Below are 60948 nucleotides of genomic sequence, written 5' to 3' on the forward strand. Positions count from 1 at the left end.
AAGGTGACAAAAGCCAGGGCTCCCATACCCTGAAGGTCTTCTTTAGCTGTTGAAAGTCCTTTTGGACACCTCCTTTTTTCCTTACCTACCTCACCTCCCAAGTATACGATCAGTCACCCCTCACAGTCAACCTCGCACAGCAGCTCTTTCTGCCCACGAGTCCTGTCCCCGGGGCTTTAATAAAATCACCTTCTTGCACCAAAGATGTCTCATGAATTCTTTCTTAGCCTCACCAACGTTCCAGAACATCACTCCCCAACCTTCTGCACCTCACAATAGGAACACATCACCATCTTTGGACAAATCTTGCCAAAAAAATCAGTCCTGAACTGATCAAACTTTAGATCCAATGACCAATTTACAGGAAACACGAGGAGCAAAGAAACGTGCACCAGGACAGCATATGGGTACAACTAGCAAACTCTAGCCGGTGAGCCAAGGATCTGCTCCCACTAACAAGTCAAGTGCAAGGAGAAAGAGAGAGTCCGTTGATTTTCCATTTTGATTTAAACACGCAAACTTCAGAGAAGGAGAAATGCAGAGTTGGAGGGACAGTTGGGACAGCTATGAGACAATAAGAAGTTTTAGCACTACCTGCATTTTTATCATATGAAATACTAATTTCTTTTCAGGTGAGATCATGCTATCAGGGTTCCTTGGATGTTGAAGACTTGACGGAACTCACGGAACTCACGTGAGTTCGCTCCTTGGTGAGTCACAGGTAGAGGCCACGTCGGGTGGGGTCATCACACAAAGGACACTTTATCTGCCTCACAGGCACTTCATCTGGCCTCACGGAGAATAACTTCCGAAGCCGAGCCTCCTGGAACAGGGGTGAGTGAGTTCCTTTTATTTAGGGTTAGGGGAGTTTTGTCACCCTGTATAGAGGGGGGTGTACGGTCACGCATGCATCTTAAGGAAACACACCTATACCTACATTACATTCTGATAGTAAGGTCTGTGCTCCTCCTCGAGTGGAGATTTTAACATGGTAATGAAGCAGCAGTCACAATGGGACGAGCAAAGGGTCTCTGGGCTCTGAACGGGATCCGGGACCGGGTCTTGGGCTCGTTATCCTGGGCAAGGATCCCAGGGTTTGCTCACTTTTCCTCTAACCCTGGGAGTTCTTATCACTGCTCTCAGCTCCCATCTGGTTAGGCTGTTTCCTGACCTGGTGGAGCTGGTTGGCTTTATGTTCCCTTCCCTCCGGGGTGGATATCCTTAACTACTGAGATGTGTGCATTTCACTATAATTCTGACACGTCCTAGGAAGTTCTGCAGGGAGGGGCTGGGACCCCATCACGTGGGGAGGAAGAAAGGAAGGGGAACAGGTGGGGCCCTAAAATGGCTTCTCTGCTGTGACTAACGCTGTATCTCATCTTTTCTCTGGGGGCCCCTCACTGTTGGCTTACAATGACGCATAGTGAAGTGTCTACAGAGGAAGCAATACGGAACTCTTTGTAGATGAAATAACAGGACATCTGGGCTCTATTTCAAAATAATACTGGATGCACCAGAGACGCTCAGAACCATAGTGCAACGCCGTCAGAGTGATGCGCCGGCTGGAAATGAAGAGTCCCTTCCCTCACCTGCTCCAGTGTTGCCCCTATTGTATCTTCAGGGACATCCCCCAGTGAACCCCTGTCTGGGGCAGTCCCCATCCATGGTCTTGGCCATGCCCCGGGGCTGCCCCACCTCGGAATACCTCTGGAGGACCAGCCTAGCTTCAGAGCCCTCTCTTCCTTCCCCTTCCTTGCACAGAGCTGGTCCTCCAGCACTCCCACTAAACCTCCTGCAAGCTAACCTTGTCTCCAAGCCTGCTTCCCAGGGAACCCATTCTGCAGCAAGATGAAACAGGACTGGTCCTGGGCTGATCATTCTTGAAGCCAGGTGTGGTTGGCAGAACTCAGAGATGGTGTCCAATACCCCGATGCCTGATGATAAACAGCCTGTATAATCCCCAGATTTGTGACTATAATGGATTTTGCTCCCATGATTAATTAAATTAGATTAGATTAGATGATTAGATAGCACCACTGACCCTAAGATAAGGACATTACCCTGGTGGGCCTGACCTAATCACATGAGCCTTTTAAAGCTTAGAGTTTTTTCTGGCTCATCTCAGAAGAGGAAGTCAGAAATTTGAAGCGTGAGGAGTCAACACACTCTTTGCTGGCATGAAGATGAAGGGAGCCAAAGGCAAGGAATTTGGGTGACTGGTAGTCACTGGCTGATGTCAGCATGTAAATAAGGTTCAGGTTCTTGGTCCTGAAGGACTGAATTCTGTCAATGAGAGAAAGCATCACAGAGGATCTTCCTCCCCAGGAGCCTACAGAGGAGAACTCAGTCCAGCCAACCCTTTAATTTTTTTATTATTATTTTTTAGATTTTATTTATTTATTTGACAGAGAGAGCGAGAGAGCACAAGCAGGGGGAGCAGTAGAAGGAGATGGAGAACCAGGCTCCCTGGCAAGCAGAGAGCCCAACACTGGGCTCAATCCCAGGACTCTGAGATCATGACCCAAACGGAAGGCAGATGCTTAACCATCTGAGCCACCCAGGTGCCCCTAACCCTTTGATTTCAATGTCATCATATGCTGAGCAGAGAACCTAGCCATGTCTACATGGTGTTGTCAACAACTCTATAGGTTTAGAAGTTGGGAGAATTCGTCTTAAATGACCAATTACTTATATGGTTCAAGTACACGTTTATCCTAACCAGGAAGGGTTCATTTGATTTCATTAAAATTATAACTGGATTGGAAACCATAAAAGAAGTTTGTTTTGTTTTGTTTTCAAGAGAAGAATTGGAAATGAAGTGTCTTGCGTATTTGTTTTCTTCTAAAACTAGACTGGGGTTGTGCCCTAAACCTTCCTTCTGTAACTGGCCCTGCACCAGCTGTGACTGATATCCACTTCCTGTAACACACTTTTTAATGATGATACTCATCAAGAATAAATATGTGAACTGAAGCCTGGGTCTTCCCAGTTCTGTTGCGGTTTGTCATTTCAGGGAAAGGAAGTTGAAAAAAAAAGAAGGCTGAGTGCATTCATTCATCCTACCAACCCCTGACGTGTGTATTGTGTGTCCCACGCTGTACAGATCTCTTCATTTCCAAGTTCAAGCATCACTGACGGAGACTAACTGCAAATGTAGGTTGTGTTGTCATGTTGTTCCTTTCGCTTTAAACAACTATTATGGAGAGATGCAAATTTCTCTGTATCTTCATTGGTTGATAGTTGGCCCTTAAGCCTATTAACCTTCTTCCTCAAATGTATGTCTGTTATTTCAAAAATTTCCCCTTGACTAAGCATGCAGTATCTAGTTATGCTTCCTCTAATGCCGGGATGCTTATTTTTTTCAAGTGTGGAACTTGAAAAGCAAAAATTTAACTACCATAAGAAAAATGAAATTATTGAGTTAATCGTCTTAAAGCATGGGAGGAAATAATTTAGCATTATCATCAAGTGGTACAATGCTGAGTTTTACAGTTAGGCACTAAATAGTGTCTCAAAGGGACAGCGGCTTCAAATCCAGCGCTACCACCTACTGGCTGAGTGAACTTGGGCAAACGATGTAACCTCTCTCACCAAGCTGGTACATAAAATTAACCATCATGTGGTTGATAAATTAGTGAACAATTGATTGATTCATTAAAATAAGAGTTCAGTTGCCTACACTGACCTATGGCCACTGAAAGAAAAAGAACATACTGCAAAAATACTTTCCAATTTCAGGTTTTAAAAAAAATAGACATCCATATTTTCTCTAATGTTAATTATTATTAAGGTGCTTTTAAGAGTTAAACAAAAACTGGCAGATGTTCTGGATTGTTATAATGGCTGCACAATTCTATAAAATTACTAAGAATTATTGAGTTGTACTCTTAAGATGGATGTTTTGTGGTATATAAATTATACCCAATGTGGTTATGTTTTAAAAATAAATTGGGGAGGGACACCTGGGTGGCTCAGTGGGTTAAGCGTCTGCCTTCAGCTCAGGTAATGATCCCAGAGTCCTGGGATCGAGTCCCGCTTGGGTTCCTTGCTCAGCGGGGAGCCTGCTTCTCCCTCTGCCTGCCGCAACCCCTGCTTGTTAATATGTACAAACATTTCCATTTCATGAAATACAACCAAACTAGAGAGAATTACAGCGCAGAGACAAAAACCAGACTCAACAGTATCTCAACATAAGTAGGACAACTGGAGACAGTTGGGAAAGAGGACCGCAGACAAGATCTTGACAGGCACGGAAGACAATCTTTAAAAAAAAAAAAAAAAAAAAAAAAAAAAACAGCTTTGTTTCTGCTTACAAAGGTGACAAGTTTTTTCTTACTTTTGTTTAAAGTTTATTTATTTGTTTATTTTTAGTCATCTCTCCACCCAATGTGGGGCTCAAACTCACAGCCTCGAGATCAAGGGCAGCACACTCTTCTGACTGAGCCAGCCAGGCAGCCCACAAGAATTTTCCTATAAATTTGGATGACCCTGGGGCGCCTGGGAGGCTCAGTGGGTTAAGTCGCTGCCTTCCGCTCAGGTCATGATCTCAGGGTCCTGGGATCGAGTCCCGCATCGGGCTCTCTGCTGAGCGGAGAGCCTGCTTTCCTCTTTCTCTCTCTCTCTGCCTGCCTCTCTGCCTACTTGTGATCTCTCTCTGTCAAATAAATAAATAAAATCATTACAAAAAAAAAATATGGATGACCCTAAAAATGCCGACAGCTTTGAGGAAGAAGGGGCTAAAAAGACACTGTTTTTAGATCTAGCCACAAAGTCACCAGTCCCCTGGAAGGGGACTGAGCCTCCCTTCATGCTCTGAAGAACAGCCTCGCATCGACCTGCCCTCTCCTTACTTGTTCTCCTCCTGTCTTCCTGGCACTGCTGACTTCTCTACTTCTCCAATCTTGTCAGTGTTTCTTATTGTTTTCAGGATAAGTGGCCATAACAACCAATTCACTTGAGGCCCAGAGACCCAACTGTGTAGATTATCCCCTCAGACGGCAGCTCCTAGAAGGGAGTCAAACTGGGGGAAGAGAAGGTACCACTTTCTCCATGAAGCTCTCCACGAACACAGAGGTCTGACCATAGGCCAGGGTGACCAAGAGGGTGACAGATTTTGAAAACTAAGGATATGTCCCTCCTGAACTTCAGCTGGGCCAACCTCTGTTGGCCCAACCCGCTTCACTGAGTGGCCAGGGAGCATGGGAGAATTAAGCAGCACAGAGGGGCTGTGGGGAAACTCTCTGAAAGGTCTGGCCAGGAGGTCTGTGATGTCAGCAGCAGTGCGAGCAGCTCATTTGGGGGAGACGACTTGAAGGAAGAGGGACCATCACATAGTAGGGCTGCACGTGGCAGGCGTAGCTCTGATGATATGTATAGACCCTTGTTTTCTGTTTTTCCCATCCTGTCTGCCCTTCTTTCCCCATCCAGAAGCTCTTGAAGGAATGCCGAGGAGAAAGAAACCCTTGAAAAGCCTGGCCTCCCAACAACATAAGCCAAAAGAACACCTGGATTGTTGAGATTTCAGATTTGTTGTAAAGGTAACACAATGGACATGCATACACACACACACACACACACACACAGGAAGTAGGACACACACACAATGGACACATATACACACACAGAGGAAGTAGAACACTGCAGAGATGCTGGTATATGGGAAAATGACTCATTTCCTATATTTATCATTTATCCAGCCACTTTACCAAGGTAACTGATATTAGTAAAACTTTCAGCTGAGTCTCTCGAGTGTTCCAGAAACAGCAGTTCTCGAAGTGTGAGAGGTGCGAGAGTCTACAAGATCGAAATTATTTATTTTCACAGTAATACCAGAAAGTTATTTGCTTTTTTTCACTCTCATTCACTCACAAGTGTACAGTGGAATTTTCTAGCAACTGCATTGTGTGACACTGCATCTGCTGAGTGCAGAGTCTGCCAGTAGACCAGAGGTTAAAGAGATTTATAAAGCTGCAAAAGAAAAACACCTTTCTCACCAAATGCTCTTTTGTTTGAGAAAAATGTAGTAGTTTTCATTTTTGTGTAACTTGTTACTTTTGAATTAATTAATAAGTAAACATTTTTAAAAATTTTTTCTCAGTCTTAATTTATATATATAACCCACATAGACAAAAGTTGTTTGGAGTCCTCAGCAAATTTTAAGAGTTTGATAAAGAGTCCTGACACCAAAATGTTTGAGAACAGCTCTTCTAGAAAAACAAATATGCTGTATACAGATGGTGGAGATTTTGTATTCTTATTTTTGATAACATCTCTTTCTCACTTTTCTTCTTTATTAGCCAGAACTTCCAGAGCCATGCTAAATAATTCCAGTGAGAGAACAGGGGACTAATTTAGTTCCTGGCTGAAATGGAAAGCCGTCAAATGTTTCCCAGAGCGTGGTCCTATTTTCTCATGTGCATCTTGTTCTAGGAAATGTTGACAGGTGTTCTAAAACAGTGAGAGTTTTGTGATGCCCTGCTCTGTTGTTGCAGAGGTGTTTCAAAGTAAAGATTTTTTTTTTCTTTTTTGGTACTTAAAAAACAAGTAGCCTTTTACTGCTAGTGACTCTGTGATTTTAAGCAAATCTTTTTACCTCCCTGAACCTCAGTATTTCTCACCTATAAATGGGTCTGTTAGACTGGGTCAATGCTTCTAAACCAGTTAGTTGACATTCAAATCACCTGTGAAATTGATGAGGGAAACCTTTCCTCATAGAAGAATTCCAGCCAATAAAAGCAAAATTCAGGTGGCTGGGTGATGGACCTTGGGGAGGGTATGTGCTATGGTGAGTGCTGTGAGTTGCACTCACAGCAGACTGATGAATCACAGAACTGTACCCCTGAAGCAAATAATACATTGTATGTTAATTTTTTTAAGTACTGATTTTTTTTTAAAAAAAGCAAAATTGATGAGACAATCGTAAGATTAGCATTTTATGGCAATTCTCAGAGGAAGAACGGATTCAGAAAACGTTCATCAGTGGGTGATGAAGCCATTCCCTGAAAAGCCGGGGGACAGAATAATTGCATGGAGACAACATACTTACTTACTAACTGCAATGGGAAAACTAGATCTTTACACTGGACAGGTCCTGCCATCACCACCCTATATGATTTGTCACTAAATGTGAGACACCCAGCATTGTAGAAACAGGGGTGTGATGTAAAACTAGAAGAACTCTTAACCAAAATGCTTACCTGAACCTAAGTGAGCCTTTAGCCAAGAGGCAGATCCAAATCTTGCAGGGCATAAACCGTAAACAACACTGGAAGTCCCTCTTTAAGAAAAAGAATACAAAATTAGGTACGAAAGTGAGTATGTGACCTGAGAAAATAAAATCACAAGCCACGAATCTCAAAAAGGGTCAAATATCCTGATATCGGGGCACCTGGGTGGCTCAGTTGCCTAAGCCTCTGCCTTGAGCTCAGATCATGATCCCAGGGTCCTGGGATTGAGCCCCATGTAAGGCTCCCTGTTCAGCAGGGAGTCTGCTCGTCCCTCTCCGTCTGCTGCTGTCAAATAAATAAATAAAACCTTTTTTAAAAATCCTGGATATCACAAAATCTGGGAAATTAACATAATGTTGACACCAGTTACTGCCTGCCACGTCTCTCTAACACTCTTGCCCTCCATTTGTGTCTGGATGCTCTATGATCAATTATGTAATATCATTTTCTGCAAAAGAGGGGCTCTTACTCTGGCTGCATGGTCAAGGAGGGGGCATCCTACCACACCTTCCTCCCCAGCGGACCCAGAGGCTCAGGGCACAGGCCCTGAGCATTGCTAGCCTTTACACACACGCAGGCTGTTTCCAAAGTGCAGTGAGAACCACAAGCACTGGACTAGGACGGGTCTAGGCTTCCTACACCCCCAGCTATGACTCTCTCCACCTCACACAACAGGACGGCAAACAGAAGCTTGCCAAGAGACAGGAAACGAAAACCCCGGGGCAACAACCAACCCCGTGACCCGAAATACCCACATTTGGGCAAAGGGGACTAAAAGTTCTGAGAACACCTAGACCACGTGATCCTCCTCTGGTTGCTTCTGCCTGATCCCCGCTCGGGCCTCAGAGACTGCTTCCCAAATTGCTGGTCTGGAAGCATCCACGAAGCCATTGGATGGGGAGTGCACAGGGATTAAGCAGCACAACCCTCGGGGATACCCTGGTGGGATCCCAAATGTGATCTTATGTACCCATGTGTAGTCACTCCCCACTTGCTGCCTTCTGGCTCCGGGTATCTATTCATCTGTTTTCTGTCTATGGATTTCCCTGTTCTGGATGTTTCGCAGAAAGAGAATCATACAACGCGTTGACCTTCTGAGACTGATTTCTTTCATTTAGCACAGAGTTTTCGAGGCTCATCCCTGTGGTAGACATATTAGCACTTCTTTCTTTTTAATTTTTTACTGCTGAATAATTTCTGTGAAGTGGATGTACCATGGCTTGTTGACCCATTCCTAAGTTGTTGGACGTTGGCTTATCTCCACGTTGGGTTGTCATGAAGAGTGTTTTGGAAGCTCACTTGTGAAGGTGACCCATAATTCACTGATGGCCAGGTCCCTCACAGGCTAATACTCCCCCCAAATGACTTAGGCTCAGACTGCCTTGGTCCTGCCGCCTTCAGATGCCCGGCCCTGAGGGTGAATCAGAACCCCGATGTTCCTTCTTCCACCAGCCTCAGTCGAACTCCCCCTCCCCCCATCCATCCCTCATCCGGTGACACTGAACTTCAAAGCAAAGGAGTAGAGAGTCCCAGTCACTCTTTCTAGAAGCCTCCTTGGCATCTCTGTAAATTAATCAGTCTGCACGACCAGCTGGAGGCATCTCTGAATTTCATTCACTGACTGCACCAGACTAAAAGGTCTTGCCAAGCTTCCCCCACCACCACTGGCATAATCCTTCGGGAGCTCCTTATACCTAAAATGTCAATGTTAGCCCTTGACCTCCAAAGGGACCTCAAAGGAAACTCCAATTTCTACTTCTAAAGGAGAAGCTGCTGACAGCCCCTGATCTAAGCCTGTGCCAGCTTCACCAGTCTTAAGACCCAGCCTCCATCCCTGTCACCCAGGAGCCGTGTCACACGTCTCTGTAATGTGCTGCATGTCTGAGAGAGCCTGAGATTTTCCCCCAGGACTGGGCAGGCCTTGACTTCCGCGTGCCTTCTTTAATCAGAGCACAAGAGAGGGCAACCGACCCATCCCAGTTTATCAGGGAGTCCCCCAGTTCCAGCAAGGAAAGTCCCCTTTCTGAGGAAATACCTTTGCTCCCTGGCATACACAGACCCTGAGGGTACAATGTATTTTATTTAATGTCTCATTTTATTTGTTAAATTTAAATCTCATGAATTAATATTCAGAGTATTATGAGTTTCAGAGGTAGAGTAGTGATTCATCAGTCTTACATAACACCCAGAGCAAGGTATATTTGAGCCACAACATTAGCTAATGACGGAGGAGGGCCACAGAAAGTCAGTCTTGGAGTTGTCCCAGGTGGGGGACCCGTCCAGTAAGTATTAAGGACTCATCCACAGGTGCAAGTATATGGAGTAAAAATCCCTGCAGAGAGGAACAGAATTCAACAAGGGACAGCTCCTGGCATCATTTTCGGCTTCATTATTATGTTTGAGAAAAAGCTAGCCATGCTGAAGCATATAGTTCGGTGGCATTTAGTACACTAACAGCATCTAATATCTCTGCATCTAGTTCCAAAATATTTTTAGCACCCCCAAATGGAGACCCTGCACTCATGAAGTAAGTCACTCCCCACAGCCCTCCTCCTAGGCTCCGGCGGCCACCAGCCAGCCTGCTTTCTGTCTCCGCATGTCCAGCTTGTTCTGAACATTCCACGTAAATGGAATCACACAATATGCGACTGTTTGTGCCTGGCTGCTTTCACTCAGCATGTTTTCAAGGTTCATTCATGTCGTAGCCTGGGTCATGGCTTCATTCTTTCTGTGGCTGAATAATAATAATCCACAGCACAGTTGTTATGTTCACTGAAGGTTTTATTTTTTTTTTAATATTTTATTTATTTATTTGACAGAGAGAGAGAGAGATCACAAGTAGGCAGAGGGGTAGGCAGAGGGAGGAAAGGAAGCAGGCTCCCTGCTGAGCAGAGAGCCCGATGCGGGACTCGATCCCAGGACCCTGAGATCATGACCTGAGCCGAAGGCAGAGGCTTAACCCACTGAGCCACCCAGGTACCCCTTCACTGAAGGTTGTTTTTTTTGGTTTGTTTTTGTTTTTTTTTAAGATTTTATTTATTTGACAGACAGAGATCACAAGTAGGCAGAGAGAGAGAGAGAGAGAGAGGGAAGCAGGCTTCCTGCGGAGCAGAGAGCCCGATGCGGGGCTCGATCCCAGGACCCTGAGATCATGACCCGAGCCGAAGGCAGCAGCCCAAACCACTGAGCCACCCAGGCGCCCCTTCACTGAAGGTTTGAGCGGAGCTCAGACTTGCCCCAAACCCATCCAGGAAACCAGATAGACCTCAGCAAATGCTTGTTCTGGCTGTTGTTTTTTGTTGTTGTTGTTGTTGTTTAATTTCTTAAGAGTTTAACTTTATTTTTTATTCCAGAGAGAGAGAAAGGCAAGAGGGAAGAGGGGATGAGGGGATCCAGAGACTCCCCGCAGAGCACAGAACCCGACTTGGGGCTTGATCTTACGACCCCGAGATCCCAACCTGAGCCGAAACCAAAAGTTGGGGGCTCGACCGACTGAGCCACTCTGGCTCCCCTGGCTGTTGTTTTTAACTTCATGAGTAAAATATCAAAATGTTTTCATTAAAGGGAGGGGGGGGGGTGCCCGGCTGGCTCAGGCAGTAGAGCTTGAGACTCTTGGTCTTGAGGTTGTGAGTTTGAGCCCAACACTGGGCATAGAGTTTCCCTAATTGGAAGAGGAAGAGAAAAAGAAGAAGGAGAAGGGGGAGGGGGAGGGGGAGAAGAAAAAGGAAGAGGAGGAGGAGGAGGAGGAGGAGGAGGAAGAGGAAGAGAAAAAGAAAAATTCTCATTATAGAACAAACCAAAGTCGAACAGTAGTCATCAAGACGGGAGAGTTGAGCTGGGCTCGCCCTGCACACAGGTGCAGAGCGATGGAGGCAATCACCTCTGTCCTCCTCCGGCATTTCCTCCCTCCTCTGCCGACACCTTCCCCGCACCTGTACACAGGCTACCGGCTCCCTAACTGAAAACGATCAACGGAACATTTCCTTGGGCCCTACCACTTCCTCGGTGCACCGCCGTCTTCACACCACACTCCTCTCGGCTTCCTCACACCCACTCACTGGTTAATCCCTCTTGATTTGGCTTCACCAACCGGGCGCTCTCAAAGCCACTGCTGTCCCCAGCCACCAGACCCCCGGCGCTTTGGTCCAACCTCTCCCGACCTTCCCCACCGCAGCCACTGACCCTGCTGACCCGCCACCTCCTTCTTTTTTTTTTTTTTTTAAAGATTTTATTTATTTATTTGACAGAGATCACAAGTAGGCAGAGAGGCAGGCAGAGAGAGAGAGGAGGAAGCAGGCTCCCTGCTGAGCAGAGAGCCTGATGTGGGGCTGGATCCCAGGACCCTGAGATCATGACCTGAGCCGAAGGCAGCGGCTCAACCCACTGAGCCACCCAGGCGCCCCACCGCCACCTCCTTCTAAGAACTGTTTTTGCCTCCCTCCTCCTCTGCCTGGTCTGGGCGTCACTGGTCTTCCTGTCTTACGCTCCTGTGGGCTACAAGACCCCACAGGCAGACTCTGGGTTATCATTTTAGACCCTTTAGAATGTCACATGCCTTATTGTTTCTCAGTAAATCTTTGCTGATGTGAAGTTATTGGAGCTGTCTGTGTGTGTTTGTTTCCAGAATGAGACCGGGACTGATTTCTTGCCGCCCTCAGAGCGTTTTTTGTTTTGTTTTGTTTTGTTTTAAGATTTTATTTATTTATTTGACGCACAGAGAGATCACAAGTAGGCAGAGAGGCAGGCAGGGGTGGGTGGGGAGGCAGGCTCCCCGCTGAGCAGAGAGCCCAATGCGGGGCTCGATCCCAGGACCCCAAGACCATGACCTGAGCCAAAGGCAGAGGCTTAACCCACTGAGCCACCCAGGTGCCCCCCCAGAGGGTTTTTTAAGCATGCGAAAGAGCATGGGACCTTGACCTAACTGATTTTTAAGCAGTACGGGATGTGATCAGAGGGTTTCGAGGAATAGTTTCCTGAGTTTCTTGATGTTCGCAGCGCTTACTGTTACTTTCACACTTAGCTAAGTAACCTTTGATACTGTGTGGTTATAACATAATAACCACATGCCTCTTTGTCTTCTCTGTCAGGGGTGAAGAATTCGAAGGGCTTTAACCACTGGTAAAAGTGTCTTCTCACATCAACCACATAGCATCAAATATTATGTGAACCAGATGGCTATTTTACTAAATCGGTTGAGTACAAATTACAAGCAGATTACAAAGTTGCCTGAGCTCAGCGGAGGGTAAATTGCCAAAGACGTTATTCTGAGGAGCGAATTCCACTCTATCGCCCCCTTTCCTGTGACTTCTAAGACAACCTTGTGGCTGACTGCAGCTTCCAAGGTCTGTCTGACAGGGTCAGGAAGCCCACGCTGTGTTAACCTAAGCGTTCCTGGGGTCATCCCAGGCTGCGTCATGCCTTCCTCTGCCATGTGGCCCAGGAGGGCTGGTCCTGTTCAGGAGGTACCTGGGACAAGGACAGGTCACCCAAATTAAGTGTCCCGGGGCTCATCAAGGCCTTGGCTCTCGATTTCCACTCCAAAGAGGGCCCCAGACCCTCCCGGTCTTAAGCATCTACTTTCCCCCAAAATGACCCATCAGCCCAGGCGACTTCACCACCCCACTAAGCTGACTCTGGGTCCGAGGGTGTCCTTAGCAGCTGGGAATGACTCCCCTTAAGGAACCCTGTGTTCTCAGCCACCTGCTGAGACACACGAGTCTCTCTTTTGGAATACCTCTCATTTGACTTTGCTTCCCTTGTGGGGGAATTGTTGAAATCCTCGATAGGATTTCCAGGCCTTTCTCTGATGTTGTTGATGGATAAGCTAACCTCAGAGTTACATGGTGACATCTGTCCCCTGAAGCCCCCCATGCTAGCCCTATACCTCCTGGGCACTTGCTCAGGGTCCACCACACTCTGGAGTTGCCACTAGGGAGCGAAGGGGAGGCGAGCTGCGTACCCAGGGTTATGGTTCAATAGATGGAAGCGGTTATCAGCACAGGCAATGCAGCACCTTACCTGGAAACCTTAGACCAGGAATGTTTTAGCCATTCAGGGTTTAGACAGGTGATAAGGTAGCGTGTCCAGCATGCCGCGGCCAGCAGTCTGTTAACCAAACCATTGACTGTTCCCAAGGGGACACTCGTAACTATTTCACATTTAATGAGATAAATGAAGACTCTATAGAGCTTCATGTTAATCCAGATCTTGAGTTATAAAAGAATTTGTGATTTCCAGAGCTCTTCGGATTTTGGAACTGTCAGAATTGTGGACCTGGGGGCACCCAGCTGGCTCAGTCCGTAAAGCTCGAGACTCTTGATCTCAGGGTCATGAGTTCAAGCCCCATGTTGGGTATAAAGATTACTTAAAAATAAAATCTAGGGCGCCTGGGTGGCTCAGTGGGTTAAGCCGCTGCCTTCGGCTCAGGTCATGATCTCAGAGTCCTGGAATCAAGTCCCACATCGGGCTCTCTGCTCAGCAGGGAGCCTGTTTCCCCGTCTCTCTCTCTCTGTGTGCCTGCCTCTCTGCCTACTTGTGATCTCAGTCTGTCAAATAAATAAATAAAATCTTTTTTTTTAATTTTTTTAATTAATTAATTTAATTTAATAAAATCTAAGGGGTGCTTGACTGGCTCAGTCGGTTAAGCACCTGCCTTTGGCTCAGGTCGTGATCCCAGGCCAGGTCCTGGGCTTGGGTCCCACGCTAGGGTCCCTGCTCAGCGGGGAGCCTGCTTCTCCCTCTGCCTCTGCTCATGCTCGCTCTCTCAAGCAAATAAATAAAATCTTTTAAAAAGCAAATAAATAAAATCTTTTAAAAAAAGAATTGTGGACCTGTATTATACGTATTACATGCCCTAGTTATTTCATTCTGTGACACCAGCTTCTTCAAACGCAGCCTGAAGTATGGGCATACTCGTTCCTCAGTAGAGACAGGTCTGGCCTCTTGGTGGCTTTCCTTATCAGCTCCAGGGACATCTGACACGCAAGCAGGCCAAGCTCCAGTTTGTTTATGACATCATCACTGGGGTGTTAGCAGTGACACGGGAGTTTCCTCCAGGCCTTGGAGCTACCTGAGAGGGTCAGACCTTCCAGGGCTAATTTGGAATCATTTTATCTACGGGTGGGTCCTTGTCTGATTTCCAATTCAGATTAAGGGTAAAATAGCTGTAGAGTTAAAATTCCCCACCATTGAGGTTCTTGAAAAGGTGCCCTCTGACTCACGAATATATAGATGGATCTACTCTCTTTTTTTTTTTTTTTTTAAGATTTATTTGACAGACAGAGATCACAAGTAGGCAGAGAGAGAGGAGGAAGCAGGATCCCCACTGAGCAGAAAGCCCGATGTGGGGCTCGATCCCAGGTCCCTGAGATCATGACCTGAGCCGAAGGCAGAGGCTTTAACCCACTGAGTCACCCAGGCGCCCCGGATCTGCTGTCTTGACAATCATTGACAAAGCATTTTGCAACCCTACGTTTAAAGGTGACATACAATTTGTGTGTGTGTGGCTTGACTGAGGTGTAACTGGCATACATTCATGCTATGCATATTTGAGTCCTCCCCTTGCAAGCTCTTGCTTGTAACAGACAGATTCAGTGGTTTGTCCCTTTGATTTGATTTCTTTTTAAAAAGCCAGGGGCGCCTGGGTGGCTCAGTCATTAAGCGCCTGCCTTCAGCTCAGGTCATGATCCCAGGGTCCTGGGATCAAGCCCCTGCATCGGGCTCCCTGCTCAGCAGGAAGCCTGCTTCTCCCTCTCCCACTCCCCCTGCTGTGTTCCCTCTCTCACTGTGTCTTCTATCAAATAAATAAATAAAATCTTTTTTTTAAAAAAAGCCAGAAACACTCAAAAGGTCTAGATTTCAACAGTACCAACGGGATAACACACAATTAATTCTACCCTTTTTGGGAATCTTGGATCTGCTACTTCAGAAATAATCCAGTGCAAGGTAATGTGGTATCCTGGATTGGATCCTGGAACAGGGAAAGGGCACTAATATGGAAACTGGAGAAATCCAAATCCAAACAACATTTCGGGTTTAGTTAATATCAAGGGACCACTGTTGGTTTCTGGATTTTGACAAGTGTCCCTTAATAATGCGAGAGCATCAGGGAAACTGAAGCGGCGGCGGAGGTGGTGGTGGGATGGACACACTGAACCTTCTGTACCATCTTTGTGCCTTTTCTGTCAATCAAAAATGATCCAAAATATGAACTTTACAGAAAAAAAGATTCCAATGGCAATTAGTTACTAAAGGAGAACATGTTTTATCACAGGTGCTAGGTTTTAAACAAAAGATTTTATTATACCCCTAAATACTGCACAAACAATAGCTCTCTTCCTTTTTTTAAGTTGTATTCCTTGGGGCGCCTAAGTGGCTCAGTCGGTTAAGCATCTGTCTTCTGCTCAGGTCATGATCCCAGGCTCCTGGGACCAAGTCCCACATCGGACTCCCTGCTCAGCGGGGAACCTGCTTCTCCATCTCCCTCTGCCTGTAGCTCCCCTTGCTTGTGCACTTGCTCTCTCGCTCTCTCTCTCTATCTGCGTCAAATAAATAAAATCTCAAAAAAAGTATTAGTTTATTTTAGAGAGGGGGAGGGGCAGAGGGAGAGAAAAATCCCCGAGGTGACTCCCGATGAACACAGAGCCAAGGTGGGGCTCGATCCCCAGATCCTGAGATCATGATCAGAATGGATATCAAGAGTTTGTTGCCCATCCGACTGAGCCACCCAGGCGCCCTGCAAAAGCTCTTATGTCACCATTTGTTTTTTAAGTAACAGCAAAACACATTTCACTTTCTGGTCCTACTTTCCCCTCCTAATTGGTTTTACCCTCTTTCCTTATTCTTTTCCATTGTCACCTGCGGGGTCCTTTACCTACCAGTGACAAACCATTTCCAAAAGCTGGCTTGAGCTGAAGATTGGTATTTTGGTTCTTGGAAATGAGATTAATCTGCTTTCAAGTGAAGGCACCAAACAGGAATTTAATTCACGGAATAGAAAACAGTCCCTTCTGTTTTGCCAAGTTAACCTTGTGGTGGTTGGGGGAGGAGTGGGAGGTGGGGCGTTTGCAGAAGAAGAGCCTGTGGGAAAACAAGCCGCCTGCCCCTCCCCTCTGCCACCCTGGCCCAGGAAGCTGCAGGTGGAGATCCAGATCCTTGAGGGGCAGGAGGTGGACTCGGGTTGCACGTGGACCCGATAGGGACTTGGAGCCCAGGTTGATCTATCCCCTTTGACTGGACTGTTGAGTGTCTCAGCTGTGCTCACTGCAGGTTCAACACCTGCGAGTCCTTCCTCCATTTCCTGGGTTTTGTCCCAACGCTGGAGAGCCCTGGAGAGTTGGGCAGGGAGCCGGATCTGATCTCCTTGACCAGCAAAAGTGATTCGACAGTTCTTATTTCTGAGGGTTGCAAAGCCAACACACAGCGGTGCCCATATTTTTAAAAGATATACTTTGATGAAAAGCTCTATCTAGGTCAGGAAGTGCAGAATCTTTTCAGTAATTTTTGTCTCTTAGGCTGTCTGGCTTCCTGTTTAAATGGCTTTTATTTATTTATATATTTATTTATTTATTTTGGTAAATAATCATTAAATTTCTGAAGGCTGAGGGTATGTTGACATTTACATGTAGTTATAATGCTTTGGTCTGCGCTGTAGCTGAAGTGTCTAGGATGATGTCTGGCATGTTGAGTGAAGAGTCAATTAATATTTGTTCGAAAAAATTTTGTCCAAGAATTGAAAAAGTAAACAGATCCACCTCTTTGAATACTGGGATAAGGCCAGACTTTGGTGTGAGCGTAGTAGATTTCCTAGAATTGCCTTCATTCAAATGGAAGTGCATAAGGACTAATTCACTTCCTGAAGCGATGAGTGATATCCGTTTGTTTGGGAAGCAAATGGTGTTTCTGGGTCTGAGATCGACCAGGTAGGTTCTGGGGCTTCATTTGAATAGACACCCCCGTACATTTGGGGGAGGGATTGAGGGGGTATTCGCTGTTTTCCCCGGGTTCCCAGGTATTTGGGACAATACCAGCAGGCAACTGCATGTCTGGGGAAGGTCAAGGCAGGTCAGGAGTCTCCCCCAAGTCAGAGAGGCTGGTGGGATTGTGAAGTGGGGGTGAGATCCTTAGGTAGGTGAGAAGAAACTGCCACTTCATGAACACCCCCCAAGTTCCTCCAGCAAGGATCCCCCTCGAGCTATAGTTGGGGACTTTGAAAAGCTCTGACCGCTGAAGGCCACCTCAGCTCCTGCCAGGGCTTCTTCCCTGCTCTCCACACAGAGGGTCCAGTCACCTCAGGACATACCACTAGCCCTGGGACAGAAGAGAGATAAGGATTCCTACAGAATCCCCAACTACACACACGAGGAGAACCTCCTGGGACAGAAGCCAGTCCGTCTCAATAGCATGGCCAGCGTGGTCTGAGACGTGTGGGGCTGTGTTTGCTGATTGGCCTGGGTGTCCTCTGTCACTGTCACTAAAAACGTCAGCTCCATAAGCTCAGAGTCCCTGTTTCCTGTGTTCAGAACAGGGCCCAGTGTGTGATGCTCTTGTGGATGTTGAATGAGCCAGAGATGGAAGAAAGGAAGGAAGGAAGAAACAAGGAAGAAGGGACGAGGAAAGGGAGGGAGGGGGAAGAAGTGTGGACATAAACCAACTTTGCGCTTTCTGAACATGCTTTACTCTCCCTGGACTCTCTCTGTTCTTGCCTTCACCAACAAATGTACATAAATGAATTTGGTTGTTGTTTTGTTTTGTTTTGTTGTTTTGTTTTCTGTGGCTCCCCAGTAAGTCACATAATGATGATGTTTGAGGTTTCAAAGAAAAAAATGGAAGTTCATGTTGACAATCGTTTAAGATGGCAAGAGAAGGAAAGAAAGTGCCTTCACAAGGCATTGAACAGCCACGAAACAGAAGAGGAGCTCCGTGTAATGGTCTGCTGCAAGATGCCCGTGACTTGGCGTGACCATAAACAGAAAGGATTGGCCGACCCAAGGCTTCAGCTGGAGTGCTGCTCAACAGTGAACCTGAGGCATCCGGCATCTTCTTTCCCGGGTCCAAGTCATGGAGCTTTGCAAAGTCAAGACTGTGTCTGTAGAAAGGCCTGGAACTATTGACAGCCTGATTTTTATATCGTCATGAAACACCAGCTTGTGAAAAGCAGGATTCCCTTCTAGCTCGTCCTCAGTGTGGTTTCTACAACCTTCCCACAAAGGGGGGAGTGAGTCACGTGGCCTCCTTGCCAATTTACTGCTGCTCAAGAATTTAGGCGGTTCAAGATGCAAGCTTTGGTTGTCTGGAGGTTATAAGATTATGGGGGCATTTTTTCTCTTCTTTATTTTTTTTTTAGTATTTTATTTATTTTAGAGAGAGAGAGAGCATGAGCGGGGAGGGTCAGAGGGAGAGGAAGACTGCCCACTGAGCAGGGAGCCCGATGCAGGAACTCAATCCCGGGACTCTGGGATCATGACCTAAGCTGGAGGCAGTCGCCCAACCAACTGAGCCACCCAGGCGCCCTTGTCTCTTCTTTATTATTTTCCCGTATTCTAGATTCACCACAATGAGCAGATACTGCTGTTACAGCAAAAACAAACAACAGTAGTGAAGGCTTGCAAGAATTTCAGTTCCACGGTGAGTTAGCCCACATGCTAAGGGCCAAGCAAGGCAAAAGTAGCCATTGTCTAGAGCAGAAGTCAGATTGGAAGCAAAACGCATGTGGGTTTTTTTTTTTCTTTTTAAGATTTTATTTAGTTATATGAGAGAGAGTGCACATGCACAAGGGGGCGGGGAGGACAGAGGGACTGGGAGAAGCAGACTCCCAGCTGAGAAGGGAGTCCAATGCAGGGCTCGCTCCCAGGACCCCAGGCTTATGACCTGAGCTAAAGGCAGATGCTTAACCGACCAAGCTACCCAGGCACCCCAAGGAACATGTGCTTTTAACTACCTTTCTCTTCCCTCAGATGCTAGTGCACCTATGGACATAAAGTAGCCTCGTTTGTATTTTGGTTACGAGAAAGTTGATTTTAGAACATGAGTAGGACTTTTTGGACTACATGTGGACAGACGGACTCTCCACCACAACACACTCTGTCTTAATTTCCTAGACTCGTATTTTTGCCCTAGCCTGTAATTCTGCAGCTAAAATTTTGGACCATGTATTCTTTCTTATTTATGAACCTTTCCATTAAAAAAACAACACATATGGAACAAACAGCCATACAGTATATTTGTGATTCTAAGCTGCGTTAGAATTCTAGAGAATGAGATGCAGCCTTAATTTTTTATTATTATTGAGAAGTAAGATTCAGCTGCCGTTTCATAGGTACTCCTCCTGCTAAGCGGGTGTGTTGACCCAGGTAATTGGCATAAATGACACCACACACCAGCTTCTTCTGGAAGTCTGAATTTGGCAGAAGTCTTTTCAAAGGGAATGTGTAGCCAGAAAGAATTGTCTGTGGAGAGGAAGGAATTAAATGAAGGAAGCTGCCGATTGCTGATCATTCCTCCTCTTCACTGTTGTGAGTCTCTGTTGGTCTCTGCCCCTGGTTCCTGGCATGCAGTTCCTGAAGCCCTTGAAATTTCCCGGGTGATGGGAGTGTCTTTTTGTTCCGATGAGGTAACTCTGTGTGGGTTCTTGGGTAGCTCCTGGATGAGAGCTGACCACCAGATAGAATAAGCCATGATTAGAAGCTCATAATTTTCTCTTAAGAAGGGTGAAGGGTTGAAAAGGAAGTTAATGATTGATCACGCCTACGTGAGGAAGCCTCCATAAACCATGGATGGACCTTGAGGGCCTTATGCCAAGTGAAATAAATCAGAGGGAAGGATGAATACTGTATGATCTCATTTATATGTGGGATCTAAGACATGAAAACTAGATTCATAGATACAGACGACAGATTGGTGGTTGCCAGAGGTGTGGGTGTGGGTCAAGAGAGGTGAAGGTGATAAAGGGTCAAACTACCAGTTATAAAGTAAATAAGCCTTCCGGAACGTAATGCACAGTGTGCTGACTATAGTGAACAAGACAGTACTGTATATTTGCTTGCAAGTTGCTAAGAGAGTAGATCTCAAATGTTCTCATCACAAGAAAAATAAATTTATAACTTTGCATGATGACCTGTTATTAGATGAATTGTGGAGATGATTTCTCTTTTTTTTTATTGAGGATTTTATTTATTTATTCAAGAGAGAGAGAGCAAGAAAGAGCACAAGCCAGGTGGAGGGAGAGGAAGAGGGACACGCAGACGCCCCACTGAGCAGGGAGCCCAAGACCCCGGGACCTGAGCTGAAGGCAGAGGCTTAACCAACTGAGCCACCCAGGTGCTCCAGTCATTTCTCTTTATATAGAGACATCGAATCATCATGTTTTACACCTGAAACTAATGTATGTTACATGTTAATTAAATCTCAGCTTTTTAAAAAATGAAGAAAAGGAGATGTGGAAGCAGAGATTGGGGAGAGAAAGCGAGAATTTGTTTTCAAAACCTATGTTTGAATCTTTTTTAAAAAAGATTTTATTTATTTATGTGACAGAGATCACAAGTAGGCAGAGAGGCAGGCAGAGGTGGGGGGGAAGCAGGCTCCCCACCGAGCAGAGAGCCCAATGCGGGGTTCGGTCCCAGGACCCTGGGATCACGACCTGAGCTGAAGGCACAGGCTTTAACCCACCAAGCGACCCAGGCGCCCCTGAATCTTTTTTTTCAAACATGTATTTTCATTTGATTATTGTTATTCTTTGTGTTTGCAAAACATGTGTTTGAACCTCTTGTCAAATGTATACCCTAGGTTCATTTACCTGGGAAAATAATGGCTTTCCTTTTATCTGTGTGTGTGTGTTTTGGAGGGGGTGTTATAATTCATTTGTCAAAGCCCTAACCCCCATTGTGACAGTGTTTGGAGGTAGGTTCTTTGGAAGGTGATTAGGTCAGATTTGGAAATTTGGTCATAGGGATGGGGCCTTTATGATAGCATTGGTGGCCTTCCTACAAGCCAGGAAGAGGACTTGCACCAGACCTGGACCATGCCAGCACCCTGATCTCGGACTTCCAGCCCCAGAACCGTGGGAACATAAATACTCTTCTCAGGGGTCCTGATCTCTGGCTACGTCCATGTGTAAAACAGAGCTCATAAAATAAAGGTTTTAAAAATGGAAGTGAAGAGTCCCAGAGCTTCCATCTGATGGACACTCCTCTCATTTCGTGGAGATTGTTTAGGAAAGAGCAGTCGTTACATTTCAAAAAGTCTGTGCTTAGATTACGGCAACCGAATCCCCCTGCATGAATGAAATCCCAGGTAGTGCAGTTCCTGCTTCCCATCACTCAGAAGTCCCCCGTCCACATTTCTGATGGCTGAACCACAATGCTCTACTGCAGGGTATGGTTCCAGCCACAGTGAAAGAAACTGGATGTTCTAATTCACTTGAGAAGCCTTCGGGGGGCAAATGAGTGATTTCTCCAGGACTTCATGAAGCTTCAAATAATAGGTTTTGAAAACAAGGGGAATAATAATGCATGAAGTAAAGAATATATCTGAAAGGATAGTCATATAGATGTGTTTGCCCAGGAGAAGAGAATAAATGCTTTTAACTTTCAGGATACGTAACATAAAATGATCTTGATTATATGATTTCCCTCATGAAAAATTGAAGAATTGGGGTCTGAGGGACGCTCCCGGTGGTTCTTATGAGTGAACCCTTCTGTGGTTTCTGACCCAGAGAAGGTAGATAGTGGAAGGAGGCTTGGCTTGGCCTGAGTAACATGGCTCTAAGGGAGGCTGGGAATTTGCATCTTCTGGAAGGAGGCGTATTCATAAAGCTGAAAATGACCCAGCTATACTAAGGGTGTTCAAAAGGTACATTCAGAAAACAGGATAAGCATATGCTGGTTATGAGGATGGAGGGACAACATAGGGTAGGGTCTCAGTAAATGGTGGCTAGCCTTCTCGGAGGGTGTGGGCAACACTCCCAGTTTACTGCTGGTGATTCATCTGATGCCTCCCTCAACACCTCCCGGCTGCACCCACCTTATTTACAGCAACTGCCTCCCACCTGAACCTTTTTTGGCTCTTATGTCCCACCTGCCATATTTTCCCCAGAAGCCTACAGGACCTCAATGGCAAATGTAAACACCAAAGGATGGTGATACAATCTTTTTATCTTATTATTATTTTATTTATTTATTTGACAGACAGAGATCACAAGTGGGCAGACAGGCAGGCAGAGAGAGAGGAGGAAGCAGGCTCCCTACTGAGCAGAGAGCCCAATGTGAGGCTCGATCCCAGGACCCTGGGATCATGACCTGAGCGGAAGGCAGAGGCTTAACCCACTGAGCCACCCAGGTGCCCCAAGACATCGATATAATCTTAATCCTTCCAGGAAACAGGGATCAGATTGAGTTTCTCTAAATTACGAAACAAGAGAGGCCTCATTACACCAACCTGCCCTGAGAACCCATGAAGAAATCTGAACCCCACCTCTTCCAGTCTACACTGGCAACTTCCCAAAGCCCTGGGCCCTGCCCCTCGAGTTGCTGAGGCTTTCCCAAGAGACTCACCAGGATCAGGAATAAGAAAGCGTTGGCATGCACCTAAATACAGGTGTGTCTTCACTTTTTAAAAAGGTTAAAAGGGGGGTGCCTGGGTGGCTCAGTGGGTTAAGCCTCTGCCTTTGGCTCAGGTCATGATCTCAGGGTCCTGGAATCGAGCCCCGCATTGGGCTCTCTGCTTAGCAAGGAGCCTGCTTCTCTCTCTCTGTCTGCCTGCCTCTCTTCCTACTTGTGATCTCTCTCTCTGTGTGTCACATGAATAAGTGAAATCTTTAAATAAGTAATAAAAAAGTTAAAAGGACTCATAAAATTTCCTCTTGTCTCTGCCAAATCTCTAGATACTACCCATCCCCTGCTTCACAGAAGTATGGAATGCATAACGTCGCCTTCTGTGATAGTTAGTCTTGCAAAGGTCCCTCAAAGAAGGGGTGAAGGACAAGAGAGTCTGTATTTCTGTAATGAGGTTTTATGGAGTCCCACCGGAAGGGGGAAAACGGAAATGCAAATTTGCTGGAAGATGCCAGGGAGTCCCATGACAGACTCCATGAGAAGACAAGCCCCAGGCCCTGGAGCCCTGAGGTGAATTTGGCCTTGTACTTATATGCCAAGCGCTCTGCCCTTGCTGTTGGCTTTTGTCAAAACAGAGGACTCAAGTGACCAATCAAGGCTCCACTTAGCCGTGCTTAGGGCCTGCTTTGAGGGCCTGAGTGCTCGGACATTCACCCACCTGCACTGTGGCGGCAACCCAGGCTGGTATAGAACAGAAGAAGGTAGTGGTCAGGGAGGGCCACCAAGTTCTCAGGGAGTGGAAGCTCCAGCAAGAGATGGAGTTTTAGAATTTCAGGTGTGCCCAGGGGAAGAGGTAAGAAGTGAAGGAAGCAGGGCAGAGAGCACGGAAGGGGGGAGCACTATCTTCCCTCAGGAAGGTCGTCACCAGAGGACAGACAGATGGACTAGCAGGTCTTGTCAGGGAGTCGCAGAAAGGATGATCTGGCCGGCAAAGCCAGGCCTCGAGAAGGGGAGAAGCATGGGGGGTTGAGAAGTTTGGGGTCAGAGGCAAGCGATTCTGTAGCTAATAGGACTGGCCAAGAGCTTCCCCCACCACTTGTTGGCTGTGAAATTTGGGGGTGTGTTCAGGCAGGTTTGGGTCAGAGAAGCAGAAGCACCATGTGGGGTGTGGGTGTGGGTGTGGGTGTGTGTGATAGGAGTTTGACCCTGGGCAGTCATGGGGGCTGGCGATCCAGTGTGTCTAGGTCTGTTTTTCCTGTGTCTGGAGCTGGAGCACGCAGCCCTCAGGGCAGGTGGTGGGGAAGGGAAGGTTGGAGATCACCAGGACAAGCTGGGCACCAGAGCAAAACCAGAACCACCGGCCAGTCAGTCTCTCCCCATCTCCAAGCCTCCAACCTGATGATAGCGCAGGTGTCCTGCAGGAAACGCTGGTGCCCTTTGTCGTGGAGCTCACGCACTCCTGGCCCAGGAGACAGGGAAGTGTTACAAAAGATCCAGCAGGAGTTGGGGGAGGCTCGGGTCCCTGCCATGCAGGGTGACAGCGGATAAGCCCCAATGCTAGGAATTGCAACAACGCCCCGTGCCCTGCCGCAGCCTCCTGGGAATGAAGGAATATGGCTGCACTTTCTCAGTCTTGTACAAAAATATCCTTCCCTGCCTGTGCTAACTTGAAACTGCTCAAGAGGGGAATTCCAGGAAATACAGTTACAGCTTTGCCAAACTGACCCAGGACGAAATCCCCGCAGGACAAGTTATTTATTTCTCTGGGCCTCAGTCTCCTCATCTGTGAAATGGGAGTTGTAACCCCTTAACTGTGAGGACTGAGTGATCCAACCAGTGGAGCAGCCCCCCACTGGGCCATCAGCCAATACTGGCTTCTTTCTGCCATCCTTCGGCTACACTCCTGAGCGAGACATGAGGGGAGCACCTCCAGGTTATTAGCATAAAGAAAATATTCCGGGAAGACGAACTGGTTAGAAGGTAGCAAATAAATGGAGAAAGAAGGAAGAATTTGGGTTTTGTAAGGCTGAGGTTTATATAAGTTTATTAATTATTATATTATTTATATTTACATATTTTTAACTTATTTGTGTAACTATTTCTATTATATTATTTCTATATATTATATATATAATATATTCTTATATATTATTTCTATTAATTATTGTGTTCATTACATAATATTATTAAAGAATACACAACTGGAGCGCCTGGGTGGCTCAGTGGGTTAAGCCTCTGCCTTTGGCTCAGGTCGTGATCTCAGGGTCCTGGGATCGAGCCCCGCATCAGGCTTCCTGCTCAGCGCAGAGCCTGCTTCCCCCCTCCCTCTACCCATCCCATCTCGCTTTCTCTCTCAAATAAATAAATAAAAATCTTTTAAAAAAAGATACACAACTAAGAATATAAAATTAGGTACAAAAGTATTGACTTACTATGAGAAAATAAATCACAAGTCACAATTTTTTTAAAGCTGCCAAATACCACGAACGTTGTAACATTCAGAAAAATAAAATACCTGTATTAATTAAAGGTCTGACTCTCTAATACCCTTTAATGCACGTCTTTGTGTAATCTTTGCCTCTACCCATGAAAACCTTCGGTAATATGTTCTGTATGAAGAACAGAAAGTTAATTCAGTCTTTCTTCTAGAATGGTTTATCAAAGTGTTCGTTACTGACAGTGTAGAAGTTTCTTTTGACCTGACCGGTTTGTTGGTGATACGTGGTATCAAGACACATCTCAAAAACAAACAAACAAACAAACAAAAAACCACCACCCTGTAAGAGAAGCATGTTAAAGGAGAAGTCAGAAAGAGAAGAGACATAGGTCCTAACAATTGTGGCTAAAATCTCTTACTTTGCAGATTTCAGAGAAGCCTATGACCATGCCCCTGCCATGACAGAGGAAGAGGTTGTGCAAGGTGGTGGGGGTGGAGGAGCTGGGCTTAAGCTTTCCGTAGTTTCACAGTAAATCTGCCTCCCAAAGGGAGAAGCTGCAGAAGGGAACCCGTGTGCGTGTTATGTGCAATAACCCAGGAGTTGCATGACAGCCTGGGGGCCATATGCGGAACCAGACAGGGCAGTGGATGCTTAGACATCTTTCCCAGAAATGCACCAAGACTGCCTTCTTGTTCTCTCTAGGTGGAGGAGCCCACTGGGAGTCAGAGCCATCTAGCTCTTAGCTCAAAAGCCAAAGTCTTCAGCCAGGAGGAGCAGGAAAAGGCAAAAGCCAAGCCCTGAGAATTTACCTTTCCGCGGTGATCAAGCATGCTTGATAATTACTCTCAGTTTTAGTAGGGAAGATCTCCAGAAGGAGATGGTTCAGCTGGGAAAAGAACAAGTACTCTCCTCCGGGGTGGTGCAGGAGCGGGGCGTGGTTACCATCTCCCCTTCCAAGAAAACCCTTGTCTTTTCCTCTGAGAACTCTACATAGGGGAGATCACAAGCACTCCCTGACCTTGGCTAAGATGGATGCACGTCTGTCCTTTCCTTTAAGATGATTTTTTTTTCTTGATTATGAAACTAAAATATGCCCTTGGTGGTGGTGGCAGTAATAAAAAAAGAAGACCATTACCATTCATAATCCCATTACCTACTACGTGTGTTTTGGTGTGTTCCCTCCAATCATTTTCAGTGTGCAAGGAGTCTGACTCACATACTGCCTTTTTTCACTTAACGTATAAACATGTCTCTGTATCTGGAAAACCTCGAAACATCATTCAGATCATCGCTAGGTGTTTCATCACATTTTTTGTTTGTTTGTTTCATCACATTTTTTACAACAGTGGCCAATTTCAAGAGTTCTACAAAATATTATACTACTACTAATAATAATAATAAAAAGAAGTTGGGGACTCCGATCCGGCTCAGTCAGTACAGCGAGAGGAGACTCCTGATCTCTGGATTAAGTTCTAGTCCCACATTGGGTGTACTTCAAAATTAAACCAAATAAATAAATAAATAAAATGTAGGAAGTCCAAACGTAAAGCCCTATGTTGCCAAACGCTATGCTGCCAAGGTCTTCACCAGACCTCGGTGACCTATTCTTTAATTCTGGATGTCCCCCATTCATTCTGTTCTTTGCCCGTTTTCTTCCATGTCAGCTGGGTTTACGGCTCATCTTGGGAGAAGCCAGAAGACCCAGATCCTGGCCTCAAACTGGAGAGCGGCTCAGGCTGGGCGAGTAGGCCTCCCGCCCCCCACTGCGCCGCACCCCAGCTCGGCGGTTACTTCCTCATTCACTTCCCTGCGCCGAGAAGGGCCGAACCCACACACCCACACTCCGAACCCACACACCCACACTCCGTCCTGAAATGTGGGGCCTTTCTCTCGCCCTCCTCGGTACCCTGTGCGCCCTGTTCCCCAAAGCCCCACACCTTCCTTCGCCCAGGCCCTAACCACTGTGCCCTTAAACCTGTTTTCAAAAATGGTTTAAAAGCGTCAAGGGTACGTTAGAGGCTAAGGAAGCTAAGTTTAAACGGAGGGAGGAACCGGGGACCCCCACGCATCTGGGAGCAGCAGCAGAAGAGCGGATGATGGGGCGCGGGTCGGGAGGGCGCGGGTCAGGGGGGCTCGGCTCGCCACGGGGGACCCCGGGGCCGGGGGCGTCGGGGGTCTTCCCGGAAGGGCCGCAAGCCCCAGAAGGTGGACGTCCGGCGGGGTTCCCGCTCGGCCCCTGGTCTGCGCGGCGCTCGGGGAGGCCAGCGGCAGAGCCCCGAGCCCTGGGCCGAGCCGGGCGCCGCAGGCCGCGGGGAGCTGGGTGGGGGCCCGCGCGGGTCGGGACGCCGGGAAAGTCCCGCGGCCGGCGGGGCGGGGCGGGGCGCGGCGGGCCGGGCTGGGCTGTCCCGCCGCCCCGGGACCGCGTCGCCGCAGCTCGGGAAGGGGCGGGCCCCGCGCGCCCTGCGCTCGCCATGGCCGCCGGGGCGGCTACGTGAGCCGCTCGGCCGACCCCGCGCCGGGGCCGGGCCGCCCTGAGAGCCGCCGCGGAGCCTGCGGCGCCAGAGCCCCGGGCCATGGGGCCCCCGCCGCCGCCGCTGTCGCTCCTGTCGCTGCTGCTGCCGCCGCTGCTGCTGCTCGGCGGCCACAGCACCGCCGCGCCCCCGGCAGGTAAGCCGGGCCCGGGGAGGCGTCGTCCGCAGCGGGGGGGGGGGGGGGGGGGGGGGCCGAGGGGTGCCGCGCGCGGGGCAGGGGTCCGCGGGGAGCCCCGAGTGGAGGGGGAGCTGGCGCGAGGCCCGCCGCGGGTGCGGGGCGTGGGCTGGAGCCCCGGGAATTGCGCGCAGTGCCCCGGCGGGGAGCCCGCGGGCACCGGAGCGGCCCCGGGACCGCCGCCGCCCCTCCCGGCCACCCGGCCGCGGGGCACCCTCCGACGCCGGAGACGCTGCCCCCGCTCCCGCGGGACTCGGGCCCCACGGCGGCCCCTCTTCTCCCGCCCCCGCGCCGCCGCTCCCCGCCGCCGAGTGCGGCCGAGGTCCGCGCGCCGCTCGGCGTGAACAAAGGAAGAGAGAGTGCGGGGCTCGGGCGAGGCCGCCTGTGCGGGCCGCAGGCTCCGCATCCTGGCCAGCCTGACCGCGGCCCCTGCTTCCCCGGGGGCCTGAGTTAGAAGCGGGGCCCAGGCTCGCTTCCTTCCTCGCAGCTGCGTGCGGCCCAAGTCAGCCGCAGGCTGGAAATGTGACTCAGTCCCACTGGGGCTGGGATGTGTTTGAGAGTCCAGATGCTTCTTTTCCCAGGATCGGACAGGTGAGGGGGTGGGCAGCACTCAGAAGTGCCCCGAACCCCTGTCGTGTTGGTGTTGGCGGCGGGGGGTCCAGGAACCAGACTTTAAATCCCGGCTCAGCTCCCGTCCAGACAGCCACTTCCTAGGTCAGCCTCGTCCCTCTGACACTAACTGCCCGTATTTAATACTTAACAGCCGAATCTAAAAACTCCGAGAAAAGACAAGACCGCGGTGAGGAAGGTGTTTTGCTGGTTCTTTCCCCAGGACAGACTGTCCCAGGTTGGGGAGCTCTTAAATAGTCTCAAGAAGGTAGAAGTTTTCGCCCATGTGAAACTCGGGGTGTGGGTTAGGTCTCTTTCTTCTGCCAGCATCACTTAGAAAGGCTCTTACATTCCACAGCTCCTTGATAAGGGGAGCCTTGCATGTGAGGCTGTGTGCTCTGGGCCAAATGGTGGTTTTCTGTTGAGACAGATGGATTTGAATCCTGACTTCACCCCTCCCCAGCTTCAGGTCTTGAGCAATCTCTGTTCTGCCCTCCCCCGGCCTCCTTCAGTTGGAATCTGGGCTTTGGCAAAATGTTGGTAACTGCCGGAGCCGAGTGATGGGCTTAGTGCTGGTTACTTTTGACTAGTGCTACGGCTCACTAGTGGGGGTCTATGCAGCATACATGACCTCTCTGCTGTGAGTCCGACTGGGAGAGAAATATTTAAAAACTTTGCTGTTTGACATTGTCCAACACCTAAGGCCATGCTCCTCTTTCTAGTAATTTATCTTTTAGTCTTCTACCAAAGTTTGGGTTTGTGTGAGGCATGAGAAATAAACTGGTGTGGGGGCACCTGGGTGGCTCATTTGGTTAAGCATCAGACTCCTGATTTCAGCTCAAGTCATGAGATCAAGCCCCACGTCAGCTCCCCTGGGCATGGAGCCAGCTTAAGATTCATTTTCTTTCTCTCTCTCTCTCTCTCTCTGTCTCTCTCTGTCTCTCCCTCCCTCCCCGAGTGCCTGGGTGGCTCAGTCATTAAGCATCCACCTTTGGCTTAGGTAGTGATTCCAGGGTCCTGGTATGGAGCTCTGCATGGGCCTCCCTGCTTGGCAGGAGGCCTGCTTCTCCCTCTCCCACTTCCCCTGCTTGTGTTCCCTCTCTCGCTGTCTCTCTGTCAAATAAATAAATAAAATCTTTAGGAGAAAAAAAGATTCTACTCTCCCTCTGTTGCTCCCCCCACAAAGGAAATAAAATATCCTTCATCATAGATCCTTTGAAAAATAGCACTATGCTATACTAATCTGTTTTGTGACTACTTGAAATTTTTTTCATAATAAACTATTAGAAAAACTAACTGGGATATTTTAAGGAGAAACTATGTTAATCAAAGCACAGAGTGGAACTATTAATGACTAACAATAGAAAAATTTCCATGCTTTTTCATAATTCACAAGTGTCCTGCAGTAATCATGAAATGGCTTTTACCGTCAGAAAAAAAATAAATAAATATTGGAAACAAATTTTTAAAAAGGAAAACTTATAATATCTACCCCTTAGAGGTGTTTCAGGGATAACGTATGTAAAATATTGGACCTGATCTAAATTGTAGCGTAGGGGAGGAAAACTTTTCCTTTCTTGCCTTCTGGGTTCTTCGACTAATCTAATAATTAAGTTGACATGAGACAGAGTGACAGGAGAAAAACATTTAATTTTGTTCCTATGGGAGCTTATAAAAATATGAGGGTCGAAGAAGCGACCAAAGTTTGCACCTTTCCTACCTTTTAGATATAGAAATAGTGATTTGCAGAGATTTAACCAAACAAGGGGGCTTGAGTTTGGGGTCACAAATTAATGAGGAAGTAACCAAGTTTGTTTCTGCAACCTTCTCAGCCTCCAGTTCCATCTCTGAGTCAAGATGCCCTTTGCCCTCCTGCTATAGGGAGAATACCATCACAAGAGAGATTCAGTTCCTGCTTTCAGGGGGAAAAAGAAAAGTCAGAATGTCCTTTTTGCACTGACTGTTTTTTGAGTAACTGTAATTCCAAATAATGAACATGTAAAAAAAAAAAAAAATGCCGAAGTGACATATATTGGGGTGGCATATTTTGGTCCCTTCAGTAGTAACGCTTTAAGCAGTGGCCGTTTGCTTTAGATCAAAAATTAATCAGCCCCACTACAGTGCAGTAAATCAACCGTCTTTCTGACCATCGACCTGAACGTTGAAGAATTGAGGCTTTTCTTTGTATTCGTACCTGCTCTTAGTTTAGTAGTAGGTTGGAAAGGCACTTGTGCCATAGAATTTTGTTACCATGATTTGCTGGCTTGACCATCCAAAGCTTCTGATGCACGGAGAGACTGCTGAGAAAGACAGTAAATGCCCCAAAACAGGAACCATTGCAAATGAAGGTGCATTAAGCAACTCTTTTCTTTTAAGATTTATTTATTTGAGAGAGAGTGTGCAGGGGGAGGGGCAGAGGGAAAGAGAGAAAGAGAGAAGCAGACTCCCGCTGAGCACAGAATCCAACACAGGACTCGATCTCACAACCCTGAGATGGTGACCCGAGCCCAGATCAAAAGTTGGGTGCTTAACTGACTGAGCCACCCAGACGGTCCCGCAGCAAGTAACTCTTGTCTGCCCATCCGCTCAGCAGTTGAAACTACTAAGCAGCTGTCATGTTTTGGGGCAAACTGAAAATGATAGTAATAGCGTTTATTAGGCTCCTTTTCTAGGTCAGACAAGGTTTTGTAAACATGCACTGTCTTTCTTTTCCCCACCATTCTCTTCAAGTAGGAGATAGCTCCATCTGTTCTCAAGGAGACAAAACTGACCTTTTTAGGTGGGGACAAATGGTCTGGGCAAGTAAGCGGATGTCTAGGACTTACTGACCAGAGCAACTTTCTGGTTACAGCTGAGCGTTCGGGGAATGCTTTTTGATATCTCCTCACCTGCAAAGTCATGGACGTTCATCATAACACCCCATCCATGGGAGGAATCTGAAGGGTCTTTGGATGTCAAGATTAAATGATTAATTTTAGTGTGAATTTATTTTAATGTACTTTATTCTCTGTGTGTGATGTGTGGGAGTTTTTTGGAAGATTTTATTTATTGTATTTGAGACAGAGGGAGAGATCATGAGTGGGGGTGGGCGAGGGACAGAGGAAGAGGGGGAAGCAGACTCCCCGCTGAGTGGGGAGCTCCGTGTGGGACTTGATCCCAGGACCCTGAGTTCATGACCCAAGCCGAAGGCAGACGCTTAACCAACTGAGCCGCCCAGGCGCCGCTCTGTGTGTGATGTATGTTAACCAAACTGTCTTTCTGAGACCCAGGCTAGCCTTTTCTTAAATATGCATAAAGTCTCAAATGCCTGGGTCCAGGCTGCATCCGAGGTCAGGGGCAGGGCAGGAAGGGGGTGCAGGAGGAGCTCTAGCTGTGAGTGGCAGAGAATACTCTTCACACGGGTGATCACTACGTCATCTCTTACCATGAGTAGCTTGTGGGTGACTGCCCGCATAGACCGCGGAGAGGGAAGGGACTGGAACTGTGTACACCCTACCGTTACTACGAGCTTCTGTCTCATAAGAGCTGGGGTGTCATTAAAGCCCTGGTGTCCACCTCCAGGGACCGTCTTACTTCTTGGTGTTGTAACAAATCACCCCCAGTTGAGCGCCTTCAAACAACACGTAAGCAGTGCCTTTACACGACGAGAGAATGTATTGTCTTACAGCTCCGGAGGTCAGAAGTCAGATGCTGGTTCCACTGGGCTAAACTGAAGGTGTCCATAGGGATGCATTCTTTTCTGGAGGTTCTAGAGGGAGAATCGTTGCCTTGGCTCCTCCAGCTTCCGGAAAAATACCGCTGTGATGACACTGGGTCCACCCAGCTACTTCTGGATAAGCTCCCTATTTTAAGGTCTGATGAGGAACCTAAATTTCATCTACACCCTCTGTTCCCCTTTGCCATGAAACCTAATATATTCACTGAACACAGATATCTTTGGGGAAGAGGCGCTATTCTGCCTACATCAAGGGCAGACCATCAATTACATGCTCAGCGCGGGGCTCGGCGCCCCGTCGCGGGTCCCTGAAGACAGGGTCTGGGTGACCGGGTGCTGCCCGCCACCTGCACAGGCAGCCGTGCCATGAGGCATCGGGACACCCTGAAATAATCACGTCTTAGACATTCACTCAAACAGCAGTGTCTGGTTTGCCTTTCATCCGCTATCTTGCGCGTGCCCCTCGCTCCAGCTCCACGAGAGAGGGCATGGTTCCACGATCCAGGAGAAAACCGACGCTCAGCTGTGTCAGCAGAACCTGTGGCTGTAGGTCACAGGATCAGGATTTCAGCCTAAGCCCTTTGTCCGTAAGTTCTGTTCTCCTTCCGCTGAGCCCTTGCGGACACGTTGGACAGCAGGCACCATGACCCTAGACACGCTGACTCTTTGGAGCCGAGCAGATAGGTCACAGCCCGGAGCTGTCCACCCACCCATGCCCTGCTGCAGCAGAGACCAAACAAAAGGGAGGAACTTGAGCATAAAGCAAGGAAGGAAAAAGGGAACCTAAGCTCTGCCTGGTTTACGAGTGGAAGAATGAACCGCTGAGGACCAGAAATCGGTTATGTACTCTCTGAAGGCAAGCCCACTGCTGGGCTGCGGGCCAGTCACTCCCCAGATCTGGAGTGCCTGCTCTTCCAGGCAGGGGGGATAAAACAGTCCCCAATTCAACAACACCCAGCCTTCCCGGAGCTCCCCACTCTCATGTTCAGGGGTACTGTCGATAAACCATTAGCAATGCGGAGAGGCACGGGCCACAGGGTGCTCACCCTGTCCTCAGCCCCATGCATAAAACTAGGTCGTTCTCTCCTCATAATGACACTGCGAAGTCTGTATTGTACCCGTTTTACAGATGATACAGCTGAGGCACAAAGAAGTTAAACAACTTGCCCAAGATTCTAAGGAGCATGCAGCTTTGAACTCAGGCTGTCTAGTTCTGGAATCCATGCTCCTAAGCACCTTGGTGTAAACAGAGGACCCAGGTGGTGACCTAGCACCACGCGGGTGAGTCAAGCAGAGACAGGGACCCCCGTACCCTGGGCGTTTTACACAGGAAACCACTCTAGTGAGAGCAGAGACCGGAAGGGAGTAGGGGAGAGAGCTGTGGCCTAAGGGGAAAGAAGGTTCCAGAGAAGGAGCCGCAGAGGCAGGCTCTGAGTTTCCCAGGAACAAGGAGGGCCCCGTGAGGGCTGTGGTGCAGGGGCGAGGCAGTTCAAGGACGGGCCTTCCGAGAGGTGCAGAGGGCAGGGTGATGAGGCAGTTGCTACTGAGTGGGCAGTCTCTGGTGCTTCATTGTGAAACCCTCGGTTTTAAGACTTGTTATCATCTCTGAATGTGGTAGGGCAGGGGATTCCAGGAAAGTCAAATGTCAGAGTAACACTGGCAGCTCCCCACACGTCGGGAAAATGAAAGCTGAAGAACGTAGAAGGCCCATCTGGAGACTCCACGTTTACGGGGAAGCCTTTCTTCTGGCCCACCTGTCACTTGGGGTGGACCCGCCCTTCCTGCTCGGGCCCTCGGTGCTTCCTTCCTTAGCTGATGTCTGGATCTTGGAGATCCGGGCGCCAGGAGACAGTCCTCCCCAGAGACAGGGACATGGTGAAGGGCACCACGGCAGGCGAGATACTGGCCCCCAAAGATATCCACGTCCTAAGGCCCAGAGCTTATGGCTGCGTGACCTCATGTGGGAAATGGGCTCCATGGTCCCAGTGTCGTCACAGGGTCCTCAAAAGATGGAAGAGGGAGGCAAGAGAGTCAGACCAGTGTGGTGACAGCATGGAAGGGAATTGGCCTGGTCTCCTCAACACAGGGTCCTGGGGAAACAGCCACATGCAGAAGAAGGAAGCCGGACCAGAAGCTTTCTCACACTGTATGCAAAGATAAGCTCAAAATGGATGAAAGACCTAAATGTGAAACAGGAATCCATCAGAATCCTAGAGGAGAACACAGACAGCACCCTCTTTGACCTCAGCCGCAGCAGCTTCTTGCTAGACATGTCTTCAAAGGCAAGGGAAACAAAAGCAAAAGTGAACTATTGGGACTTCATCAAGATAAAAAACTGCACAGCAAAGGAAACACAAAACCAAAAGGCAGCCTCCAGAATGGGAAAAGGTATTTGCAAACAACATAGCTGATAAAAGGTTAGTATCTAAAAGAACTATGAAGAACTTACCAACTGAACGTCCAAAAAGCAAATAATCTAGTTAAGAAATGGGCAGAAGACATGAACAGACATTTCTGCAAAGAAGACATCCAAACAGCCAACAGATACATGAAAAATACTCCACGTCACCTGGCAAGAGGGAAATACAAATCAAAACCACAGTGACTTACCCCCTCACACGGTCAGAGTGGCTAAAATTAACAACACAGGAGATGACAGAGGCTGGCGAGGATGCGGAGAAAGGGGAGCCCTCCTACACTGTTGGTGGGAAGGCCAGCTGGTTCAGCCGTGGTGGAAAACAGCATGGAGGTTCCTCAGAAAGCTAAAAATAGAGAGGCACCTGAGTGACTCAGTCGGTTGAGCACCAGCTCTTGATTTTGGCTCAGGTCATGACTTCAGGGTCGTGAGATCGAGCCCCAAGTCGGGCTCTGAGCTGCACAGTCTGCTTGGGATTCTCTCTCTCCCTGACCCTCTGCTCTCTCTCTCCAATAAACAAATAAATAAATAAATAAATAAATAAATAAAATTTTTAAGTGAAAAATAGAACTACCCTTTGGTCCAGCAATTGCACCACTATTTAGCCAAAGGGTACAAAAATACAGATTCTCACGGGCACAGTGTTCCTAGCGGCAGTAGCAGCAATGACCAGACTGTACGGAGAGCCCAAATGTCCACCGACTGAGGAATGGATGGAGAAGACGGGGTCTGTGTATGCGGTGGAATGTCACTCCGCCATCCAGAAGAATGAAATCCTGCCCTTTGCAGCAGTGTGGATCTAGCTGGAGTGCGCGATGCTAAGGGAAAGAAGTCAGAGAAAGACAAATACCGTGTGATGTCACTCATGTGGCATTTAAGAGACAAAACAGATGAACACAGGGGAAGAAAAAGAGAGAGGAAAAAAAACCCAAAGCATTGGAGACTCTTAACAATGGAGAACAAATTGAGGTTTGGTGGAGGGAAGTGGGTGGGGGATGGGCTCAGTGGGGGGTGGGCCTTCAGCAGAGCCTGTGTTGTGATGAGCCCTGAGTGTTTTAATTACGTAAGTGATGAATCACTGGATTCTAACGCTGAAACCAATACAGTAAACACTGTATGTTCACTTAAATATTTATTTTTTAAGATTTTATTTATTTGACAGAGATCACAGGCAGGCAGAGAGAGAGGAAGGGAAACCGGCTTCCTGCTGAGCAGAGAGCCCGATGCAGGGCTCGATCCCAGGACCCTGGGATCATGACCTGAGCTGAAAGCAGACGCTTAAACCACTGAGCCACCCAGGTGCCCCTAGAACTTAAATATTTAAAAAGGGGTACCTGGGTGGCTCAGTCGGTTAAGTGTCTGATTCTTGATTTCAGCTCAGGTTGTGATCTCAGGGTCCTTGGGATCAAACCCATGTCAGGCTCTGGGCTCAAGGCGGAGTCTGCTTGGGTTTCTCCTCTCCTCCTGCCCCACCTGCTCGTGCTCTCTCCCTTGCTCTCTAAAATAAATGACTAAATCTTCAAAAAAAAAAAATTTTTTTTTTTGAAAAATAAATAAATAAATGGGTAGTCACTTAAAAAGAAAGAGAGAGAGAGAGAGAAAAAAAAAAGGAATCAGCCCACTGTTGCCGGGGGAAGGAGTCAGAGCCAAAGAATGTGGGCTGCTTCTAGAAGCTGCAGGGGGGCAAGGGGCCATTTCTGCCCCAGAGCTTCCAGAAGGATCCCAGCCCTGCCAACACCCAGACGCTACCCGAGGGAGAGCAGTTTCAAACTTCTCACCTCCAGAACCATAAGCGATCGAGCTGGGTTGTTTTAAGACACTGAATCCGTGCCACCTCGTCTCAGCATCCATGGGAAACTGCGGGTCTCTGACGCTGCTGGGCGCCGGGCCCTAAGGAAGTCCTCCCCCCGGGGGCGCTGTCCAGTGCTCACTGCGCTCTGGGGTCTGCGGGCCCCGCACAGCAGCCATGGGGAGCGAGCTGGGCCTGCCCAGCAGAGCCTCCTTCCAGGCAACCCCAGCCTGCCTTTGGCCCTCATGCAAATTGGTAGAAGTGCTGGTCCCCCGGTTGAATAAGGATTATTCTGGAACTGAGGCCCGCCTGAGCTCGGGGCTGTGGAGACAGCAGGCATTCTGGAGGTAAACAAGTGGCCACGGACTCTTAGTAACACGTCTTTCAGAGGAAGAGCCAGACAGACACCACTCTTGAGATGGGATGCGTTTCCCGAAAACATATGGTCTGAACTTCCTGCTCCGAATTCTGGAGCAGCACATTTTTCAAAACCCTTCTTTCTACCTCCTGGGCGTTGGTCGCTCATGTTTCCATCTCGGAGAACAGCCCGTCAGGATCATGTTTTCTTGCAAGAGAAGAGCCTGCGGCAGTTGTGGTCCCCAGCCCAGTCCAGGTCACCCCAGGAGGGCGGCTCAGACCTTGGCGGTGGCTCCCCAGGGTGGGTGTTATTCGCTGTTTGTAGCCCTCAGCCTTCACCGTGCCTGAGAATCAGCTGGGAAGCTTGTTGGAGATGTGGATTTCTTGGTCGGGGTGGGGGTGGTGGCTGGGGGTCTGTGCTTTAAGCAGGAACTTGGCGACTGTGATACTGGGGGTTCTTGAGGAACAGCGCGACCCTTATGAAGCCCGAAGGACATGTCTTACCCTCCACGTGCCTTTGTGGTTTGCACACCTGGTTTGGGGCTTGCATGTGTGAGTGTGTGTGCGTGTGCATGGAGTTTAACACACTCCGTTGATGCGAATGCACATCTGCAACTAAGGCTAGTCTGGGGCCAATGCGTGTCACATGGCCACCGACTCAGCGTTCACTTACAGACAGCACAGCTGTTTACCCCTTGCTCCTGAAGAAGACCGTGAGCCCAGACTGTCAAGTTCACCTGCCCAGCCACACGTGCTTATTTGGGATAGAGCATGCATTCCAGTGGAGCCAGACTCTGGCACCTGGGCCCCGTTGCTAAGAACTGCAACCTGCGGGCCCCAGGCCTCTCTTTCCCACGGGCTGTGTCACTGGTGCCATACTTAGTCCAAGGCCAGGGTGAGGGGACATGCATTAGGCAATAACCATTTCTGCACTTGGACAAAAACGGAGTTGTGCATTTAAATATTGTTGTAATCCGATTTTTCTCTCTCAACCCTCCCCGGCTTTCTCTCTCCCCTCTGCCCCCTTCTCTTACTCCCTGCCCCTTTCAAGACTCTCTCTCCCAGCTGCCAGCTCCTCGAAACCCGAAGGTTCACCTGTACAACGCCGAGCAGGTTCTGACTTGGGAGCCGGGGTCCCTGAGCAATGACAGCAGGCCGGTGGTCTACCAGGTGCAGTACAAATAGTAAGCCGGATCCTTCTGTTGGCGTCCTTGCGGGAAGGGGTGCGGGGAGCCCCAGGGCCAGCGGCTCCGGCTTGCCTCTTGGCAGGATTGCCAGCAAATCCGCTGGAAACAGATATTCTTCTTGTACTTTTAAAATCTCCAAGGACAGAGATTTCACAACCTCCCACCATGCGAAGGCTTAAACGGCCCCGGTGTCGCAGAGACTGGGCTGCCTACCTACGGGGCTTCTTAGTTGGGGGGCGACTATCGTCTCTTTGGGTTCAGGAGAGGTTTGTAGAAGACGGCTTCCTGTCTTAAAAGGGCAGGAGGCACCTTGTAGCTTTCATCTTCCTCGAGTTTGAAATATCTGGTTTATTGAACTTTACAGACCAGATTTGGCCTACTAAGGAAAGTATTCACTTAGTCGCTACTAATTCTCGATCTCTAAAAGGGGTTTTCCATTTCACACATTCTTCTGGGCCCTCATCTCTCTCTCACCGGCTTTCACACTTTCTCATCCCTTGATGTACAACAGAAACACACAGGGGAAGAAGTAAGACAAAATCGAAGTCCTCGGTGGTTACATGTTTACTATGTTACAGAGGCTAAGAGAAGATGAAGTTAAAATTATTGGCCAAGTCGTTTCGTATTACCAGTCACACAAAGTGTAAGGAAATGGTAAAGCTCCGTGCTCGGGAGAGTGTTGTGCATGGAGATCGTGCTGGGCGAGAGGGTGCGTTCACCGAGCCCTCCTTCCGCAGCGTTAGCCACTGGACAGCTCAAGTCACAGAAATGCCCACGTTACTTTCCCCCTACACAGCTGATACAAGCTCCCATCAGAAAAAGATAAAGAAATGGGGTGCCCAGGGGGTTCAGTCATTTAAGCATCAGACTCCTGGTTTCAGCTCAGGTTCATGATCTCCCAGTTGTGGGATCAAGCCCCACATCAGGCTCTCAGAGTGGAATCTTCTTCACATTCTCTCTCCCTCTCACCCACGTGCTGTCTCTCCCTCTCTCAAATAAATAAATAAGATTTAAAAAAGAAAAAAAAGAAAAAAAAAGAAAAGAAAAGAAAAAGGAAGAAAAAACCACTCATGTTCATGAAGATAGATAAAACATTGAAGTACACATTCGTGTCCGTCAGCAGAAAAATACCAAATTGTGTCATGTTAACTAGTCATTGAACATTCAGGAACTATTAAAAAGGATAATCTGGAAGTGGTTGCAACTGTGTAAAATCTGGACCATATCTGTGGTCAAGAACAGGGAAGGAACCTGGAAAAATTACGGGCACTTAGTTTGTAAGAGGAGCACATTTCCAGATGACTTCGTTTTCACCTTCGAATGTCCATTATAACAACATTTGCTAAATAAGAATAGATTCTAAACCAGGGTTTAGGGATTATGTCTGAATTACATTTAGCTGGTCCTCAAGTAAGTACAAAGCAATCTACAGTAAGCGGACAGATCCACAAGGACCAGGTACATAATCTGTGGGTCTAGCACAAAATGAAAATGGTGCGAGGCCCCTTGCTCAGAATTACTGAGAATTTCAAGATGGCGGCAGCCACGCATCAAATTGAGTGACTCCTCAGAGTGGGGCTTGGGCCCCTGCACGGGTCCTGTGACCACAAAGCTTGCCCTACTCGGCACTCAGTAAACATGGTATCGTAGAACTAAACAAGCTTTTGCCGACAGGAAGTCACAGCTCATACCCTGACTAGCATTCCTTAGCTTTGAAGGGGGAAGTACATCTGTGGGTCGACAGAGCACCAGGAGATAGTGGAAATATTCCTTAAAACCTTTGACGGTTTCCTTTCCCAGACTCACATGTTTATTATACTTCGTTTCCTTTTTGGAAAGCACTTTGGAGATGGTTTTTTCAGGATAGAAGATGGTTCTAGTATAAGAAACAAAGGATGGGTTGAATGTGAACGTCCTTCTTTGGAAAAGTTGAGGGGTGACGAGAAACTGAAACCCGGGCTGGTCTTGTTTTCTTTTCAAGTCACAAATCTGATGAGAGGACGGCCCTTGCTCTTGTTTTGTTTTCAGAGACTTTTACATGTTTGGGACGGTTTAGTGACATGAAATAATCATTTTGAATCTTGTGGAACTTAAAACTTTTCCATCCTATTTCTCTACAGCAAAGCATTACCGTAATTAGAAATGAAGCTGCCTGTTTTCTGGTAGTACAGTAGCCAAAGCCAAATTGCACTGAGAACTGTGGGAAATTTTCAAGTTTAAATCAGGGGTTGTAGTGAGTGTGACCTTCGTGCTGGGTTGGACCCACAGTGTTTCATTTTTTTTTTTTTCTCATTTAGTCCCGACATTAAAAACTCGAGAGATTTCACTTTTAAAAAACTTAACCGGACCAGCCAGTCTTCTGAAACATTTTTTATTTCCTTTTTTTTTTCTGATTTTAACAACAACACGTGTTCTTTACAAAAAGGCTACAACACCCAGAAAAGTAGAAAGAATAAAGTTAAAACAGCCTAGTGCTCTATAGCCCAAGAATAATCCCTATTCTCCTTCTGGCGTATTTCTCTCTAGACTTCTTTCCTAAATGCGTGCACTTGGTTTGAAAATGTGCCCGTGTGTGCGTAAAAATGAAACAAAACTGGGGTTATGTCTTTGGGTACTGCTTCCTTTTTTTTTTTTTTTTTTTCAACCAAATGTAGTTAAGTGTGTGAGCCTAGTGATCCTCCTAGCGATCTCTGTGTGAACATTTTTACCACTTGTTTTATCAGAGGATGCATCACACGTGATACAGTCAACGCTTCCCCACTGGCGGGTGTAGATGGTCACCAGCCTGCGTCCTCGTACATAAATTGTCTGATTGTTTTTGTATATTTGAAGCGGAGGAATTGCTGGGTGCGAGGGACACTTGCCATTTTTGGAGGTGATGCAACAGAGACTGAGCAGTGAAGCCCACAGCTGCCCAGGTGTGGAACAAGTGATTTACGTGGTGCTTTCGGGGCCCCCAGTCCCGGCTCAGGCACTTTCCTGATGTCAGCTGGTTCGACTTTCATGGCCCCTCGGAGGCAAATACCATCATTTATCCCCATTTTATAGATAAGGGGACTAAGGAACAGAAAAGCGAATTAACTGGGATTTGAACCCAGGTGATCTGGCTCCAGAGTCCGTGTGCGGCCGCTGTGCCCTGCTCCCTCTCATGGTGAGAAAACTCAGGGACAGAGGCAGTCCATGCTGGACACATGGTGAGGGGGGAGCCAGTGGGGACTCTTGGGGTGAGACTCAAACGACACACACCCCACCCCCACCCTGCACCCCAGCACCCGGGCCCCAGGAGGCCAGAGTCGGGGGGGAGCGGGGGGGCCACGCTCTCCAGGCTGCGCTCATTGAAGTGCTGCCAGCCTCCCCTCATTTCTCCGGTTTGCGAAGACAAAGCAATGTGGCCTCCCAGTGCAGCTCCCTTTTCCTCTCTTCCCCCTGAAATTGCTGTCTTGTGTCAGCTGTCATTTCAATTCGGATGGTTTGTCCCTCTTCAGACCCCTTTGTGGAGAACCGTTTTTCAACAGCATTTCCGAGGCCGGGCCAAGTGTGGAGGAGAAGGGAGGACAGGGAGCCCGAGTGGTCCATTCCCTGCTGCGTGGGGAAGTGACCTGTGAAATGTGGGGAGCCTTTCGCCCAAGTTCAGCAGCTGGGATCTGCGGGGAGAAGGTTAGAGTGTCTCTAAGTATCTGTGTTACCTGTTTAAAGATCACTTACCCCTTCTGAAGCGCACCCCCAATCTAAGACCGGGGGGGTGCCTCTGCTAGGGGGGCCCCTCTCCCCCGCAGGGGCTGGCCCCGGGTCTTAGTGGTAAGCCACAGAAGCCGTGGCCACACATCTTGAAGTGGACTTCATCTTGCCACTTGCCACTTCGACAGAAGAGTTCCCGGTCAAGGTCAGAGGTACACTTAGAAGCACGTGTGGTGTGTGGAAGACAGTGGCAATGATCCCCAGCCTCCTCTCTCCTCTCTTCTGTCTCTCCCTGCCTCGCTTTCTAGGCCAGAGCCGCTGTTGGGGGCACAGCCTGTCTCTACAGAGCACACTGCCTACTGCCCCCCATTGGGGTCTCTAGCAGCCACCTCCCTGGTTTTCCTCAAGTCTGCCACCTGAGAACAGAGGTCAGAGCTGTCATTTACAAGAATATGTGCCCTTGTATTTAGCAGGGTTTTCATACGGGTGACGCAGACGTTAAATGTGCAGCTATGGAGTAAACAGAACTCCACAGTAGCAGGAAGCGTGAGTGGGGTTTGTAGGAACACCGTAGCTTGCCTAAAGACGCCAGCTGCAGGGGCTGAGCTTGGAGAATTAAAATCAGTTGCAGAACTGAATGGGAAAAATCTGAGAAAAGACTTGCATCCAGAATATATAAAGAACTCTTACAACTCAACAATTAAAGACAACTCTGTCAGCGGGTTAAAGCCCCTTTGGCTCTGGTCATGATCTCAGGGTCCTGGGGTCGAGCCCCGCATCTGTGCTCAGCGGGGAGTCTTCTTCCCCCTCTTTCTCTGCCTGCCTCTCTGCTGCTTGTGATCTCTGTCAAATAAATAAATAAAATCTTTTTGAAAAACACAGAGAAAGGGTTTGAGTAGACAGTTCTCCAAAGAAGATATACAAATAGCCAATAAATACATAAAAAGATACCCAACACCAATATTCATCAGAGAAATGCAAATTTGAAATCACAGGGACATACCACAGCATAGTCGCTAGGATGGCTATAATTTAAAAAAGGCATAATAACAAGTACTGGTGAGGATGCAGAGAAATCGGAACCCTCATACGTTGCAGGTGGGAATGTAAAATGCTGCAGCCACTTGGGAAGGCAGTTAAAAATAAGAGTTACGGTATCACCCATCAGTTCCCCTCCTAGGTATTTCCCCCAGAGAATTGGGAAAAGTTACGTCCGCAAAGAAACTTGCATGTGACTATTTCTCAGTGTTACCCACACAGCCAAAAAGTGGGAGCAACCAACATGACCGTAAACAGGCCAATGGAGAAACAAATGTCCTATAAGCATCACACATCATGTCTGAAAACACACTACATGGGAAGAGCCAATCAGAGAAGACCATGCGGTTCATGAGCCCATTTGTAGGAAGTGTCCAGAGGAGGCAAACCCTGAGAAACTGAAAGGAGACGATTAAGGGTCACCTAGGGCTTGGGGGGTTGGGGCACCGTGGGGAGCGAGTGCTAATAGATGTGGGATTATGGGATTTCTTCGGGGGATGAAAAAAATGTCCCAAAATTGGTCGTGGTGATGTTTGCACAACCCCGCGAATCTCCTGAAAGTCATTGGTTGTGCACTTTCACTGGGGTGGATTCTTTGATCTGCAACTTGGATCTCAGGAAAGCTGCTTTAAAAATAATAATAATAATAATCTGCTCTGGGGAAACTGTTGGCTGTGGCAGAAGAGTGAAATCCACGAAGTGAAAGCCTGTTTTCCTTTGCAGCTTCTCTGGCAGTAGGTGGTATGACGCCAACGACTTGGGTGTGAACTGTATGAACCTCACCAAGCCGGAGTGTAACTTCACCCCGAGCAGCCTCTCAACGGGTTTCCCACCACATTTCAACATCTCTTTACGCGTCCGAGCTAAGCTGGAGGACCTGGTTTCCCCCTGGCTGACAGTGCCTTGGTTCCTGTCCTGTTGGAATGGTAAGAGAACTTGGCTCTAAAGCTTCCTTTATCATTCAGGCTTTCTTCACTTTCCTCCTCGCTGAGCTGCGCAGACTCCACGCTCCCCTGTCCTGTGTCTCGCCCTGCACAGCCGGTGAACACGTGGGTAGGGTGGTCGAACCCACGTCCTGAGCACGGAGGCTCGAGCTAGAGGACTGTGAGTTGCTAAAACCAGGGGCTGGGAAGCCAGAGCCTGTCGGCCACATCCGGCCCGCCAACCTGCTGTTGTAAATAAAGTTTTATTAGAACACAGTTTCACCGTCTGTTAATAATGTATGGTGTGTGGATGCTTTCAAGCTACAGCAGTTCAAGCTTTCAAGCTACAGTTGCAACAGGGATTGCCTGGCCCTTGAAGCCCAATTTACTAGGGCACTTTACCAAAAAAAGCTCGTTGGCCTCCGGGCTGGATGGGACATATTGGCTTCACTGACCACCCTCCTTTCTTCCGGCACAGCTTCCTTTATGTTTAAGAAAGACTTTCATTTGGCCTCGAACAGTGCCTGGCTCATGGTGGATATGCCGTGGAGCTTGCGCCGTGGAGCTTGGTTGAATGAGCAGATGTGCTCCCAGAAATCGGAAGGGGGCGTAAGGACGGACAGATTCTAGTTTGTGCTTCGCTCCTTCCGTGATTCATTTCCCACAGGCTCAGCTGTGTCCCAGAGCCCCAGTGCTCATGGTTTAGGCAAACTAAGCAGAGGGAGAAGACAGCTGAGGGAGTGTGGTCATGGTCCAGCTATTTGACGGGCTAGTAAGCAATTACTGTTCGTTTATCTTAGGTCCTATAATGGTATTTTATGTTTTTAAGAGCGGGGCGGGAGGTCCTAGGCTTTAGAGACACATACTGGAGTAGTTACACATGAAATGATGTCGTGTTTGGGATTTTTCAAAATAATCCAGAGAGTGGGAGGGCGGAGGGCAAGAGGGATGAGAGGAACAAAACTGACCACGACCTCGAGGTGGGTGGAAGTCGGGTGATGAGGACAGGAGTTGTTACCACGACCTTCCCTCTCTTTCCTACGTGCCTGAGCGTGTCTGCCTTGGGAAGCTGGAGGAGCAACCCACCGCTTGTGCCAGATGGTGTGGGGACAGGAAGAGAAGGCAGCGCAGTCCCCGCGGGCCAGACAGTTACTGCGGACAAGTCGCCTGTCCTTGCGTAGAGAACCAGCACATATCTGAGCTGCGAAATGTCACCTAGCTGGGAATTAGTTAAGAGAAAAAGAAAAAGTAATGGTGAGCCCTGGCCCTGGTGCTGGGGAAGAAGAACGGAGTTGGAAGCAGGGCCTGTTGTGAAAGTCGCTGGTCCAGCGCCAGCCGTCCGCGGCTCCCCGTCCTCCCGGCCTGAGCTGGGCAGCTGTGTTCCCAGGTGGTTCCCGGCTGGGCAGTCATCCCCTGCCCTCACTTGCAAAGTCGGAGGCAGACGTGTCCTCAGAGCCCATCGCTGGGTCCAGCACTTGTGCACTTGGGGGACACAAGCAACACGAGGATGAGCGTGTGTGCAGGGAGGAGATGGCTGGCGGCGGCAGCTGCTGGGGGTCACATCGGCCTCGCTTCAAATCCCGCCTCTGCCCATTACTGGCTAGGTCTCTGGGCAACTGCGATGACCTCCTGGCTTCTGTTTCTCCCTGTGGGAACGAAGATGACCTTCTGTGGCGGGTACGCAGAGCTGTGTGGACACGTGAAAATCCACGTTGCCTGGTTTACAAGGAGAGCTGGTCCGTGGAAGCTGCCGTCAGCAGTCACCCGTGGATAATGGAGACTCACCCACAGATAACCGAGACTCCCTTCCGTGTGTTGAGAGAGGGCGGATCGTCTCCCCCTCAAAAGACAGGCTCATTTCCCCTCAAAAAGTGCTTTGTTGATGGAAGAGGGCTAAGAGCGGCAGGCATTTATTCACACTCTACATCAAACCCAGGAAACCCGTATCATTACCTCTTGGCACCTGTCGCTTGGTACCAGATCCCGGATCCAGAATTCTCGAAGGGCAGCTCTCTCCACCCTGACCTTCCGGGGGACGAAATGACCGCTCAGGCTGGCACCCTAGCTTCCAGGCCCAGCCCTGCGTGGAAGTCACAGAAAAGTCTAGAGAACATGTCCTACAGAGGAGAAAGGTCTGAGGATAACGTAGCTTGAGCTGGTGGCCGGGCGGGTGTGGGGGCGGTAGAGGGGACCAGGCAGGCCAGGTCTCTGTCTAGACCTAGTCTCTCCCCCACAGCCTCACAGTTTGCAGTATGGCTGCAAACCCTGCAGGGACCAGCCCCTTGCCCAACAGGTGCCAGGGCCTTGCCCAGCCGGGAGAGCCCAGGTGGGAGCGTGGAAAGCACGAACAGTCTCAAATGCACAACTGGCCACAGTGATCCGATCAGCTGCACGTGTAGATGGCGCATGGATGGGCCTCTCGGAACTCGTGGGGCCCGAGCTACACTCTCCGTCTGAGTGATTGTTTCGTACAAGAGGGAACCTTTCCTTCAACGCGCTTCAGGGTCCCGGGAACTCTGTGAAAAGCTTCAAGAAACAGACTTCCAATGGCAACATCTCTCCAGTACTATATTTAAACACGGTCTGTTTATAAATACCACTTTTGTTCATTTGTAAGGAAGTACGAATGTGTATTAAACATAGATCTGCAAAGGAGCCAGGTTGTAGGTAAGGGGAGCAAGATCCTGTCCCCGTCTCCCCCTCTGCCTGAAAATCTGACTGTGGTTAACCTTCCGGCTGTTTCTCTGGAAACCCAGTCATGGTGGCTGTTCGCCACGTTCCTAAGCAGCATCGCTTGTGGCAAAATGACCCCTGACTGATAAGCTGCACCTCCCTGGGGCCCCTCCAGTGCCTCCAAGGGACCCGTGTCTTCAGCTGAGTGCAGCAATTCTTGTAACTGCGTGTGGCCCTCACGGGGACTCTGGAAACTTCTGCGGTGCAGTCGTAAGAGATATTGGCTATTGGGGCTTTTCAGCCTGGGAGGCTTCTGTACCAGCCTCTTGTGGGTCTCAGTCTACAGGGAAGCCGTGTGCTGGGGTGGGGACTGGGCGGGGGTGGGTGTGGGGTGAAGAGACTGGCTCTGGGCCAACACGTGGACAGCTGCAAGGGCTCTCCTGCCACTGACCAGAAGCCCTGGTGCCACACTGTGGCCTTCCTGCCCCGTGGCCTGCCACGTGAAGCTTGTGCCCAGACCAGTCTATGGGAGTCCGCTGTGCCAGAATGCGATCTCAGTGGATTTAAAAATGTGTGTGTGGGTGGGTGTGGGTGTGTGAACACGCCATAGACATATATAATCATGTGTGAGAGGAGAAAATAAACCAAGACGAAATCACAGAGGGAGACAAACCATAAGAGCCCCTTAACCATAGGAAATAAGGTTGCCCAGGGTTGCTGGGGCCGGGCGGGCGGGTGGGAGATGGGGTAGGTGGGGGGTGGGCGTGAAGGAGGCCACGTGACATAATGGCACCCGGTGTTGTAGGCACCGATGCATCGCTACCTCCACCTCTGAAACTAGCAATGCACTATGTATTAATTAACTGGGTTCAAATTTAAAAATAAAATTAAAAATAAGATTATATGTTGTATTATATATAAAATGTATGTGTGTGTGTGTATACATATATATGTGTGTGATACATTGTGTTTGTGTCGTTACTCTGTTTCAGTGACCGTTGGGCCTCCCGAGAGCATCTGGGTGACGCCGGGAGAAGCCTCCCTCATCATCAGGTTCTCCTCTCCCTTCGACGTCCCTCCCAACCTGGGCTATTTCCAGTACTATGTCCATTACTGGGAAAAGGCAGGAATCCAAAAGGCAAGAGCATTTTTCTGCTTTTCTACATTTTTTCTACTTTGTTTTGATTTTCTTTCCTTTGGACTTTCTGATACAGCAAAAAAAAATCAACTTGGAACAAGACAAGGAGGACAGAGCGTCCCGGTGTTGCCTTAGGGTCTGAGCCCTGAACCGGGTTTAATCCTTCTGCTCAAGACCCGAGCTTCTGCTCCCTGTGCTGAGCCTTCCCTTCTGCCAGGTGGCTCCGAAGGCCCCTCTCTGCCTGACAGCACGCTAGTCCCGTTGTTTGGGGTGCGCACAGAGCCCGTGGGGCACTCTAAAGTGTGGAGAAGGTTCTAGAAAGCCTGTTTCTACAACAAGGAATCCCCCCCCCCCCCAGCAGTCTGCAGGATTTATGTAAATTGCTGTGGTTTGTATGATTTGCAAAGAGAGCTCATATGAACAGGTGAAAAGTCTGCTGGGAGGAGAGAGCGCCTTCTAGGGAAGAGGACAGGGTGTGGGAAGGTTCGGGATGTCTGGGGATCTGCAAGCGCCGGGGTCTTCACAGGAATGCAGGAGGGGCTGCGGTGGGCCGCGAGGCTGGCAGAGCTGGCATCAGACCAGCAGGGCCTGGTCAGCCCTAGTAATATGAGGGACAGTGCTGGCCTTCAGTCATCCGCGTGCCTGATTGTCCAGGCTGCGTGTCAAGAGGTTTCACTATCTCTGTGAGCTTCCGGGTTTCCTAAACTCAACAGTATTATAATTGTTTTGGTTTTTTGTTGGTCAGTTTTATTGTGATTTAACTGACATTCATCTCTGCACAAGTTTAAGGGGTACGGCATAATGGTTTGGACTTAGTGTATTATGAAATGATTATAGTTTTTCATAATGGTAAAAGCTTATGTTAATCGAGAGCTTTCTTTGCGTGGGGCCCTGAACCAGGCATTTGAGATACACATTTAGTATTTGTCCCGAGCTGTGTCACAGAGAAGGAAGCCAGCTGGTTGAGTAAGTGGCCCGGGGTCAGCGGCTGACAGCTAGCACATCAGCGCAGGGACATCTGAGCCCAGGGTCCGTGCTCTGCACTTTGTCTTTTGTTTTTTTTTAAGATTTTATTTATTTATTTGTCAGAGAGAGAGAGCACAAGCAGAGGGAGAGGGAGAAGCGGGCTCCCCACTGAGCAGGGAGCCCGATTCGGGGCTCGATCCCAGGACCCCGAGATTGTGACCTGAGGCAAAGGCAGACGTCTAACCAGCTGAGCCCCCCAGGCATCCCCTGCTCTGCGGATCTTCCGGCCGTAGCTCACACTTGTCCTTCTCCCCATTTCTTCATGGTGAATCTTAAAACACTGAGGAAGGCAAAACGCCCTGAAGAGTAGACACTCACCGTATGAGGAAGAAGGAACTCACCATTTCCCTGAATCAAAAAGTCAAGGTCTGGTCAGGTGGGATGGAGAAGGCCTAGAAGATTCCAGAAGGAATTCCCCTTTCCCTCTTCCTACCAGAGCAGCTGCACCTTGGACTTGTGGATCAAAGATTCTAGGGCTCAAATGAGTGTGAGAGCCACCAAAATATCCGCATCCCAGCTGTGAGTCTGTGTCCCCAAAACCAGCCCTGGATTTGCTGGAAGGACCCACGGACTTGGCATATGGTTGTATTCACGGCTATGATTCATTACAGAAGAAGGACACTAAGCAAAATCAGCAAAGGGAAGAGGAACACGGGCCAAACTCCAGAGGAAGGCAGGCACACGCTTCCAAGAACCTTCTCCGGAATGACTCAGACAGGACACACTTAATTCCTCCAACAACAAACCGTGACAACGTGTGAAATGTTGTCTACCAGGGAAGCTTATCGGAGATGCAGTGCCCAGGGCTTTTATTGGAAATGCAGGCCCCTTCTCCTTAGCACAGATCAAAATTCCGGACTCCTAGAAGGAGAGCAGGTGTTCAGCATAGAAAATATTGTTTTCACCATTAGCTTCCGATATTACTTAGGGAATGGTGGGGCATTTCTGGATTCCAAGTTCCCAGGTGCCGGCTTTGGTTAGCCTGGCAAACAGACCCTCCAAGGACAGCGGTCTCAGGTCTCTGCAGTCTTTGATTCTGAATTCTAGAAATGCCAACTGGCAGCTGAAATAAACCCCAGAGGAAGTTTATACTTAAGATGGCTTCGTGGATGGGGCGCCTGGAAGGTGCAGTCGGTTAGGTGCCAGGCTCTTAGTTTGGGCTCAGGTCATGATCTCTGGGTTGTGAGATTGAGCCCTAGTAGGGCTCCATGCTCAACGGGGAATCTGCTTGCGATTCTCTCCATCTGCCCCGCCCCTCCCCCTCCGCACTTGCGTGCTCTCTCTCTTTCTCAAATAAATAAATAAATCTTTTTAAAAATTGCTTTATGGGGCATCAGAATTTTTCTCCTCTGCCCTGGCAGTCCCTCAGCGTTAAACAGAAGGAAGAAAAATCATCTATGATCCTATGATTCCTAAGTAATGCGACTATTTTATATTTTTAAAAATACATACTCTTGAGTAATCTGCCGGTTTTCAGCCAACACTACAGCAGCTTCGTCTCCGTGTTGCTGAGCATATGTTATACCACCGTTTCAAACGGCTATGGCGTTTTTCTGCTACATCTCAAAATAGAAAGCAGGGGCGCCTGGGTGGCTCAGTGGGTTAAAGCCTCTGCCTTCGGCTCAGGTCATGGTCTCAGGGTCCTGGGATCGAGCCCCACATCGGGCTCTCTGCTCAGCGGGGAGCCTGCTTCCCTTCCTCTCTCTCTGCCTGCCTCTCTGTGTACTTGTGATCTTTGTCTGTCGAATAAATAAATAAAATCTTTTTTAAAAAAATAGGAAAGCAATCCCCTTATAAGAAATCCTATACGGCCATAATATATCTTTCCCTCTTTTCCCTGTGGGACAATGGCCACTTTGTCCAGGAGAGCAAGAAGCCATTGACTAGAAGTTTCCAGAGGGAGGGCGGCAGCAGCAGGGATAGGCTGAGGGGAGGAGACAGAATCCTCCAGAATCTGGGACCCAGCTGTGTCCCAATTACGTAACTCGCCAAGATCATGTGGACCAAGACTCTGTAAGAGGCATCAGCACATTTCAGTTAAAACTAAAACCAGACTCGGAACAAAAAGAATGTTATTTCCCACCGTGATTTTTTTTTCCCTCTGTCCATTGGGTAGCTCGAAGAATCTAGAATACATTAACCGTGAAGTAAGAAATAGTGACTTTAAAGTAGATGCGCTGGGCGTTGAGGCAGTTTTATTATTTTTTTTTAAGATTTTATTTATGTATTTTAGAGAGAGAGAGAGAGTGCGGGAAGGAGGGAGAGGGATGAGCTGACTCCCCCCTGAGCATGACTCGGGGCTCGAACTCACCACCCTGAGCTTATGACCTGAGTTGAAACCAAGAGCCGGACGTTTAATTGACTGAGCCACCCAGGCGCCCCATTTCAGGAGAAAATTTCATCCCAGACATGGGGGCCTGCTAAATTCCAGGGGCGGACCCTCCGTGGCCACGGCAGGCCCCCGAGACCTCATAGCCAGAAAGACAGCTCTGAAGCCCTCAGCGTCTTTCTCCACACCGTTCACCACTTTCACATGTGACATATGTTCACTGCAAACCAGTGACTCTTTCAAAACAGAATCTGGGTGGTTCATTTGGTAAAACAGCTGGCTTCAGCTCAGGTCATGATCCCAGCGTCCTGGGATCGAGTCGCACATCGGGCTCCTTGCTCAGCGGGGAGCCTGTTTCTCCCTCTGCCTCTGTCTGCCTCTCTGCCTACTTGTGATCTCTCTCTCTGTCAAATATATAAATAAAATATTTAAATTTAAAAAAAAAAAAAAGAAAGAATCTCTTTCTTTGGTGACGGTGTTCCCTGGGAATTTGAGGAAACACTGGCAAAGCTACAAGTGGCTCGACCACATCTCTCTGGGTCATTTTCATAAGTTCCTGTTGGCGTTTTTTACGTAGGTTAAAGGTCCTTTCAAGAGCAACTCCATCGTGTTGGATGGCTTGAGACCCTTAAGAGAATACTGTTTACAAGTGAAGGCGCACCTCTTCCGCACATCTTGCAACACCTCTAGGCCCGGCCGCTTAAGCAACATAACTTGCTACGAAACAATGATGGATGGTAACACCTGCCTTCCTTCATCCTTTCTGAGCTGGGACCAGAATCCCTGAATAGTGTAACCGGGGCTGGCTTACGAGGTGGAGGGTGTTGGCAGTGGGGAGACCCAGGGAAAAGGGGCGAGAAGCCAGCGCCCAAGTAGATCTAACCAGCTCGTGCTGAGATCTGCGACAGTGACACCACACAGACGGCTAACACCGCTCAGTTTTAGGGTTGCTTTTACTAGTTATGCACTGAAGTGCGCAAGGCTGGGCAGGGGAGGGACAGTGTGTGTCCATCTCAGGAGGACGTGGACACTACCAAAGCAGTTGGCAGTGAAGGCTGACCTGGTGTTTGTATCGTGTGCGGGATGGGCCTCTTGTTCACTCTTGTGTCGTCTTTTTTAAGCCACTACCAAGCTTCAACAAGTCATCCTCATCACCGTGGGAGTCTTTCTGTCGCTGGCGGCGCTGGCGGGGGGCTGTTTCTTCTTGGTGCTGAGATACAAAGGCCTGGTGAAATACTGGTTTCACTCTCCGCCAAGCATCCCGTCACAAATCGAAGAGGTACGTGTGCACACATCCAGGGGGTGACATGTCAGCCCTCTGCGGCCCCGTGGTAATGCCTAGGAGTCTGGCAGTGGACAAAGCCACGGAAACAGAGTGTGGAGTTAGAAGTGGTTCAGGGCAGGGGCGCTGGGGGACTCAGTCGGTTGAGCGTCCAACTCCTAATCTCAGCTCAGGTCTTGATCTCACAGCTGTGAGTTCGAGCCCCACGCTGGGCTCCGCGCTGAGTGTGGAGCCTACTTGGAGGGAAAAAAAAAAAGTGGTACAGGGTTATTTGTACACCCGTGTTCATAGCAGCAATATGCATAACCCCTAAATGCTGGAAGCAACCTAAGTTTCTGTCAGTGGATGAACAGATAAACAAAGTGTGGTCTAGCCACACAATGGAATGTTATTCAGCCATTAACGGGAAGAGGATTCTGACTCACGCAACAACAAGGGTGAACCCTGAAGATATGATGCTAGGTGAAAAGGCCAGTTACAAAACGACAACTTCTGTGTGATTCCACTTCCGTGACGTACTCAGAAGAGTCAGGCTCACAGAGACTGAGAGTAGAGTGGTGGGCACTGGGGTGTGGGTGGGGAGGGGGAAATGGGGCGTTAGCGTTTAATGGGGACAGAGTTCTAGTTTTGCAAAATTAAAACAGTTCCAGAGATGGTGGTGGGGCTTGTTCAACCGTGTGAATGTATTTTATACCACTTAAAAATGATAATTCTGAATTCTAATAATGTACTTTACCACAACTTAAAACAATTTTTTAAAAGATTTTATTTATTTATTCATGAGAGACAGAGAGAGAGAGGCAGAGAGAGAAGCAGGCTCCCCATGGAGCAGGGAGCCCAATACGGGACTCGAACCCAGGACCCCAGGATCATGACTTGAGCCGAAGGCAGACATTTAACCATCTGAGCCACCCAGGTGCCCTAAAACAATTTTTTTAATGGCACAAAGTTGGTGGAAAAGGTGGCCTGGCGTGGCCAAGAGATCGCCTGTGGAGAAAGCCTCCAGGACGCCTGGCAGAGGGTGAGAAGGTGGTGGAGACAGGGCTGTAGGGCAGGAGCTGTGCATCAGAAGGATTCTAGAGGAAACGCACCCAGGGCTATGGGTACAGAGCCGTCCTCACCGAGAGCTCCCTTGATGTCACTAATATTCTGAAAGACCTGAGGGAGACAGGTGGACAGGGTCTCATGGGAAGTCGCTTTCCTGCTCAGCATCCCCACCACCACCGCCACCCAGGCTCTGTGAGGTGGCCCAGCCTTCTAGGAGCTGATGGAAGATTATTTAAAAGCATTTGTCTCTGGAGGTTTATTAGCAGTAAAATCGGAGTAAAGGTACTGGAAACAGACTCTGTCTGTTACACCTAGAAGGAATAGGTGTTAGATAAGGTCCAAGTCTGTAGAGAAAGAGTAGTGCTTCTAGAAAAAGCTGGAGTCCCTTATCTTCCTTCCTCCGTCATGAGGTATTTAAAGTACCCAGACAGAACTCAAATTACACGTGAAGTCTCCCACTAGAAAACTCCAGGCCAATTCCACTCACGTGAGGCATCTAGAATCGTCCACCTCATAGAAGCAGGAGTAGAATGTGGTTGCCGGGGGCGGGGGAGAGGGACCCAGGGGGATGCCGTGCAGCGGCCATGAAGTTCCAGTTAGGCAGGATGAGTAAGTTCTGGAGAGCTGCTCTGTGTCATTGTGCCTAGAGTCAGTAGTGCATTGTGCGTTTAGAAATTTTTTAAGAGGGTAGAACTCACGTTAAGTGTTACCACAAAAAAAAAAAAAAAAGAAAGAAAGAAAAGGAAAGAAAACAAAAACAAAAACAAAAGACCTTCCCTGGTTAATATTTTCACACAGTAACAGCCCTCAGTGGGCGTCGGCATCTTACCTGCTCGGATCTCTCTCACGGTAAAACCACCAGCAGGTCCCTGTGAGGTGAAATTACTACTAGCTGTTTCTTTGGGTTGTGGGTCTAAAACAGAGTCTTTCGGTTCACTTCCCTGGGAAAGTGTGAAAAATAGATATCAAAGGCACTGAGGTTACACGAGAATAACGAATCAGGTTTCACTTATATTTTTGAGGTTTCAGAAGCGCTCAGGATTGGTTTATGCTCCTCTTGTCGCCAGTCAGCTCTGGGCTCGCTGTGTTTCGATGTCTGTCGGCCCGTCTGGCAGCGAGACGGGAGTTTCTCGGTCACGCAGCGGTGACATGATGGCTCAGCCTGGTGCTGAGGCCTGAGGGAAGGGGCAGGTGGGGCGCCATGAGGCCCCCTCCGTCTCTCCTTGCTTCTCTGCTTGGTGTGTGTCATGTGAGGTGGAAGTGACCGGTGGGTAGAGGGGCTGAGGAAGACACGGGCCAACTTTCCCTCTTTTCCCCCATGAGGGGTGAACTAGAGGCCCCTCGTCCTCCCTCACCGGAAAGTGAAAATCCTAGAGCCACTTCCGGGGAGAACAGGCCCCAAGCCTGCACCAGAGGCAAGAAGTCACAACGTGCTTTTCCCAAGGCACCGTGTGAGCTTGGCTGGCCCTGGGATTCCTGTTGAGGTGACTGTTGATGTGAGGGGCGTTCTTGTTTGAGAAGTGGCTTCGGTGGTGGTCAGAATAGGAAGGTACCAACTCAACCAGGTAGAAGGTCCGCCATGTTGAACTGAGAAGCTAATGACGCTGTTGATTTTCAACCTTTTCAAGTATCTGAAGGACCCGAGCCAGCCTATCCTAGAGGCCCTGGACAAAGACACGTCGCCAACGGATGATGCCTGGGACTCGGTGTCTGTTGTTTCATTTCCAGCAAAGGAGCAAGAAGATGTTCCCCAAAGCACTTTGACCCAAAACTCTGGTGCGGTCTGCTAGCCTGTGGGGTGAGGGCTCTGAGCCAAGGAAGCTGCTGATGTCCATGTCAGCACTTTATGGAATCCGGTCCTCCATTTTCCTGTCCCCAAAAGGCCCGTCAGTGCCTGGGAAGATGTCACGGGTCTCATGGGGGTGACAGGCTTATTGATTTTTTTCTTCAAACTAAGAGTTTTCTAATCATACGCGTTTTCAGAATAATTCTACAGATATGTCCCCGAAAGATTAAGATTTCTCTTAAACACTAAAAAGACATGTAATTATTTGTTAGCAAATGGGCGTCCGGCACGCCTCTGACACTTTCTCGTCAGCAGCCAGGACACGAGGTCCCCTCCTTGATGAAGCCCCTCGGGCAGACCATGTCACCTGTCCCAGCCTGTCCCAAGAAGGGACATTAAGTGGCCCTTCTTTGTATCCAAACACCTGGCTTGAAATGTGATTAGTCCTGTAAATAGTTTCCCAGAGATTAAGCCTTTTTTTTCCCCGTTAGGAATAAAAAACTATAATTAACTTTTTAAAAGTCAGTGTGAAGTTTCTGCTTTCCACTTCACTTTCTTGATTTTGGTCTTTCTCTTCTGCAAAGTTTCAACCATTTAAAATTCCTCTCTCTAAATTTCTGTTTTCTTAAGTAACACCCGGTAGAGGTCCCAAGGCCTCATGGTCACTCAGTGAGAACTGTCTCCATGTGTCCCCTGATGCCCTAGGAGGGTATAAAGGGCACTCTCAGAAGCCGCATGCGTGTGTCACCCAGGATGACTCATGCGTTGACCAAGACAGGGGCCTGTAGGCAGTAAGAGAATTTGCTACCAGTCAACGGTGACACCCACCGGGCATGTGCGTCTTCCGATCGTGTAAGTATCGACAGGTTCTGGATTAAAAATCCATTTCTGTGACTCTTAGCATTTAGGAAGCGGACATGTAGTTGCTTGTCCACACCCCCCCCCCACCGGCACACACACACACACACACCCCAAGTGATACACTTGCTGTAACGTCTGCTTTCCAAAGAATCCCCTCCGGGCAGCCAAACCTCACTGGGGAGGGGAGGGGAGGGAGTGACTATAAGAAGGAGAAGCTTCTAGCACTCATTGATGGGGTCACTTCTCTCTCTCATTCGGGGCCTGTGCCACTGGTGAGGAATTGGCCCTGGGGTTGAGCTTCTAAGCAAACGCTGCTCCCAGAGGCCTGGCTGAGGCTGGGCTCTCCGATGTTACTGTGTCGGAGGGGAGAGTATGCCCTGACACCACACCCGCTTCAGCATCCTAACTCGGTAAACACCCCGAGGAGGCCTGGGCCGGGCCTATAATCTGGGGGGGAAGGACAGGAATTAGTAGAGGGAGAGCCTCCTTTTCTATGTATCTTCCCCCAAGAAACACCTGGTTCTACTTTGTCACGTGAAGAGCTAGTCAGTGGGATTCATACTTATACTCACTTGGGATTTAGTTTCTCGTCAAGTGAAGTACCTAACCATAAAATGAGTCAGAAGCAATCTTGTCCGTCAGCTACAACAGGGCAAACTGCAAGCCATTCGGCAAAGCCAGCCTGCTCCCCGCATTTGTAGTTAAAAATAGTTTCTACACCTTTAAACAGTTTGGGGGGGAAAAATCAAAAGAATAGTATTCCATCGCACATGAAAAGTACATGGAATTTAAATTTCAGTGTCCACAATAGCCAAACTATGGAAAGAACCTGGATGTCCATCAACAGATGAATGGATAATGATGATGTGGTATATATGTATATAATGGAATACTATGCAGCCATCAAAAGAAATCTTGCCATTTGCAACAACATGAATGGAACTAGAGGGTATTATGCTTAGCGAAATAAATTAATCAGAGAAAGACAACTATCATATGATCTCCCTGATATGAGGAAGTGGAGATGCAACATGGGTTTGGGGGGGGGGTAGGAGAAGAATAAATGAAACAAGATGGGATTGGGAAGGAGACAAACCATAAGAGACTCTTACTGTCACAAAACAAACTGAGGGTTGCCGGGGGAAGAGGGGTAGGGAGGGGGTGGGGTTATGGACACTGGGGAGGGTATGTGCTATGGTGAGTGCTGTGAAGTGTGTAAACCTGGTCACAGACCTGTACCCCTGGGGCTAATAATACATTATATGTTTATAAAAAAAATTTTTAATTAAAAAAAAATTAAATTTCCGTGTCTGTAAATAAACTTTTACTGGAGCCCGGTGATGCTCATCATGGCTGGACCACTGCCGGCTGATTTTGCACGGCTCAGCAGAAGTGAGGAGGGCTGCGGAGCCTAAAATATTTACTGTGTGGCCCTTCCCCAAGAGTATTTGATCCCCCTTGATCTCCACAGTGAACTGTTCACTGGACAGGAGAAAGCAGAACCATTCCCATTACTTAAGTGTATACAAAGTCCCTGCAAGGAGCCGTCTGACGCTCCCACGGTATCTGGGAGAAGAGGGACTGAATTCTTATCTGTATCCCACAAAGCGTGTAACCGACCCTGTCCTAGAGCGGGCTGGAGGCCAAGTTCAGGGGAGCCTGCAGCTCAGTGGAGGCCAGTGGGCCCTCTGCCAAGAATAGGGCGCCCAGAGATGATGGGTTCCTTGGAACCAGACCCCCTGTGGCCTGTATTTGTGTGAATTAGACATCCGACTTTCAAGACATTTTGAGCCAGGGATTTTCCAGTAAACCCCAGCGTCTGGTGTTCCTGTGTGTGGATAGCGCCCCCTGGGGGCCCCACAGTGCCCGGCCGTGAGGAGAAGCATGTGTATATGTAAGGAAAGGGAAGGCTTATCATTTGCTACATACAAATGTACATACAAAGGTATATCCATCCGCCCTGTCCCAGGGCCACCTACTTTCATTCGACTCCACATAATGCTGTTGGGAAACAAATCAGTTCGTTCTACGTGATTTATTAAGTTCATCTGTCCCCGCAGGCTGCCTAAGTTAATTACAAAGGAGAAAAAGAGCAGCTAGACACCATCTCGAGCAGTTTCAATGGCTGCTGATAGGGGTAATGACTCATAACAAATGTGGTTTCTGTCCTATTCCTGCCCAAAACGCATAACCTAGATTCGTGAGGGAACACCCCGCCAACTTAAACTGACGGGCATCCTACAAAACGATGCACTGGTCTGAAGTCTTCAAAAATGCTCAGTCACAAAAGACAACCCGAAGAATTGTTCAAGCTGAGGGCCCATAAGGGGACACACGAGCAGGAGCACCGCGTCCTCAGGGATTGGGTTCTGGAACCGGAAAACTCTCATGTTCCTTTACTGTGAAGCACATAAACAGGGCAACTAGCAGTATTTGGATACAGTGCTTGTCCTGACCTTGGTGTTGTGTGTACTGTGGTTAGGACTTGGGGAAATGTACACAGAAATATTCAAAGACGAAAAGGCATCACACCTGCAGCATATTCTCAAACATCTCAGAAAAAAAATATAGACTGAAATAAATGCAGTAAAATGTTTATATTTGGAGAATCTGAAGGTTGTATAGGACTTCTCTAAGTTGGGGCACCTGGGTGGCTCAGTTGGTGAAGCATCTGCCTTAGGCTCAGGTCATGATCCCAGGGTCCTGGGATCGAAACCCACATTGGGCTCCTTGCTCAGCGGGGAGTCTGATTCTCCCTCAGCCTGCTGCTCCCCCTGCTTGTGTGCACTCTCTCTCTAATAAATAAAACCTTCTAAAATAAATAATAAATCACATCTTTTTTTTTTTAAATTAAACAAAAATAAATTCACGACTTTCAGAATGGAGGGAAATACACTTACCATCATCCTGAACGCTTTTTGGCCCTTGGAACAGGTACTCCCAAATCAAAGCCTGGTGCTCTCTGCACCATCCCTGAGGGTCTGGAAGGCGCCCGCCACACCGTCTTGTAGAAACTGAAAATACCTTGAAGAGGCACCAATTATCTGAAACCCCTATGTAAAACGACAGAAACTGTGTCTGAACCCTGCAAAGACTTAAGCACAGGCAGGCTCGAAAGGAAACAAAAACCAGGAGTCCAGGCGGTTTTTCTTGAAGGTGGCACGCCACCTTGTGCCAAGAAACTAGAAAGCCATCGAAAGAGGAAGGAAACGTCCCTCCCTTCAGGCAAGGCCCTGCTGGAGAGGTTAAGGACCCGCTTTTGGTGAGCACTTAACTGTTTCCAGGCTCAAAGTTAGGCACCTGTTAGCATTCTTTCTGGCAAAGAGCACTTCCAGGCCTGCAAACAGCCTTGGGGTCACAGAGCTAATACGGGGCGGGGCGGGGCCAGATTTAGGGAGGAGTAAACCAACTAAATATAAATGGTTCCCTAGGAACCCCAACTTCCAAACCAGAAATCTCTAGGGACAGTGTCGCTGGAAATACTCCTCCTTTCTCTGTCCTCAACTCCTGGTTTCCTCTCAGGTTGTGATCTGGGGGTCGTGGGATCGAGCCCCACCTCGGGCTCCAGGCTCAATGTGGAGTCTGCTTGTCCCTCCCTCTCTGCCCCTCCCCCCTCTTCATCTGCATGGGCTCGTGCTCTCTCTCTCAAGAATAAATAAAAGAAAAAACTTCACAGAAGAAAAATGTTCTAGCCTGGTTCAGCCTGAGGATTCCCAAGCCTTCTTTGGCCACGACGCCTGTTTTTCTCAAGAACACGGGTGCTGGGGCGCCTGGGTGGCTCAGTGGGTTAAAGCCTCTGCCTTCGGCTCAGGTCATGATCCGGGGTCCTGGGATCGAGCCCCGCGTCGGGCCCTCTGCTCGGCGGGGAGCCTGCTTCTTCCTCTCTCTGCCTGCCTCTCTGCCTACTTGTGATCTCTGTCTGTCAAATAAATAAATAAAAATATTAAAAAAAAAAAAAAAAAAAGAACACGGGTGCTGTGGGGCGGCTTGGGGAATGCCGGCTGAGGGAAGAGCAGGGCCCCGCCCTCGGGAGCAAACTGCCTGAGCCATGACCGTGACCCCAATCCTGACCCCAGTCCGAGGGCAAGTTACTTAACCTCCCCAGCTAGAAGGGCCCACCTCCAAAACGAGAGCGAAATGAGAACACATGTAGGACAGTGTTTGTTGGGGAAGGTCACTGAAAAGATGGGGCGGCCCGTTGACTCGGGAGCTGGCCCCTAGCTCGTCACCCCCTCCCCGGTCCTTGGAAGGTGGGTTCCCTTGCTTTTCCTGTGCCCAGAGGCTGCTCCAAGGACACGGCCTGGAGATGGGGATGCGGCGTTGAGAACACGTGTGCGGCATCTGTGCCTGCACCTGTGTAGGGCCCCTCGAGTTTCGGCATTAGGGCGCTGCGGGGATCCACTCATCTCGCTGATGCCCCCGAGGAGCCTCAGGCCTCGTAGACAAGTTCCTTTGCGCATTAAACCTGCCATCTGGGGCGCCTGGGGGATTTAGCGGGTTAGGCAGCCAACTCTGGGTTTCAGCTCAGGGCGTGATGTCAGGGTGGTGGGATCGAGCCCCCAGTCAGGCTCTGCACTGAGAGGGGAGTCTGTCTGAGATTCTCTCTCCCCCTCTGCCCCTCGCCATGCTCGTGTGCTCCAGCTCTCCCTCTCTAAAATAATTTTTAAAGGTTTTTTAAATTTTATTATTTGATAGACAGGTAGGCAGAGAGGCAGGCAGAGAGACAGGAGGAAGCAGGATCCCCGCTGAGCAGAGAGCCCGATGCGGGGCTCGATCCCAAGACCCTGAGATCACGACCTGAGCCAACGGCAGAGGCTTTAACCCACTGAGCCACCCAGGCGCCCCCTCGCTAAAATAATTTTAACAAACCCTTGCCACCTAGCAGCCTGGAGTAGCCTCTTCTTCGGTCTCCCCTGGCCATCTGAGTCCAGGGCCGGTGTGGGCGAGGCGGGTTTCAGATGCTACCCGCAGACGACCTTCTCAGGTACGTGTCAGCTCTCAGCGTGGAGAAGGGACACATCCTGAAGAAGCGACACATCCTGAAGAAGCAGGACCTTGACTCGGGACGCCAGCGGCAGGGCCCAGAGCGAGGAAGGACATGGGCCTTGCGAGGAATGAGGCTAGGAAGAGGACACGGCGTGGGAGGAACACGAGGGCAGCGGGCGCTCTGTCGCTA

The 60948-nt window shown here is 48.8% G+C and overlaps 1 protein-coding gene across 3 annotated transcripts; it reads left to right on the top strand.

The window, feature by feature from the left end:
• The first annotated feature begins 27202 nt into the window (after positions 1-27202).
• Positions 27203-55436, top strand: IFNGR2 (interferon gamma receptor 2). Of its 3 annotated transcripts, none has more exons than XM_032354004.1 (7): positions 27203-27219; positions 37856-37974; positions 43431-43633; positions 47296-47441; positions 51374-51533; positions 51918-52075; positions 54754-55436. In XM_032354004.1, the coding sequence occupies exons 2-7, from the start codon at positions 37949-37951 to the stop codon at positions 54913-54915; spliced, it is 855 nt and encodes a 284-aa protein (XP_032209895.1). In that variant the 5' UTR covers positions 27203-27219; positions 37856-37948; the 3' UTR covers positions 54916-55436. The 3 variants fall into 3 exon arrangements, with proteins under 3 accessions (XP_032209895.1, XP_032209876.1, XP_032209886.1); XM_032353985.1 differs by lacking the exon at positions 27203-27219 and adding an exon at positions 27633-27879 and having other exon boundaries at positions 37856-37988; XM_032353995.1 differs by lacking the exon at positions 27203-27219 and adding an exon at positions 27764-27879.
• The last annotated feature ends 5512 nt before the right edge of the window (positions 55437-60948 follow it).

The sequence above is a fragment of the Mustela erminea genome, chromosome 1, assembly GCF_009829155.1.
Source record: "Mustela erminea isolate mMusErm1 chromosome 1, mMusErm1.Pri, whole genome shotgun sequence".
Classification (NCBI taxonomy): domain Eukaryota; kingdom Metazoa; phylum Chordata; class Mammalia; order Carnivora; family Mustelidae; genus Mustela; species Mustela erminea.

What these genes read in the sequence shown, in the direction of transcription:
- IFNGR2 (XM_032353985.1), top strand. Translation starts at nt 27,786, where the DNA reads ATGGGGCCCCCGCCGCCGCCGCTGTCGCTCCTGTCGCTGCTGCTGCCG. An exon ending in TACCAGGTGCAGTACAAATA is followed by an intron (nt 37,989 to 43,430) that starts GTAAGCCGGATC and finishes TTTCCTTTGCAG; the next exon opens with CTTCTCTGGCAGTAGGTGGT. An exon ending in AAAAGGCAGGAATCCAAAAG is followed by an intron (nt 47,442 to 51,373) that starts GCAAGAGCATTT and finishes TTTTTTACGTAG; the next exon opens with GTTAAAGGTCCTTTCAAGAG.